The sequence below is a fragment of the Gavia stellata genome, chromosome 19, assembly GCF_030936135.1.
Source record: "Gavia stellata isolate bGavSte3 chromosome 19, bGavSte3.hap2, whole genome shotgun sequence".
NCBI lineage: Eukaryota > Metazoa > Chordata > Aves > Gaviiformes > Gaviidae > Gavia > Gavia stellata.
In genome coordinates, this window is record NC_082612.1 from 20,255,086 (window position 1) to 20,327,174 (window position 72,089).

The following is a 72,089-nucleotide window of genomic DNA, read 5'->3' on the forward strand; positions in this document are numbered from 1 at the left end:
AGCTTCAACAAAGCAGAGCTGGAACGAGCTGGAGCTGAAACTGAAACAAGGTGAGCGACCGTCAGCTAGAGCTGTGAGAAGCAGGAGCTTAAATAACTCGGAGCTTCGCATTAGCTGAGCTGGAGTGTCCGTCATTCAGAGCTGGAACATCTCATAGCTGGAGCTGTTGTATAGAGCTGGAGCTGAAATTACCTGAAACTGAAAACAAGCCCGAGTGTCCATCGGTTGGAGCTGTGACAAGCAGCAGCAGTAGGAAGCAGAAGCATCTCTTATCCCAACTGTGCAGTAGCCGAGCTGCAACGCAGAGCTGGAGCTTCAAGAAGATGGAGCTCTAAGACGCAGGAGCTGAAATAACTTGGAGCGCCACATAACTTTAGCTAGAACAAGCTGGAGCATCTTGTGGCCAGAGCTGCTATATAGAGCTGGAGCTTCAACAAGATGGAGCTGGAGCTGAAATTACCTGAAACTGAAACAAGCTGGAGCGTCCATCAGCCAGAGCTGTATGAAGCAGGAGCATCTCTTAGCTGGAGGGTCCAGTAGCCAGAGCTGGAATGAGCTGGAGCTGAAACTGAAACAAGCCCAAGTGTCCATCAGCTGGAGCTGTAAGAAGACAGAACTGCTATGCAAAAGCTGGAGCTTTAACAAGCTGGACCTGAAATGACCTTAAACTAAAACAAGCCACAGCTATAAGAAGCTGGCATGTCCAGTAGCTGGAATTAAAATTACCTGAATCTGAAACGAGCAGCAGCAGCATCTCTCATCGCAACCATGTAGGAGCCGGAGCTGCAATATGGAGCCAGAGCTGTAAGAAGCAGGAACTGAAATTAGCTGGGGCTTCATGAGTAACACACTGGACTGTCCATCAGCAAGAGCTGTAAGAAGCAGGAGCATCTCTTACCTGGAGTGTCCAGTCACTGGAGCTGCCGTACAGCTGGAGTGTCCGTTAGCTGGAGCTGTAACAAGCTGTGGCGTCTGTCAGCTGGGGCTGCACTCCCAGCACGGTTGAACAGCGGAGTATCTGCTATCCATAGCCTCTATTAGCCAGAGCTAAAGATAACCTGCAGCTATAACAGGAAGGAGCATCTATGAGCAGGAACATCTCCTGGCTGGAGCTGAAATTACCTGGAGCTGGGGTGTCCATCAACCAGATCCATACTTTGAGGTGGGCACAGGCAGGGCTGTCCCCAACAAAGAGCTCTTCCCTGCCAGGAGCAGCAGGGAGGCAAGTTGTCCTTCTGCAAGTGGGGAGCCTGGCCTCTTCCCCCCAGCTCTCCCAGGGTAGCTGTGCTACAAGGGGGTGCAGGCTGCGGGGCGCAGGCGAGGCGGTGGCATGAGGCAGTGGTGTCTCCTCTGTACCTGTGAAAGGGGAGAGAAAGCGGTTGGGCAGAGGTCCCAGGGTGCACAACATGGTCCTGCATGGTCCCGCATAACCCACTGGTGATGCCTGTCCCTGTCCCAGGCAAGGGCAACTCTTCCCTCCTGCCTGCCCCTTGATTTTGGCAGAGTCTGCCCAGCGCCACACACAGTAAACGGGGAGCGGAGGAAGAAATGACAACAGGAGAGCTCGGGGCTCAGCCTGAAAAAACACTTTTCTTCCCAGAAGAGCAGGCGAGAATGAACACTGTGCTAAACCCCTCTGTGCAGTGAGGAGCACTTCGAGCACGGAACAACATGGAGCAATACTGGGGCTGAGGAGGGGCTATTCCTGCTGCCAGCCTCACCCTGACCCTGCCCAGGAGCAGGACTGGGGGACCCCCAGGCTGCGCTTCGTATCCTGCTAAACGTCGTTGCCAAGCCAAGTGCGAAACATCAAACAAAGCTGAACCAAGCCAAGTGGGCTCCAGAACAACCAGGAGCCCCATGGGGGAGGACAGGGCTGTCCCCAGCCCAGCCGTGGCTGAGGGCCACACCAGCACTCGTCAGGGGCAGGCTGGGTGGTCGCTGATGGCATGGGGAGAAGAAACCCTGGGGCAGCTCCAGCACCAGAGCTTCCCTCAGCTTCCCCCACAGCGACCAGTCCTGGAACCGTGGGGCACAGCCTCGACCCCTGGCTTGGCCCCGCTGCAGCTAGGACCCTGCCCAGGAGTGCTGCCGGCACAGCCCCAAACCACCCCACAGCAGGACACACAACACAACCAAAAGCCACAAGCAAAAGCATTTTCCTCCCGAGCAACAGCCAGGCACAACAGAAATGTGAGGCGCAGCCATGGCCACGACCCCAACGCCACTGCAGCTGGGGCCCCTTCCTGGGAGCGGTGCCAGCCCCAAACCACCCCACAACAGGACCAGCACCAGCAGCCCCAAGCACAGCATGTTTTCCTCCTCAACCACAGCCAGGCACAGTTTTCTCAGCTCATGTGTGTTTGGGGTGTTCTCGTGTGCCTGACCCTGCCGGCACCCCTGGAGCACGGCATACCCACCCGCCTACTTCAGGGAACTCACCCGACATTGCTTACCATGTTGGCTTCCCTGGCGCTGCCTGTGTCAGCGCCGTGCTCCCTGCCCAGGCTCATTCTCCCGCACTGGTGTCCCCCAACGCTGCCTGTGCCAGGGCCACGCTCCTCGCTCAGGCTCATCCTCCTGTGTCGGCATCGCCTGGCGCTGCCCGTGCCAGGGCCACGCTCCTCCCCCAGGCTCATTCTCCCGCACCGGTGTCCCCCAACGCTGCCCGTGCCAGTGCCATGCTCCTCACCCAGGTCCAGGCTGAGCCTTTCTGCTGCTCGGCTGCTCCCTTGCACCGTTGCCCGCGCTGAAAAAACCCCTTGTGAGGAAGCAGCCGCGGTGTCGCTGCCGGGAGGATGCAACTGGCCCCGGCGCCTGGCCCATACCGTGGCAAACTGACAGTCGACACTGGACCGCGGCTCAGCATCCAGAAAGCAGTTAATATGGCCCTTAACGTCAGCCAAAGTATCTAAGCACCTACGAAGAGAGATGTTACAGCATAGGTATTGTGTTCCCTCAGTAGCACAGATGTTTCAGTGATCCCTTGCAGCACAAAGGCTATTTTTAGCTATATGTTGCTGGTGTTTGATTCAGGTGTTTTCTTTGCATTACCATATACATGAAAAAGAAAGACAGAACCCCTTGTTCTTGTTAAAAAAAATGTTTTACAGGTGAATTACAATGGCTCAAGGGTTAAGGCAAAACCAAGAGAAAATTATGGGTAAAGCAAATTAACAACCAGTAAATCCTATAACAGGTGAAAACTTATTTCTCTCGATGAGGGACGGTGAGTCTCCTGTTAGCCCTTGTGATTATGAACATAATGAGGGCATCTGCTTCTCCCCATGAGGATTATAGGCAAATTTCACAACAAGTCAGTAAGAATATTTGTGTTGCCACAGTCAGCGGTGTGTCCCTAACAACATTTCCTATCCCACGGCCTCTTGTCTGGTGTTGGAGAGAAATGATCCTGACCAGACTTGTCTCCCTCCAGTGGGATGGTCATGGGTATAACCAAACAGTTTAAGGGGAAATAAATTCTGACATGATTTAAAACATACCTTTTTCGCATCATAGAGGAAACTTTTAACATCACTAAGGTAGACAGCCAGGCCAGTCGTGGTCCAGCATTTATGTATTTTTTTGAAAAATATCGCTAGTATTGATACAGCCGCCGTCAGACCAGGGAATAGGAAGGTGCTGGCTGAGAGCTGCAACATCCAAGTCCCTGCATCGGGTCCAAAGGGGTGCAGGGGGCACCTCAGGGCCTTACCCCACATCCTACTGCCCCAGCCAGGGAGTAGGGGAGGCTGGCACGGTGGGTGAAGCAGGGGCAGCCCCAGCCCAGGACTTTAGGCACCCATATGGGGACACAAGTCAGCAAATCATGGCTGAGACCTGTTGCTCTTCAAATCATGAGCTCCGATGACAACTATACGTTGCTTTGTTCTGAAATAAGCAGTGCCCTCACTGAGAGAGGGGAAGGTACAATCCCAGCAGAGCGGTATTTGCTCCTTTAAGAATATCTTATTAAAGATACTTATTGTTCTAAACCTTTGGTTGAAATCCCATCTCTGTGGTCTTTCTGGTTATATTTATACCTTCACTTGACATTGGGTGGCAGCAGTCCCATAAACACGCTATTCACTAATCCCTTTCCTCCTCCTCCAATATTTTCATGGTTGAAGTGCCAAAGCAGTAAACTGGAAGTGGTTATCAGTTTCGGACTGATTTATGCAAAATATTTAACGAGTTAGCTGTCGTCTTTCTCTCCTCTTGATGGCTGAAAAGTGCGTTTCCATAAAACTCTTAGATCAAATATTCCTCGGAGTGGTGGGGGGAGTGAAAAGGCTTTCTCCGTTTCTGCCTTTTTTCCTCACGCCTGACTGACTGGCCAGCCCTGCGATGGAAACGGCACATCCACAGTATTTCCCTTTTGAGGGGATTTGTTTCCAGATCCTCTGCTTTGACCGTTGTGCTTCTTGGCTGCAAATTTCAGTCTCCCACAGGCTTCCCCTTGTCCTTAACGTGGCTGCACCAGTTAAATTAATTATGTTGCCATTGCTCCTTTAGCACATTATACCATCCCCGCTGCCAGCCCCTTCAGGAGACAGCTTTTTGTCTGAGATGAGCAGAACTTCCCCAGGAATCTGCCCATTTCTCCTGCATCTACAGCAAGAGGCCTTGAAGGAAATCTTTAGTGATCTCATTTGCAGTTTAACCATATATTTTGCAATTTAACTGTATATTTTCAGGCGAGCAACTGTTTCTTTTCCGAAACACAACTCTCAAAATGCAGCTGTGAAACCTTTCTGTCCTCGCTTTCCCCCCGGAGTGCTTCTGGTTCTTCTGCAGCACGCAGGAAAGGCCTTTCCCAGATAACCCACCAGACAAATTTTTGGGACTCTATAAGATAGAGTGCTGTGTAATGAGACCAAGAACTGGTCGGATTTGTTGAAACTCATCCCTGTTTCTAGTCCAAGAAAAGAGGCGGTGTTGCATATGACACCTGTGGTCTTGCAATGGACAGCCAGCAAGAAAAAACTAAGACACGATTAATCAAAAGAAGCATCTTAACAACTATTAAATGCAAGTTTCTCTTTCTGTGGCTCAGTCCTCGGAGGGGAAAGGACGACAGATTCAGCCAGAAGCACCAGATTTCACGACTAGGCTGGATTATTAGTGGTTTGTTGTTTGGGTTGGGGGTTTTGGCCTTTGATTTTGATGAATGTTCATGTGATCTTCTATTTGGGCAAATTTGTTTTCCGTTAATCTTGCTAAATTATCTCAAAACCTAATTATTCAGTCTGAGTCACTCAAAAAAGTAGCCTTTGATGCCCGTGACAGAGCTGAAAGAAACCCCAGGCCCCAAACCCATTACAAGTGAAGTGAAGATGTGCATCATTCACAGTGTACCTAGTTATGTACCAGCACCATTCTCCCTCATTGACTTAACCACTCTAATTTATTTCTACGTATTCGAGTCAAAGGATGTTCAGCCCGTGATTTCTGTGACAGCTGGGTCATTGTTGTGGGATGTTTCTGGGATGACACTAGCAGCCCTTGTCTTGCTTAGGCTAGGCCTCACAGTGAGCTCTCCTTCAATCAAAATCCTAAGACAGAGCCTTTTCCGGTTCTTTGCCTGCGGGTACCACAACAGCGAGTGGTTTTCCAGATGATATGTGAGTTACGGCCAGACACTGACAATTCTGGCAAGCGTACTGTTAAACTACGGCTGAGTCTGTGCATCAGTTTCTGCACACGACCGTTCTTTTCCACTGCTAGTTAGCGAAACTGCTGAATGACCAGACCTCCAGCTGATAGAAATCTGCTTACCTTCAGTGCTTCCCGAAGAGGTGCGCTGATCTGCAACTTCTAAAGCTCAGGATCTGGAGGAAAGATACAACGTTGAATAAATAAAAGAGATTGGAAAGATAAAAGCCTCGAACGCAAGACTTCCAGTTTGCTTTTGAAAGCTTTTTTAATCGTAACATTGCTAAAGGAACATGCCTTGCAAATGAGCCGTTTAAAAAACTCGACTTTAATTGGAGGGTCCCTCTAATGATGTTATAGTAAAGCTAGACAGTCAGAAATTACTTTAAACCTTCTTTTATTGACTGAATTTCAAGTAATTTTAGGTATTACACCTGTCCCTGGGCCAATTCTTGTGGTTTAAGAACTATGTCCTCTTCCTTTTCAAAATGCCTTTCTTTCCCTTGTTGCGTATGAAAAGCCCACGCAAACAGGGGAAACCAAGTACTGCACAGGGAAACCAGCTAGTCACCGGCCACCATCAGCCTATGAAAACCAGTATGGGCCAAATTCTAGCTTCTTTGAGCTCTAGTCCCATGAAGAGTCTTTTGTAAAAGAGCTTTAAAAATATTCAGGCAGGAGACGGTGAGAATGTGGGGTTTTCTGGGTTTGGTTTTTTTTTTGCTATACCTCCATAAATAAAATGCAAACAGCAGCATCCTGGTAGTTTTTAGGCAGAAGGAACTTGAAAACCATGAAGCTATTATTTGGGCAGGCTGGGCCCAAATCTGCAAGCCTTCTCTAAGGCAAACAGGCAGGAGAAAAGTCAGACACTCTGTGTGCAAATCAGATGGACTTAAAAACTGGAAGAGAAAAGCTGTGCTTTTCTCCTGGCTGAAAAGACAGACAGTTGCAGACAACAAAGCGCCTTTCACTGCTGCGTCTTGGTAATGAAAAAAAGCCTGTCTCTGGTGTGGAGCTGTGTGTGCTCCTGTCTTGACTTTAAGGACAGGCAGAAGTAGTGATGACTGTACCGTAGGGCTCACCTTTAATCCATTGGTCCACTCCCAGGCCCGGTGTCATTAGGACATGGCGGGGATGCCACCAAGCTGGAAGCAAGCTCGGATTTTCAGTAGGCGTAGGGCCCTGCAAGCAAAAACAGATCACAGAATCGCTAAGATTGGAAAACACCTAAAGGATCATCCAAGTCCAACCATCAACCAAAAAAAAACCCCACCATGCCCATTAAGCCATGTCCCCCAATGCCACATCCACACGTTCCTTGAACACCTCCAGGGATGGTGACTCCACCACCTCCCTGGGCAGTTTATTCCAGTGTGTCACCCCTCTCTCAGGAAAGAAATTTTTCCTAATATCCAGCCTAAACCTCCCCTGGCACAGCTTCAGGCCATTTCCTCTTGTCCTGACACTTGTCACTTGGGAGAAGAGACCAACACCCACCTCCCCACAACCCCCTTTCAGGGAGCTGTAGAGAGCGATGAGGTCTCCCCTCAGCCTCCTCTTCTCCAGACTGAACAACCCCAGCTCCCTCAGCCGCTCCTCATCAGACTTGTGCTCCAGACCCCTCACCAGCTCCGTCACCCTTCTCCGGACACGCTCCAGCACCTCAAGGTCCTTCTTGGAGTGAGGGGCCCAAAACTGAACACAAGATTCAAGGTGTGGCCTCACCAGCGCCAGGTACAGGGGCACGATCACTTCCCTGGTCCTGCTGTGGTTTCCAATAGTTGTCTTTTGTAACAGCTGCACAAATAAATCCACAGTTTGTAAAATTCAGTGTGACAATGGCTACTGTTAAAAACCCCACAAGCTCAAACAATAAACCTAACTAAATCTAATCTTCAATTTGTAGAGAGCTTGTTGCAAAATTGATTTCATAGAGCTTGACAAGGCAACCTCAGCTTTGTGCCAATACGTCTCACTTCTTTGTTTGAGGTGAGTAACACTCTTATCACCAAAATAATTTCCTTCACTGTATTTTTGATGCTCTTGAGGTGCACACCTCTTATCCTCCGTAGAAAGGGGGGAGCTGGGTGCCCTTTTGAGTCCCATTAGGGTGGGCTTCAGCTTTCTTTTTCTGGAATGCTGAGCAAGACAGCATGGAAAACAATTTACCCGGGGATGGACTTCACTTCCCTAGTGACTAGCTAGGCTGCTCAGCAGCCATGCCTCCTGCTATTAGCCCCCTAATTTAATTGGAATAGTCATTCTGTCTTTAGTGGTTGCTGGCCTGCAGCTTGGTATGGGTAACAGCTTTTGGCTGTGCAAGTGCATCACATCAGCTTTAAAATTACATTCGCTGCCTCTCAGCTGCCACACGTCAACGAAATGCTGGTTAGAGGAGGTCAGTCACACTATACCCTTGACTTCTGTGGATCAGGAGTTCACCTTGTTTCAGTAGCTTTGTCCCAACTCCCACCAACCAGCGATGAGCCACAGCATATCGGGAGTCACACCGAGCTCACGTTTGGGAGTTCTGCCAAAGGATGCACCTGAACACTGATGTAAATCTTGCTGCTGTCTTGCTGCTATGCCCAAAATAGACCACTGGGCAACATTTGTGTGGCAAACAATGGATCATAGATTAGCGAGAAAATAATTACCCACCGTTTCTGTGGCTGGCATGCAAGCCAATTTGCTTTGAAGCTGTAACTCCCTGTCTAGCATCATCTTGCACACAATGTACAGAAGAACCAGGCCCTCATCTCTTGCCTCTGATTACAAGAGGCTGATAAGACTGGAGACTCTGACTCCCCAAGGGAAAAGATGCTTCTGACTGCTCAATCGTTCCCTTCTGGCCCAACCTCCTGAGTAAATTTGTGCTGGGTCGCAGAGTTAACACCCTGTCCTCTCGCCTGGAGGTGACCCAGGTTCCCAAGCCACAGGGACATAAAGGTTCGAGGAAGACAGGTTGCGGCTGTGCACAATTACGGATGCGTTTAATTTCACATCTTCACGTCTGCTCTCTGCACAATCCCTTCCTTGCTTTCCACCTTTGTGAGGAATTATCTGGTTTTACTGACTCTGTATTCTATCTCTTTAACACCGCCTCCCCTCTCTCCCTAAAACTGCACCACATGCAAAATATGTTAATCATAATGTGGTGCAAATCCATTTTGCTTGGCCTTTCACCTCAACAGATCTCACACACTTCAGGGCACCACATCCACACGAACCACTTATCTGAGCGTGAACATGCAGCCACTTCAGCGGTGGGAAATGAAACTGGGAAACAATGTTCTGTAACAGGCATATTCGGGTGTGCGTGCCTGTCGTATCTCTTGATTTACTCCTGCTTGTTCAGCCCTAGATCGAGAAGTAAAGAAGTCAATCAGAAATGCTCAAACCCATGCCAGGAAACAAAACAACTGTGCTACAACATTCAAGCACGGGGAGCTCAAGAGATACAGAGCACCAGCCTTGTGCTGCCTTGCAAAAAATGGGACGGGAGGATGAATTTAGGGCAGCGCGCTACGCTGCCGTTGAGAAGGCTGGCTTTAGTTGTCTCGTCTTTCCCACACGTGCTACATAATCTTGAGGAAGCCAAACTGCCAAACTGTCAAAGGTGTCTAAACGCAAAGCTACACACAGCTCTCTAGAGGGATTTCAAAAATCACCAAGGGGCTTAAATCTCTCAGGACTTCAGCTCCTGCTTTGTCAAATAAAGATAAAAATTCCTCTTGCCACTACACTGCAAGGTCCTTGGGGACCACAGCAGGGGAAAGCTGTGTCTGTTCAGAGATAGCTTGTCAAGTAGTGGGGAGGAGAAAGGGATCTCAGATGCTTTTCATTGCAAGTGAGACCTGTCAAATCCTGCCTGAAATCACAGAGATTCTCTAAACATCTGGACAGCTGTTTCCTCTCATTCAGTGCAAAAGTCTTATAGGCTTACACTCTAACATCCACCCCACAGCTCTTTATGTATGAATTCAAACATTTGGGGCACTGAAGTTACTTCTTCCGCTCTCTATTAACAGATGATGCATTCAGGCATCGGGGTGGCCAGCCTCACCCTTCTCAAAGCCTGAAAGGGCAGCTGTGAGAACATAGTGAAAATTCATCACTTGCACTAAAAACTGGATGGAATTACCGTATGTCTGGGAATTTTCTCTTTCACTCTGCTGCTGCTCCTGCCTACATGTCTCTCTGAAATGCTCACCTGCATCTCTGCTTTGATGTGGTAGTTGGGGAAAGGCACCTCCAGCTACCCAGCCCAGGCTAACTGCTGCTCATCTCCATCCTCCGTCAGGAAGAATTGTCATCCCACCTGTCTCCCAAGGCATGTTCTCTCATGGCAGAAGTACAGGGGAAAAAAGCATAGCTATAGCTGGGTTTCTCAGGGAGCCACACAACAAAAGCAGAGCTGACAAGACAGAAAAGCAAAACACAGATAAGAACACCAAGGACAGAACTCAGACAATTACTGACATATCCACAGCATGCCCAATACCTGAATGTCAAAATCTGGTTTTCACTGACCTTAAATTAGAAAATGCAACAGTAAACAAAATCTGATCATCATCATCATAAATGTCCATTCAATTCTCCCACGATCTCCTGCACTGTGAAACTATTTGAGCCTGAATCACTTCTTCGTCCTCTTGTTTTACAGCGGCGTAACTCCACTGGTGCTGAGCTGAAGTCTGAAGTACATCTGTCTGTTAAAGACACTTTGGGTTAGTTCAAGTCATGTTTAGTCTGTACCGTATCAGCTTCTGCTTCTGTTTCTGGAAAACTTCAGCTCAGTCAGCTGCATACACACCAGAAATAAAATGAGTCAAATGTACATGGACAGTCTATGTAACTACAAAACGATCTGTGACCTCATTTATTGTAGCTTCTTACACATTCGTTTTCTCAACTAGGGAAAACATAGCCTGAGTGGGGGATATGCTGCAAGAAGTGACATCAGTGACGCTCTCTCCAGGGTAGTCTTTTCTGCCTCAGTCTCTTCTGAATCACGTGGATAAGAAGCGTAATTCAGGGCTAAGAATCCGGACTGCTGTATGGAATGCGATTGTAAAAAATGAATGTCCTGCCCATTGCGCTGTAAGCTTACTTTATTTGCACGCATTGCAAGTTAAACAAGCTTTATAAAGAAAATATATCCTACGGCTGCACGGACTTAATGCTAACTGCACTGAACTTATCATACGGCTATTTCTTCACTTAAAAAACATATATATAGATTTATTTTTATATATATATATATAAAAGAAAACCACCTATAAATACAATGGAAAAATACATTCAAAAGCTTTTTATAAAACTTGGCACAATATTATTTTGGCTACAATAAAAATATTTATGGAAGACAGACACACAGAGAAATGCACATACCTAATGTCTAGTGCTTGTCTAAATCCTGAAAAGAAAATCTAGTCTTTGGTATTGCTAAACAGAGTTAATTGCAAGTGCCTAAAGCATCTAGAGTCCCAGGTCACAGCCTCTGCTCCACCCTCTCTGCCCGTGTATGCTTACCACCATTCTGCACGGGCTTTGCTGGCCGCAAGTTTCCGCAATAGTTTATAAGCAGGAAGGGAAACAAAACCAGCTAAACATGCAGTGCCTTCCTCCAAGGGCTCAATCCATCCTTCATTAAATCCAATGGAAAATATTCTACTGCCTTTATTTGGACTGAATGTTATACAAAATATTTAAATTGATTTGCTGTCAAAGCGATGGCCACCCAGCAGTAAAAAAATAATTGTAACCACGGAGCTGCCCCTGTGGCAGTCCCTCCCTCACCCAGCTGGGATAAGTCATGACCAGCAGCCGTGGGTAACTAAACCCTGAGCACGTGGTAGAGGTTTTCCATCCAGCATGTGAAATGCAGCGTGCTGCGGCAGCTTCAATATCGAAATTTAGATTGGACTTTGTCTCAGTGGGAGCCGAAACAAACCCTAGCAGGGGCTGCAGATGTATTGAGCCCATAAGCCCAGCGTGACACCCAGGAACATCCCTGTTTCTACAGCAGTTGTGGTTCGTAACAGGGAGCAACAGAATTTTTCTGTCTAAACCATGAATGCACAACATCCAACTGCATTTATTATCCAAACTAATCCCCCTGTTCTAACAGGGCAAAGCCCAGGCACGTATAAACTCACATGGGAACATGCTTTGTGCTATATTCTGATTATACAAACGGCCGACGGATTAAACTAATTCCTAGAATCACAGAATCACACAGGCTGGAAGGGACCTCGGGAGGTCTCTAGTCTAACCTCCTGCTCAAAGCAGGGTCAACACTGAATTCAGATTGGGTTGCTCGAGGCTCCGTCTGGTCCTGTCTTGAAAACCTGCAAGGAAGGAGACTGCAGAACCTGTCTCGGATCCTGCTTCACTGGGGAAACACCTTTTTCCTTTTGCCAGGTCAGCACCTCTCCTGTTCCAGTTTACAACCCCTCCTTCCTGCGCAGCTCCATAAAGGGTCTGGCTCTGTCTTCTCAATAACCTCCCCGTAGGCGCTGGCTGGCTGCCGTAAGGTCCCCGCACACCCGTCCCTCCTCCAGGCTAAGCAAGCCCGGGTCCTTCAGCCTTTCCTCGCAGGACACGTGCTCCAGCCTCCAGCTGTTTGCTGGACTCCCTCGCTCAAGTTATTTGACCAGTTCTGGTTAGCGATTTGTTTACTTGTACCAAAGTAGGTGGAGACAGAGCTTGAAAAATTGGGCTACAAATCACAATTATGTTTTCATATTGTTTTTGAGAGGAGTTTGGAATTTTCTTGCCTTTCTAAACTTCATTAGCAGCCACTAGAGAAAAGGGAAGGCAGCCAAAAGAAAACAGAATATTTAAACTGATTCGTGAATAGAAGGCTTACAAGAGAAAAAAAATCGGGTTTTTGCTCTTTTATTCTCCCCTCCTATACGAGCAGAACTCAGAGTAATTATATGTTAATAAGATGTCCGACGAAATATGATTTGAAATGATAGTTCACATCTAGTGATACCAACTGGAACATATTTCCGTTCCCACCATTTCAGGGGGGCAGTTTTAGCACTGGTGTGAACAGATGTGGCAATTCAGCAAAATATCAATGAAAACAATCTGAAAATGTATTTGAAAGAAAAAATATGATTCTATACTTACATATTTTTTTCCTGCAAGGTAAATGCTTTTCGTCCATCTATTTTATCTTCACACTACATAAAAGCAAAACATTTCAAGAAATGGACATGGCTCTTTGAAGCAGTAAGGGAAATACATACCACAGTCTGCTTCTCCAGGCAACTTCTATTACGTATATACCTTGTCTCCTACTGGATTTTCATTTGACCTGTTAGACCCTGTCTCACATATTCAACCTGTGTGGGTGCACAACTAGACTGACAGAGAGGCAGCTTCCACAGTGATACCCTTTCAGCTGCAGCATCAGATCAAATCAACCTGTCAGTAAAAGTCTCTTTTCTACATGCTTCTGGATAAACGCGATACTGGCCAGTAGAGGAAAAAATGAAACACACAGCAGACTTAAGATAAAATGAAAAATAAATGCCGATAGTGTCAGCTATTGAGAAATGCCAGAGGGTTATTGACTTCCAATACTCATCCTCTCCGTTCAAAATAAAGACATGTGGTAACCTTGTTAATATAAAAATATTAGCTAGTGAGATTTCCAATGGTGAAACCATACATCCGATCCATAGTGTCTGAAAATGTTCACAGAGACACCGTGTATCAAAAAACCTTCAGGTTACATCTGCTGACTGAATGCACGCCCTTGTTACAAAGAGACGCACACAGATTTTGGTGCAATATCCAAACAAGTTCTGGTTGCTGTACTGTCTTCTATCCTTCAAGGAACATTGTGTTTGTCACAAACCTTGCATAATTTGATTTTAAGCAAGAAATGAGAGCAGGTTTAGAACTGATGCCTGTGAGTCTCTATAAATGTCCTGGAAGAACAAAACATCAGAAATCCTTGTCCCAGCCTGAAAGTTCATCTGGAGGGGTTCCCTCTTCAGGTGGATAGCTGTCAAAGTAGCTGTAATCAGTCGGTCCAGACAACTAGGACATTAAAAACACAAACAAATGGTTGTTTCAGAAGATAACTTTTGAATATACTCTCCATTGATTGTACATCATTTTTATTGCTACCAGTGGAGGAATGAAAGGCTAGCATGGTACGGATGACTTCTTTCAGTGGATGCAATTCCTTGATCTTTATAAGAAAAACCTCCAGTAATTAAATTGTAAAACACAACAAAGGCATTAGCCTCCTTATACAAAAACCACTCCCCAAATACGATCAAATCCTAGGTTTCACCCAAAGCCCTATAAAGCCAGCAAGAAAACTGGGCCACACTGCGTACAATTTTGATTCAAATGTGTTTAAGACCAAATCTACACTCACGGGGTAGCTATCTGCTCAAGGCAGATCTCAGAATTACTTTTTGTTTCCAAATGAGTTCAAAGTGAGTCTCAAATCCTTTACCCTCAATCTTTTTTTATTTTAGGGCGAAGAGAAATGGGCCATTTAAAACAGGAAGCTTATTCAAGGACGTGCTGTAACTTAATAGTAAGAGAATACAGGAATTTGTACTCCCCACAATAATGTGAACAGTGCATCTTAATAATGTGCCCATTACCAAGGAAAATGTTTTTTCAGTATTTGTTTCTGACCAAACGCCATTTATGCTACTAATGGTGAAAATCTAATGCAAAGTACACAGGCAGAATAATATTTCCATTGTTTAGCTGAATTTAAGTTATATATCGCTTGCTGTCTCTCTTTCTTTCATTCGATTTTCACTAAAAATGGCGAGCTATAATAATTCAGATGCATCTTTGGGAAATTTTGCCCTCGCCATCAGTTGTTTCTTTGTAGCCAAGCACCTTTATATTAGTAAAGCATTATGATATTGAAAGCTGAAGCCAATACCTCTCTTTTTAAAGGCGATGTTAATCTCCTCACTTTCAGACCATCCCAGTTAAAACCACTCAACCACCTGATTAAAAAGAAATGAGAGACAGACAGGGAGAGACCAAGAGAGAAAGACAGATTGTTTTCTGTCATTATACTATTAACAGCTGAAAAACATGTGAACAAGGGCTAGAAGACATTTTTCCATGACAACTTCTGTCCATGTAACAACACAGTCGTTAGAAGTAGGAAACCTGAGCGCCGTCATTGCCATGCAAGGGAGCGGTAGCAGTGGGAGCTTCAGGACCACCTGCTACATCGCATCTCCTCTGTACAGAAGTGGCAAAGTGTCAGGCAGGTTAATATACGCATAAGCACAGCCATGCAAAGATGGATGCGTCCCCTTGGAATTCCACCCTCTTTTAACAGCATGAGAAGAGGGAGACAAGCAGAAAAGTCAAAGCGCTCCTTTTCCCAAGCACAAACCGCAGAGCTTAGAAACAGCTCAGCTAAAAAGAACAAGCAGGTAATGCTTAACCCACAGAGGACTTTCTTCGTTAGAAGAAAGAGGTTTTCTAGTAAATAAAAGGTATTTATGTCCTCCCATAGCACAAAACCCAGGAAGTATCACTGGAAACCTGTTGTGGAAAGTAAAATCCACACATGAAGGGGCCACATACTTCCTATGAGCTTAGAAATAAATTTTAGAAATGATCAAGTAGACGCTGACGTTTGGCAGGGTGAATGCAAAAGGCAGTTTGTGCAGGAGACCTCAGAGGCAGGTGTCATCAGACAGTCTTGGTAGTTTTTAGTTGCAGCATTCTGTCTCCAGGACTGATGGGGTATATTCCTTATTATTTTTACTCCTCCTTCCAGTTTTCTAATCCAGCTAATCCCTCGTCATCTCTAATATAGTGCCTCTTAGAGATTTTTTAAAGAAGTCAAACATAACTTCTAGGATGTATTTGATATGCGTATTTGGCTCACTTAGGTTGTGTACTTTGTTGTATTCCCTTTGCCTGTTTAGACAGTGATGTGCAAAAAGGTAAACACTTCACTTGTAAGTGAAGCCAATAATTTGTTACTCGTTTGCTTAAAATTTTTACTAGTGTAACCTAAATGCAACAAACAATTATTACTATTAACCCAGATACAATACTGCTAACAGTATCTAAATTAGCAGTGCTAAAGAAATCTCATTAACAATACTACAGTTGCAAGTTCTCATACAAAAAAACCTCTAATATCTTTCTTCATTAAAAAACCCTCTAATGACTTTCTTCATTAGAAGAAAGAGGACAAAAACCTAATATCGCTCTGGAGCTTTTAACTACCATTCTTAAAAAGCAACTGTTCAAGGGTCGGGAGGTCTGAAAGGCAGATGCTGAACTGGCATCGATTTCTCTGAGAACTGAATTAAACTCCTACATCAGCAACCTGCAACAAAACCAGTAAACATCAAGATGCTTCTAGATAATCATGCTGAGGATTTATGTTTGTATCATCGCTTGCTGTAGTCACAAATATACTCAATAGCAACAGAGATCTCTCTTACGCAATCTGACTGGAAGTGCCTGGAGCTTTACAGGTTTACCGGACTGGGTTCTAAAATACTAAAGGTATTTTCAAATTAAAATCCAAATTTTATTCTTGTGTTGGGTACTGCACCTGGGGCGGAATAACCCCACGCATCAGTACAGGTCAGGGGCTGCCCTGCTGGAGAGCAGCTCTGTGGAAAGGGACCTGGGAGTCCTGGGGGACAACGGGATGACCATGAGCCAGCAATGTGCCCTTGGGGCCAAGAAGGCCAATGGCATCCTGGGGTGCATCGAGAAGAGTGTGGCAAGCAGGGCGAGTGAGGTTCTCCTCCCCCTCTACTCTGTCCTGGTGAGGCCGCATCTGCAGTGCTGTGTCCAGTTCTGGGCTCCCCGGTTCAAGAAGGACAGGGAGCTGCTGGAGAGGGGACAGCAAAGGGCTACGAAGATGATTAGGGGACTGGAACATCTTTCTTGTGATGAAAGGCTGAGGGACTTGGGTCTTTTTAGCCTGGAGAAGAGACGACTGAGGGGGGATCTTATCAATGCTCATAAACACTGAAGGGGTGGGTGCCAGGAGGATGGGGCCAGTCTTTTTTCAGAGGTGCCCAGCAACAGGACGAGAGGTAACGGGCACAAACTTGGTCATAGGAAGTTCCATCTAAACACGAGGAGGAACTTCTTTACTTTGAGGGTGGCAGAGCGCTGGAACAAGCTGCCCAGAGAGGTTGTGGAGTCTCCTTCTCTGGAGATATTCAGAACTTGCCTGGACGCATTCCTGTGAAACGTGCTCTAGGTGAACCTGCTCTGGTGGGGGGGGGGTTGGACTAGATGATCTCCAGAGGTCCCTTCCAACCCCTGTCATCCTGGGATTCTGTGATTCTTGGCAGTCTCATTCACTTACCTGTGCTTCTTGATGTCATTAATTCCATTCCTCAGATTGCCTAATCTTTCTGTAGGGTTTTGCCTTACAAAAAGAGAAAAAGGATAAGAATTTTAAAAATATTTTTTTTTTTAAAAGAGCATTTATAGATCCTAACTGCTTGCATTTAACAGTTACACAGGGATGGAGCTTGCATACAACATCTGGTCTCATAAGGAGACGTAGTGAGCTGTTGCTCACTGCTCCTTCCTTTCGAGCATGGAGAAATCTTCCAGGAAGCCAAACCAGCGTCACTCTGCTGTGAGAAGCAGCAGAGGGAAATCAACTGGTTGAATTTTAGCTGCACACCTTTTTTTTTCTTGGCCAGCAGGTCTGGTCATGAGTTACAAAAGGAGACAGACCAAAATTTGCAGCTACAAAGATTCCTTTCAATCCTGCTGCACAAACACGGTGTATACTGTTCCTAGTGCCACTGATGAAATCCGGAGCCGGGAGTTCAGTGTCAGCAGTGTCACCAGCCACAGGTTGTGCATGCCACTATGCACTAACGCTTCTGAGTTATGCTGGCCCTTCTGAAATACCACCTTTTTGCACGTTTTCAAGTGGGCTTAAGTCAGTCTTTAAGTGCCCTACGCTTTCTGTAGGAGCTATATGCCTAAGTAATTTTGGAAGCGTTTGTTTTAAAACGCTGCGCTTGATAATATAATTAAATTCTTTAGCCCCTTAAATTCTTTAGCTCCTTCCTCAGCCCACACTTAAGAAGTTTTCCCTAAGACATGTTTCAGAAAAAATTCACAGCTACAGAGAAATTCACAGCTACAGGTATCATCTACACTTGTAAGTGATACCTCTGCAGACTAAGAGGTGTGACACACACTCAGAGGCAAGCATGAGTACTGAATAAAAGCGGAACAGACCATACTAGGCATAACGATTTTAAATGAAGTTGTCAGGAATTCAACACTCTAGTCTGGACCTTAGATAGCTCAATCTATCCACACCCAGGCTCTGCCACAAACTGCTCCTCCTACCTGCAGAGTCTGCGGATCAAATCCTCAGGCCGCCTTGTTATTATTTTAGGAAAATCCAGCTTTTCAATGCCTTTGAGAATCAAATTATAGGTCATCATTTGATCAGCCCCAGAGAACGGTGGACTAGAAAAAGAAAGCAACACTGATAAATGGAATGGCTGGCAAAAGCAGATGTGGCCATGGCTCATCAAAGCAAAAATTCGAGAATATAGAAAAAATCCCCCACCTTCCTAGTTTTACAACCTTCAGCCTTTCAGTCTGTTTAAGATATTAGAAAGGTCTGAAGCTGAGAAGCTGCCTGTAGGTACCAGGGAAAATGCATGATCATATGTGTCCCTCTACATGAGCTCTGCCTCCAGCCTAGCTCAGAGAAGCTCCCATGTTGTACAACCATTGAGCATTCACAAAGAGTTGTCACGGAAGTGGGCACAGAGGCAAAGAACGAGCCCTGCTTACAGTTCACCCACCCCACTGTACCCCATCACCCACTAAAGGGGAAAAGAACAGTCTGTTGTCAGCTGTTCCTCACAGGAAACATCATCACCACTTAAAGGAGCTCTACACCAGCCGTTATAGCCGGTGCCTGGCCCTTCCCTTGGATGGATAAACCACACTTTGTCCGTGGCGTTTCTGAAACGATGGAAGGTAAGACATGCATAAGAGGCAAAAAGAAGCATCGTTTTGCAAGTCATTCCTGCTTACTGATGGGGAAAACCCCAAACTGTTTATTTTAAGATTAATTTCAAAAATAAACAAACAAACAAGGTAAGAAGTTGGAGAAGGAGGCACTTACCTGCCAGTAAGGAGTTCATACACAAGAATCCCGAGGGACCAGAAATCCACACTGAAGTCATGGCCTTTACTCAGAATGACTTCAGGGGCAACATACTCAGGCGTTCCACAAAACGTCCATGTTTTCTGCCCTGATCCGATCTTCTTTGCAAATCCAAAATCAACCTGATCACAGAATCACAGAATCACTAAGGTTGGAAAAGACCTGTAAGATCATCGAGTCCAACCATCAATCAAAAAATCAAAATCAACATATGCTGCGTAATGCAGAGGTGTTTTGCACTGGGAAGCCTTAAGGTCTTAACAGCTTCCTTACCTCCTGCAAAGATCTCAGGGTTGCCAGTTTACAGCTAAAAAAATTACACCGTGTTGTTGTAAGGGAGAAAGAAGTAATTCCACTGGATTACCGAATGTTATAGAACAAATCCATTTAGTCTCACGAGTAATTTCCTGAATTATTTTCCTTTTGGATAGAACAACCCATGCTTTCTGTGAGGACACGAGATTTACAGCCCACGGAAAACGGTGGGTTGTACAGTTGTCACCAGAGTGGATGTTTCAAGCTCTTTGAAAGGTATTCTCTTTGCACTTTTCACGGTCACAGTCAAGTAGGGCAGGAGCTCTTTACTGTGTCCCCTCTCTACAGAGATAATGTAGAACCTATGGTTGCTTCAGGCTGGACAGGGAGGTAATTCTGCGCTTGGGAAATGTGGTTCCTGCCTTTACATTAAGATTGGCTGCTGGGAGAAATTATTTTTGCTGTTTATGCTGTGGCAAGAGCTCTGAGAGGCTGTAAATCCCCAGTTTGTCTGTGGCTTGCAATGGCTTTGCAATGCCTTTGTTTCTCACTGTGCTACAAGTAGCCTGCCCTCTTTTCTACTGATGTGTAAGGATTATTAAACTCCGGGATCCTGGTACTATAATTACATGCTGTCTATTTATATCCCACCTGCAAGGAAACAGGATACAGGCACAAAAGGATAACATTACAGAAGGATTACATCTTACCAGTTTTATATATCCTTCAGCATCCAAAATTAAATTTTCTGGCTTCAGGTCTCTGTAGATAATTCCTATGTGATGTAGATAGTCAAAAGCCTCTGTCACACACCCAACACAGAATTTGGTAGTGGCTTCATCAAAGCTGCCTCTGGAACAAAAATATTCACTATCCTTGCAGACAGTTAACTTCTAAAAATTCCTCTCTCATTAACCAGATAACATATAACACCCAGAATATTGACAGCTTTTTGGCACTGACATTCAGTATATCACTCATGCGGTTGAAAACTGAACCAACCATCTTTTCATCGGACAGCGCTTGGATAGAGAACCTGCTCAGTAGACATATGGACCTGACTGGTGATTTTAAAGGACAAGGTTCCACTTTGTTTGCTGTTACCTGTCTCTCAGCAAGCTCCACAATTCCCCTCCAAGGCAAGCCTCCAGCAGCATATATACATACTTAGCATCTTTGAATGTGCGATATAGTCTGTGGAGACAAATGGCAGCAATTTAGGAAAGGCACAATAAAATGCGAGACTTACCATGTTTTTTTCTCCAGAATTGGTATGTGCCAAACCTCATTCTTAATAATGCTGTCCAGTGGGTCAGCTGGGGGGTCAACTTTCAAGGGAACCTATGGTCAACTTACTTTACAATGAATGGAGAACATATCTGCTCGAGGATTTTCTTCTCAGAATAGATATGCTCTTGTTGTTTGGTGTCTACTACGTGTTTCTTCTTTATACACTTCATAGCAAAAGCCATGTTCTCATTTTTCACTTTAACCTGTGAATAAAAATGATGAGTACATGTGAGGCAAAGAAAGGATGTTTTACTAATCTGTTCTCAACAGGTACACTGACATCCACCTTCTTCAACACAGCACAGGACTGAAATTGATAACTAACGAGGGACAAATTCCAGATTTTCTGCAGAACTGTTCTGTATGATTTTAAGTCAAGCATCAGATCTTTTTAGTGTCCCAGCCCCCCGCTTGTAAAATGAAAAGAAATGTTCCCTGTGTTCTTTTTACATGTACAAAATAGCAGCAGTTTGGACAGGTACTATGTTTTACAATGAGTTTATACCACAACAGGTCCTAATTTCAATTTAAGATTTCTAAACACTAGTGTAATACAAAAGAACAAAAAGCAGAGGCAGTGTATGAAGAATGTTTACAAATGATTCTGCATTACACTGAAATATTATCCACTATGCAATAAAAAGATGGAAATTAAAACAAGGCTTCCAGGAAACCAAGGAAGCAGCTATCAGTGTTCTACAGCTGGCTGAGAATTCAATTTTTAGCTTATTATTCAGGTGATGCTGTAGAATTTCCAAGCTGGCAGTCAACCAGTGTGGAAATTTGTTTTCTGAAGCATGAATCGGAATAAAACAATTGATGGTCTAACTACTGTAAAGGATTATTGACTTCACTAAAATCACATAGTCTCCTTTAATTTACCATTGCCTTCAGCGGCCTGCACAAGAAGCGTTCACATTTTTTCAGATGTTTGCTACTCAGAGGAGAGTGGAATTTAAGATTTTAGTCTAATGAGGCTCTTTGCATCCCAGAAACGCAGCTGTTCATGCTACTGAATATGACTCAGAAGATCCATTACAACAATTCCAATTGTTGGAAATTTCAAAGTCAACACAGCTCAGAGCTAGATCATATTGGTTATAGTTGCTGTGGGGCATACCGAAGCAATTCTTACAACACAGACTATGTGGTGCTGCAGATTACTTCAGGTCCAGGCAGGATCTTGGGAAAAGGACTGCAATTTAGGGAGCACAATGCAGGTAGGCACAGCTGTAAACTCCACATGCACAAACTGATGAATATATGTTTAGTGACCAGGAAGATGCTTTTAACAGCAGGAGATGAAGGCACGCAAGAATGTATTTGTTTCTTTGAACATCGAAGCCCTGAAAATATTTTTTAGCTATCCATTGCTTTATATATTTTTTTTATACATATATATATATATAGCTTCTTTTGAAAGGACAAGAGGAAATGGTCACAAGTTGTGCCAGGGGAGGTTTAGATTGGATATTAGGAAAAATCCCTTCACTGAAAGGGTTGTCAGACACTGGAACAGGCTGCCCAGGGAGGTGGTGGAGTCACCATCCCTGGAGGTATTTGAAAGACCTCTGGATGACGCGCTTAGGGACATGGTTTAGTGGTGGACTTGGCGGGGTTAGGTTAACGGTTGGACTTGATGATCTTAAAGGTTTTTTCCAACCAAAATGATTCTATGATTCTGTATAGAATTACCTCTGCCTTAGAGGCACAAGCATGCAGAATATTAAAATCCTTCACATTTTTCAGCAGTTAAATCAATCATCTAAGACAGAGAACTACTTGAATATGTTTAAAACAAACTCTTACCAGCTCGACCCTTCCAAACCCACCAACACCCAGAGTTGTGACAACTTCTAAATTCTGGAATGGGGAAGGAGGGAACTGGGCTACTTTCTCCTTCAGCTCTATCATCTCCAAAGACACTTCTTTGGTCGACTGTCCACAGAAGGATCTTCCTCTGCATTAAGAAAATTAACATCGGTTAGTGCTTTCCTTGCCAGCAACCTGTATCACAGTACTCTAATAGTCCTATAAAAAAAAAAAAAAAGAAAAGCCTTCTTATTTCCTAACAGAATCTTAATTTGATTTTATGCAGAAGCACTTTCTTTCTGGACATCTTATGGAAGTAAATTAGAAGCAAAATGCTACTGAAGTTCACTGAGCACAATCAACGGTATTTTTATCAAGACCTGATCCATGGTGAGGTTCCTAATTACGCAGTCAGCTGCAAAACACTGGGCACTCCAACTCGGAGAACCAATTTCTGAAGGACTGTGTACCAGTTCCAGTAGAATGATCAGAAATAAAAATGCAGCTATATTTCTAAACAGAAGAAAAGCATACTCTGCTAATCTTCCAATAGTGCTCAGGTTGAAATCAGAGGCAGATAAACTAGAAGTGTGGTCCACAGCTAAAAGCAAACTCTTCAATAGCACCAGTGCTACACTGAAACATTAAAAATAAGCTGTTTCTTTTATGTCTGCTTATTTCTATTTGAAATGGCAAGTAGTCTTTTGTACAGTAATACAGTTTCATTAACTCAATCAGGAGTTAAGGTTGACCTTTAGGGGTTTTACCAGTCAAAGAATTTACCCTCAGAATGCAAAAAATTATTTGAGCACACTTTCACTTCTTTTCTGTGCTCAGTTTTCTTGGGATAGACTGAATTCTTGGTTGGAAGTCAATATACTGAGATTCTATGTAATTTTTGTTTCAGAAAAAATTTCTTGGACTCCATAAGCATATCCAGACAGTTTTATTATAGTGACTGCTATAATTCCTAGGGGCCCATCTCCATCAACTACCATCCATGATTTTACTTACATATCTACCACTCTTTTTTATGATTACCTACTGAAGATGATTACCTAACCAATGATCTGACTTACTTCGCATGTCGCTTTTCATCAGCCCGGGCCAGATTAGCCACATAACCTTCAAGGTAAGTCTGGAGCTCCTCGTAAGTTCCAACAGTTTGATTAAACGTCCTAAAACCACAAATGAAACAGTATAAACTACCAAACATACAGTGGAAAGAGAGAGAAACCAGTATCCGTACTGCTGCAGCAAGGCTTTACATTGCCTCTAAGTCATGGCCCAGACTGAACTTTACACTATCACTTTGACAGTACAAATTTTAAGAGCTTTGAAGAGGCGGTAACCAGCTGAAGTACCAAACTTGGTTTGCCAGAGGGTAGGGGGACAGAGTGCCTGATCTCCTCTCCTACTTCACAGGTGAGTAACAGCACTGTGGGAAGAACAGACTTAGAATAGAGTATTTCAGTTGGAAGGGACCTACAGTGATCATCCAGTCCAACTGCCTGACCACTTCAGGGCTGATCAAAAGTTAAAGCACGTTACTAAGGGCATTGTCCAAATGCCTCTTAAACACTGACAGGCTTGGGGCATCGACCACCTCTCCAGGAAGCCTGTTCCAGGGTTTGACCACCCTCCTGGTAAACCAATGCTTCCCAATGTCCAGTCTAAACCTCCCCTGACGCAGCTTTGAACCATTCCCGCGCGTCCTGGATCCCAGGGAGAAGAGATAAGGACCTCCCGCTCCACGTCCCCTCCTCAGGAAGCTGCAGAGAGCAATGTGGTCGCCCCTTGGCCTCCTTCTCTCCAAACTAGACAAGCCCAGAGTCCCCAGCCGCTCCTCACAGGACATGCCTTCCAGCCCTGTCACCAGCTTGGTTGCCCTCCTTGGGACGCATTCAAGGACTCTCACATCCTTCTGAAATGGTGGGGCCCAGCGCTGCACACAGTATTCAAGGTGAGGCGGCACCAACGCTGAATACAGCGGGACGGTCCCCTCTCTTGCCCGGCTGGCCATGCTGGGTTTGATGCACCCAGGATGGGGTTTGCCCTCTGGGCTGCCAGGGCACGCTGCTGGCTGCTACAGAGCCTGCTGCCGACCAGCACCCCTGATCTCTTTCTGCAGGGCTGCTCGCCAGCCACTCCTCTCCCAAGTTTTACTTGTGCCCGGTGTTACTCCATCCCAGGTGCAGAATCCGGCACTTGGACTTGTTAAATTTCCTGTCATTAATGACTGCCCAGTGCTCCATTCAGTCTAGATCCCTCTGCAAGGCCTCTCATCCCTCAAAGGAGTCAATGGCAACTCCCAGTTTGGTATTGTCAGCAAACTTGCTAATGGTGCATTCAACTCCTGCCTCCAGATCGTTGACAAAAATATTGAACAGAACCGGCCCTAGGACTGAGACCTAAGGAACACCGCTGGGGACCGGTTGCCAGCCAGATGTAGCCTGTTCACTGCAGCCCTTTGAGCCCTGCCCTTCAGCCAGTTCTTCACCCAGCGCACTGCGTACCTGCCCAGCCCACAGCTGGACAACTTGTCCAGAAGGATGCTGTGAGGGACAGTATCAAAAGCCTTACTAAAATCCAGAAAAACTACATCCACCGCCTTCCCTTCATCCACTGGGCAGGCGACCTCATCATGGAAGGACATCAAATTAAACACGACTTTCCCTTTGTGAACCCATGTTGACGGTGCCTGACGCTTGCGTTATTCTTTAAATGCCTTTCCGGAGCACCCAGTATGATCTTCTCCATGATTTTTCCAGGAACTGAGCTTAGACTAACAGGTCTGTAGCTCCCTGGGTCTTCCCTCATGCCCTTTTTTAGACTGGAATAGCACCGGCTAGCTTCCAGTCAGCAGGGACCTCCCCAGACTCCCAAGACCTTTGGTAGGTGATTGAGAGGGTCCTGCCATAACATCCGCCGGCTCCTCCAGTACTCCGGGGTGAATCCCACCAGGCCCCAGGGACCTGTGAACATTCAGCTGATACAGCTGGTCCCTGACAATTCCGGTGTCCACAAACGGAAAGTCACTGTTCCCGCACTCGTGCTCCTCTGACTGAGGGGACCGGGCAGCCCAAGGTCTATCAGCATTGCTAAAGACTGAGGCAAAACCAGCACTGAATGCCTCTGCTTTTTCTTCACCCCCATTAGTCAGGTGACAGTCCAACAAGTATCAGTCCAATGTTTTCTTTAGAACAATGTTTTCTTTAGGTCAAGACAGCCACCTACCATCACATCCCCCATATGAGCCCTTCTCTATTGATAAACAGCAAGTCTAGGATGGCATCTTTCCTACTTGGATCACCTGAGTACCTGTGACAAGAAGTTATCTCCTACAAACTTCAAGAATTCCCAAGACCTGCTTGTCACAGCAGTATGATATTCTCAGCTGATGTCTGGGAAGTTGAAATCTCCCATAAGGACAAGGGCTACTGATCCAGAAATTTCTCCTAATTGCCTATCGAATAACGCATCAGTGCTTACATCCCAGCTGGGTGATTGGTAGTAGACAACCACTACAACATCTCCTTTGTTTTCCATCCCCCTAATCCTTGCCCAGAGGCTCTCAACCACATCGTCACTAACTGTAAAGTCTGAACAATCAAACCTCTCCCTTACATATAGTACAACACCTCCACCTTGCCTGCCTCGCCTACCCCTCCAGAACAGCCTGTAGCCCTCCATCCTGGCACTCCAGTCATGGGACTCATTCCATCAAGTCTCACTAATACCAATGATATCGTAGCTCTGGGAGCTGACCAAGGCTTCCAGTTCATCCTGTTTGTTTCTCCTACTGTGTGCGTTGGTGTACAAGCACTTCAGATACGCTCCTGAGCCCTCCGTGCTCCCAGAAGCAGTGTAAATATTCCCACTAGCATTGCCACCCTCCGGCAATGCCATGCCAACCCTTGGCTTACCTACTGCAATCCTGTTGGTATCCCCTTCCCCTAGAACGCACCAGCTTTGGCATGCTTCTCTGCAACCTATTTAAACAAGCGAAAGCAGAGAAGCGGAAAATGCATTCGCAGCCCAAGATGCCATTTCCTGGGTTGGGGTAGAATCTTAGCCCTCAGAATGAGCCCTTTTGGGATTCAGCAAGGAAAAGGGTGGCAGCTGTCTGCTTTCCAAGTAAGCATCCTTACAGCTAGCCCTGAGAAATGTGGGTTTGCTGTGTCACTTTCCACTGGGAGCTTCCTTTCTTTTATCTTCCATCTGTTCCATTCTTCTCCGCTTTAGGAGGTGTAAAATCGGCCTCTACCTGACAAAAGCAGGAATTTGGCTGCATGTCCCCCTCGACAAAGGGGCATCCCAAAACCAGGGACACGCAGGAGCTTTTGTTGTTCCCTGAGCCGATGAACAGCACTTAATAAATGTGAAACATCACCACCACAAGGAGAGAAAGAAAAGAATAACGCTGAACTACTCTTAAGCTTCTGTGCTCCTGCACCTTCTGTCAGCCTCTCTTCATTAGGTCTTTGTCTAAAGCATAGCCACAGCTCAGTATTCCAAAAGCATTACCACTAGTTCAGTATTCACTTAAGAATAACACAGTGGTTGTGCCTACAATGAGGTCACATCTTACCGTGAACCTACTGAAAGAGGATGCAAGTCTTTCCTTTAAACTGTAGCATGATACTTACTCTCTGTCTATTACGAGGCACTCCACATTGTATTCATCGGCAATAACGTTTGCTGATCTGACATCATCACTAAGAATTGAAACAGATTGGAAGAATTCAGAAGCATATAAAAATCCTCGAAGTATCTCACACTGTACTCACGGAGGGTCACAGCTGCTATAGGTGAAACTCCCCGAAGGCCTCTGCAGCCTGTATCTGGATTAATATTGCTGAACCAAATACACAATTACAGCATTTTACTAGTTGTTATTATTGTCTAGCACAGTATTTTTTTCAGTTTCAATAGGGTTTGGATCACAACTTCCTTTAGCAGCCTTCCAGGAAATTAGGATGAGATGTAATTAGCATTACATCGGGATTTACTACTCATTTCTGAAACGATCCTCAGATATAAAACATTCCAGAGACCAAATGATCCCTACTCAATCACCTACAAAAATATGTGCTATGTGAGCTATTTGGCTCATAGCTCATATTTCTCTGTACTCCTTTTCTTGGTTTCTTACTATCATGGGCACCGGCACAGAAACAACAGCTCAGTCCAGTAATGATGGAACTTATCCATGCTAGGAGTCATATAGAGCCTGGCAGAAATTTTCATCACAACTTTTACTGAAATATAAACAATAAGCAACAATGCAGAGAGGTCAGCATTTGCTTTTTTCAGGGAAAAGCAAAGGTAGGTGACAGTGTATACTTTCAAGTTCTCCCTGCAAAAACCAAAACATTAAGACAAATTGAGCCATTGCCTTCATCTGCTGACTCTACAGTCAAAACAGCCATGAGTTGTATAATCTGACACATAGCGATAGGTCAGTTGAAATACCGTACATCGTGAATCGGACAATGTGAACTAACCTAATGAGAGCCTTTTCTCCAAAGTAATCTCCTTTATGTAGATTTTTAATCAGCTGAGGTTGCGAGTGATCTGCAGTACTCTGGGTAACTATCACCTGGAAAGTACAGGAACAAAAATCTAGCAAGGTGAGTTTCAAAGTATTGCATGGTTTCCTTTTCTTTTCTGTGTATTTCATAAATGTCTTAAACTCAGTAATGCTGCAGAAAGAGTTACAAATATATATAATTACTCCCTCCTCTCAAAAACTAAAAGGATCAAACATTCCCTGACACCTCTCTGATTTTTGCTGAGAGATGGAAAAATGAATATATTCATTTTTGCCCACCCCCCAACACTTTTTCCTCATACCTTTTAAAACAGAGCAAAATAAATTGCATTTTAATGAAAAACTCAAAACTGCATCAGTTCCCACAGTGGGCAGGCATCATATGAGCTTTTTGTCTTCTAAGCAGCTAAACAGCCAGCCTCCAGAAACATTAGCTAACATGAAACTCCACTTCCACAGTAGCACACATTTGGTTGATGCCCGCACTCATTAGCCAAATCCAAACCAGAATATCTCCAGACACAGACACGTTTTGGAAACTTGAAACCCCTACTGGAAGTTTACTGATGAAAATTCTCCTGATTTGACTCTTTAGAGTCCTGTGTCAGCCTCCAACCTAACAGCTGATGGAAAAAGGCTGCTGCCTTACAAATGAAAAGAATAGACCCTGAGTCACCTAGAAGGCCATTAAACCTAGGACTCCATTATTTCTTAGATATTTCACAAGAGTATGTTTTGCCCATCAGATATTGAAACATCCAGGAGAAGAATAGGATCAAATCTCATTTGCAAAATATTGACTTTGCATCTCTGCTACAGTGTCAAGAGGCTTCAGGCCATACTTTAATTACATTATAATTAGAACAGAATCACATGGGTTCATTGTGAATGAAAATTAGGCTCCCTAAATCTCTGAAACACGGCTCCGGGCTTTTATCACAGTACTGTGAACTTAACAGCATCCTCAAAAAATCTGCACAGGTTTTACTGAAGCCCACACCCCCTCAGGGTAGCTTTTGAAATACAGGTGTTCATGTATGTTACTTTATAAGTTAGGTTTATTACATCTTACCTTTCCTTTTGCTATTATAAAGAAGGTGTTTCCTTCTTCTCCTTCCCGAATAACATAATCTCCCTTGTCATAATACTCCTGTTGGGGGGGAAGAGAGAGACAATATTGTCCAATATATCATTAGCCTCTTTGAAAATTGTGATTACTACACAGAGTTCTTAATACATCTGGACATTCCATTGTTTTTTAACTTCCTATCTCCTGCAGATGTTGCATCCCATAATAATATGCAAGGTTTCCACTATATAAAGCATGGTGGCCAATCTGTAACATACCTTAATGCAGCAGCACGTTATTTGTTTAAAAAAATACTGACATTGGTATCATCCTTATGAAGCAGGGGAAAACAAGGAAAAAAATACCAAAAGCTCTTAAAAGAGTTCTACATCAAAATCCCATTTCCAAAAGTAATTTTGGGCCTGACACCTGAGTGGGAATGCCTAAATCGTCTATGGCAAGCTATGAAAGCACCAACTTTTCTGTCCTTGCTAAGGAACCCCTGCCTTCATTACCTAATTGTTTCTCTTTCAATCAAGCATTTTTTACATGTTAACTTTCAGCTTTGTGATCTGTTCCTCATAAACAACCACCTCATTTTTTTTCTCGTAAAAGTTGTGCCTTGCCAGGAATCCCACAAAAAGAAACGTCACTGCTTAGGATACTGCTGCGCTAAGGCCATTTACCGTTTCACACAACCAACACCATGATCTCCTCGAGCCCTTGTGCTACGGCCATCATCACTCTGCTCCTCTGACTCGTTGGGACTGAGGCTCTTAGTTTTCTGAGGAACTTTTTTGTTCTCCATCGGCAGAACTGTTCCAAGACTGGGGTTCCTATAGACTTTCCCTATACAAAACGCATTAATAGTTACCACTGCTCTTGGAAAATATCACATCTATGACTATATATCAAGCCTTTACCTCCAAAGGCTGCTGGCAGATGCAGCCCTAAGACACACGAATATTTGGCTGGTTTCATATGTTGAAGTCCTAAGGCCTTTTTCACCTTATATTTTGCAGTGTATGTGGTCCAAGGCATATGAAAGTATTACACAGCCATGTTGCAAACAGGTAAAGTGTGATTACCAAAAAAGAGTCAAGAGACCTGGACAGCAACTTTGTGCTTAATCTTAATAAAGGCTAGATTATAGATCCTCTTAGCTACTTGCTGGACTCCTTCGATGCCAAAGATACAACTTCTATGCCACTAAATGTTATTATTTGCTGCCAACCTGGAATTCCACTCTGACCACTCCAAAAACGCTGCCATATTAAAAAAAGCTTGGTTGTTTTTTGGTTTTGTTTTTACTTGTTTATTCTTCTTTGTTATTTCAAAAGCTTACTGAATACTATCTAGAAAAACGTAACAGTATCTTACCACCTCCAGGCAGTCCATGATCTTGGTTAATTTATCTTCAGGTAAGTTTTTCAGCAGGGACACACTTCCAGAAAACAGAAATGCAAAACAAAAAAACCCCCAAAGTAGTTATCATTAACACTTTTTTCATGCTCTCTTCTTATCTATACAATTTGTACAACCACATTTTATAACTAGCTAAACTGGTGGTGCTATACAAAACACGTAATATACAAATAAATCTGAATTTGGAAGGTTCAAGCATTCTCATCTCGTTTTTTTGATAAACAGAACTTGCACAACTTACAACTTAGAAATGTGGCAAACGTTGGTCAGTTTGTTAATCAATGTTGTATTTCAGTAGGGGAAAAAAACTCTAGCAGGCACATGGACTAATTTCAAAATTCAGTCATACAGAATCCATTAACTGCAAAACCAAGACATTATACTAATTCAATAATATATTTTCAAATGCACTGCAGAGACTGCAAAATCAGAGAAAGGTAACAACTTCAGTAGTACTTGGACAACTATTAAGAGAGAATCCGACTACAGTGACGACTTAGTGAACTTGCTGGTAAGAATGAAAAAAATTCCTATCCTGAGCACTCAGACTTGTAAAAGTTAGGAAATCATAGAGCTCTCCAGCTACTCAGGCTCAGCAAAGAAGTATTTATAGAAATGAAAGATGGAGATGGATGAAAAAATACACAAGACATTCTACGCATGGCCAGGCTTGAGATCTTGATTTGAAGCCATAATGGAATGGACATTCTTTGTTAAAGAAAGAAAATATGAAATCAGTTAATTGTGGTTTGGAACCTCTAATTTGACCTTCTTCCTAAGGAAAAGCACTGTACGACTCTCAGTGTTCCCTGCAGGAGAGAGAATTATTCTACTCTCTGCAGATTTCCTAGTAATTTATGTTGGAATTAGTTCACAAATTAAGAGAGACATGCAGTTCTCATACTCAAGTCTCCAAGGAATGAGGAATATACCTTACTCTACTCCAGCAGCAAATTAACTTCTAGTTGGAGGATTTATTTAACTCTATTTATTTAATATATTGTTTTAACTTCTAGCCATGTAAACTTCCTATACATTTGTTCCATTACTTAAAAGCATTCAAGCACCTCTTGCTGTCTCCTAATGTAATACAGGAGAAAAACAATCAAAATGAGAAAAACGATTTTGTGAATCCTAAAAAAATCAAGAGAGGTAAATATTCAGGTTTTTGAGGCCCTTTGTATTAAAGGCACCTCTTTCTCTCTCTCTTGATAAGACAGGTGCGATATTGTTGTGCACTTTAGGAAGTAGCCCCAACCAGTATCAGAAATAGAAATGCATTATATTTACCTTCTAAGGAAGTTTCTGTATTGCTCTTGTCTTGTTTGTGCTGTGACTCTCATGATATTTTGAAACACTTCTCTGTCCAATGCCCATGTTTTAACATTGGTGATCGCTTTAAGAAAACAAAAAACAACAACAAAATCAACAATGTTTCCGAATGATGTGATGGAAGATATTACAGTATTAGGTCATGGTACAAGACAGACTAGCTCTTTCAAAATGCCCAAGGCCAAATTTTAAAATATCCAGCACCTACTGCAATCAGACTTTTAAAAGAATTCAGCTCGCACTTAAACAACGCTCACTAAAGTAAGGCATAGATTTCCAAATGGTTCCTCCCCAGAGCACTTTCCATGCAGCTCCAAGGCTGAGTAACCTTGAAAACCTAGCCGTTTACTATCAGCACAAACAGGGCTGAACGCGTGTGAAGACCTGCTCCTGATGACGGACGGTCATCGCACTCAAAAGCTGCAATGTAATCTGCAGAGGAGCTGATTTGAAAGAAACAAAAACTCGGCTGAAGTGTCTCAAAACTTAGGGGCAAATGTTGAATACTGTGGCTCGGATCCCTCTTTAATTCAGATTACATGCAAATGTTTGTGAGAGATGCAGTAAGATAGACGTAACAGAGGTCAAGAAATACATTTCATTTCATTTAATCCTGTGATCCTCACACAGTTTTCCTCCGATGTAGCCATTTTGTAAGGGAATAAAGGGTAATCAAAACATTAATGATTATCTTTCAAAAGGTAATCAAAATATTAATACAATAAGCATGCATAAGAACCAGCATCGAAGATGCAAACCACTAAGTGGCCTCTGTGTGCAATCATTGACACAACAGAACACATTGCACTTTTTATTTTTTTAAACAAAATGAGGTGATTCTATTTAATTTAACCTCTTCTTTTAAAAGATGCTACACCATATTCAGCAGTTTTTCTTCTGTCATAAGAAGGAACAAAACTGTTCCCTCTGGGATAAAGAAAAGCTACAGAAAAAAATACAGCAATTGATTTCCTCGATTTATCATAAACACAGAATCATTTTTACAGGAAAGAAAAATGCCAGGTTTAAAATGATGCACAGTCGTCAGTCTTTGTACTTAACCCTGATATACACATATGCTCTTAACTGCCATTTCTCAAAATAGCTCAGAAATATTTTTGGATGCTGGAAGGGAGAACAAAGGTATTGCTTTGGTTTTGTTCTTCTCCTAAATAACATCTTTCAGTTTACTTTGCATGAAGAAAATATGGCAAGTATCCAAGCTATCGTGAATGCATTTCCTGTATCTTGCACTTTAACTAAATAAAGCAATTATATAGCTAGAAAAAAGCCTGGAGTCTCAAAGATGAGATAGAGAAATTCAGAAACATAGGAGTAAATCATGTTCCCAGTTTCAAATACAGCTACTGCATGTAAAGATGCTGCTGGGTAGCAGCAGCCATTGAAACGCCCGTTTTCAAAGGCAGCAGGTAAAGGGTGTCACTAGATGCAGCACCCAGAAAGGGTTTTCACCTAGGTATTTACAGTCGTGCTCAGTTATGGCATCGTACTGCTCTTCCTCCACAGCAAGAAACGCAGGAAAGCTAGCGGGGAGGGGCGGCTTTCTGCAGTGATTTTAAATATTCAAACACCCGTTCTCATCCATAATCGGACCGTTCTTGGCCTACCTCAAAACCAATTATCGTTAACAAAAGTCTAAAGCAGCATGACATCTTACTATGCAGAAACACTACTTTATAACGTTAATGTTATACAGCAGGCCAAAAAGTAAAATAGGGAACATATTCAAGTAGAACAGCGTGCTAGTAAGAAAAATAATGACATTATTGATGCTCTTCTGTTTATCAGACAGCGATAAAAACAGATTACATGTAATAACTCCCATCTGCACAGCCAGCAATGATTAAGTGCTTAAACTGGGTACAGGAAGAAAGACCAAAAGCTTTTACAGCAAACAACTTTTTTTTTTTATTCCATTTGCTCCTTTTTGAGTCAACATGAACTCTTCGTATATACTTACTGGCGGTTCAAAGTTCCTGTAGATTTAGACAAGAACAGAAATTAACCTTCAAACACAAGTAATAATTACGGAATGGTGGAGAGTGGAAAAATTAGGAATTTAATCACATTTAGTCACTTACTGGACTGTCACAGAATAATTATGGCAGCTTAGAAAAGGAATCAAGGGGTACTTAATGGATGAATACCCAGTCTTACGCAGGAAAAGGGATATTTGTATCAGAGCAACACCATCGCTGCTACTAAATCATTCAACATTAAAACATTACCCTTCCTTAGCAGTTGTTTTGGTACAGATCTGGCTAGCCAGCATACTTTGGAGATGCCTAATTGTTTATCAAAGGTTCTGCTAGAGATGGAATTATATTCGTGGCATAGTATTATTAGAGTTCCCAAGCAGAAAGAACTCAAGGAAGGAAACGCGAGCTTACTGTAGGTAATCAGGACATTCAGACATCTATTAAATGAAAACTTCAAAGAAAACCTGGATATAACAGGGACCTCATAAAAGTACAGTTTTCATTTTGAACAACGCTGTTATAATAAACCTTAGGTACCTTTCACAGAGGCTGTCCGTGTGCAGTTGTATAAAATGGCTAGTTCACCAAATGCCGTCCACACAGGTATTGAGGAAAGTAGTTTATTCTGCTGAAAGACTTCCAGACTGCCCTCTGTCAAAAATCATCAGGATAATAGGTATTAAAACTGAGCTCAACTGCACAGAGTGAAGGGAAAACAGATCAATATATTCCTGCCTCGCCACTCTGTGGAACGCAGGAATGGGAGCAATGATGCAAACAGTGCTTTGAAACACACGTACAAACCAGTAGAGATTTTTTTTTTTTTTAATGTATTGCTAATCTACAAACCTGCTCTGGAAGGGAGGGAAAGGTGAGAGAAACTTTTCAACCCTAAAAAGGCCATAGAAAAGGGCCATTCTAAATCCTGATGGGATAAACCTTTGTTACAAGAAAACAGTCAGTACTGGTTCAGATAGCCTAGTGTGGTATAGACAAACAAGTCTTAAAATAGAGATCACAGGAGAAACTACTCACGAGATTGTCTGTTCATACACATGTATGTGTATATATGTGCAGAATGCAAAGCAGAGGGCAGAAAAATGAAAAGCACTTTAATTTTCCTTTAAGAAATTCTCCTTAAGCCTTACTACAAACCTAGCAAAAGCCAAAGAAAGTCTGAATTTCTCCATAGGTTATGGCCCAAAAAAACCTTCCCTTAAACATGTGTTGAAAGTTTGGCCCTATTCTCTCCAAGACACCCACTGACTCCTCAAAAATGGTCTAACGTGCCAGAAAAATTTCCAAGGTGCACAGCTTCTTCCTCGTATTTCATCTGTTTTTCAAAATGTTATCATTTTGTCTAGCAAGAATATTACTACCCCATTACAAATCCTGCCTTGTCTTTCTCCCTGCACCATCTATGTCATCCTAAAACAGTTACCATCAATTTTTCAACCTAACCCATCCGTATGAAGCCAGAAGATGTGCTTGCCAACATGTATCAGTATGCTCCTAGCTTAAATATTCCTGCCTCAACAGAACATACCCCTTACAGCATGAACTCTAATTCATATGAGCCTCTGGGCCTTCTAGTGGTCCAGCATTGATGAAGTATGCAAATTAACCACAAATACTGATTTTGTTTTAATGGTGAGATGATGAAATTGCTGCTAGGAGCAACTTTCAGGCATTAAAGTTGGGCTCCCCTATGGCTGATCTGTAATTTGAGATTTGAGTGTAAGCACGGTAGCAGTCAGCACAGACAACTGCAGTGAGATTACTTCAGGCCGACTGGGATTATTTTAGGAAAGTCTTCTTATCCTAAAGCTTGTTTTTTGTTTTGTTGTTGGTTTTTTTTTCCCAGAAAAAACAATCATCTCTTTTTAAAAAAACCTCTAAGCTTTGAGAACAGTAAATTCAGACCTCATCTCTCAATTTCCCATACACAGAAAACTGGTATAAGCTCTCATGAATGTTGAAAAGTAAGTTTATTTCAGAAATGGCTTCACCATTGAGCAGTTTTCTGTATTTTAAATTATACCTACTCTTTCTTTGGAGAAGAATGGGTTGGCTGTACCTACCACAGAAAGGATTTGCTGGCCTCTAGGCTTTCGGAATGAAAGAGGTCACAAAATACCATCAAATCAAGGTTCTAGTTTCTAAGGTGCTTTTTGTTGCTCTCACTCTGTTTCATAAAAGTCACAGGTAAAACTTGCATTGCCCTTAGCAGGGCCAGCATAAATGATTTAAGAGCACAAACATCATCATTGTGCTTTCCTGCAAAGACTTCTAAATTATGTTGCTGTTCCTTGCACTTGTGCATTGTACAAGTAAGCAGTATTCACCTTTGAGTACAAAAATGTGATTGCCTGGCTCTCCCTGTCTGATGACGTAGCTCCCTTGCTGGAAAGTCCTTTCATACATACATTCCACCATATCTCGGATCTGGTGAGGCTCCAGTCTCTTCAAGAACTGATTTTTATTCAGGGCATCCGTGATAAGCTTCTTCTCACTGGTTTCAAACAAAAAAACAAAGTTTAAAAGATCCAGCATTGCTGAGGTATATTATTCACCATGCATTTATTCCTCTCAAGATGTTTCCTCTCATTTCTAACACTCACATGACCGGTACCACTGACAAATGTTACAAACCTTGCAGTTAATATGCATGCCATTAGCTGTGCCACACAATGGCCTCTCTCCTTGTGCCTGCAGAAAGCCTCAGGTTAAATGCAAAAAGGCTCCTGGTAGAAGACACGCTCCCCAGAAAGTTTTGCTGTTTCTCACCATATCCTTTCCCCATTGCACGGCTAAAGTATATAGCCTTGCTTATCTGAAGGAAAGAAAAGTGAAAGGTATGTCTTCACATACCCCTGCCTGTACAGGAATGGCAACTTATTATAAAATCAGGTACATTTTTCTAACGTTCTAATACATTTTTTCTAATATCCAGCAAAAAGGTAACACAAATTATAGTAATAAGGTTAAAGTCAACACTGGTGGCCCTAAGACCTCATCAAGAGTTTCTCCTTTGTGGTGAGGAAAGATGCAAGCAAAGAAAAGTACACAAAAACATGATCAACAGGTGCTGCTGTTTGTTAGGAGAATGTTAGAAGACGGTGGTGGTGGTGAAAATGAAGCAAGTTGTAAATGAATGTGATTTAAAAAATGGCTACAGAGAACTTCCCTTGCACCTGCAAAATCACATTGATCCTGTGTCATCCCCTGTTCATAGCTACTAAGCAAATTTAAGATCAGGACACGATCGCAAGGTCACCTTGCAAAGTACCTGTTGAACATTGTCCCAGAATTCACAAAATAAGTCCAGGATCCAGGAAAGGTGTGTGTGGAGGTGGAACGTTAGTGCTGATCCCTCCCGTGCTGCTCTTTGCCTTCCATCCACCTCCCTGCAAACCTCTTCCCACCTCTGCCGTGCCTGCTTCCTTTGCACGGATGACAAACAGCATCAATGCTCCTAGCTGAGTAAAAATCCTCTAGCAGTCTGCTCACGCGGGATGCCAAATATACCCTGTCTCCTTAAGAATGCCCAGACATGAGAGAATCTTCCCAAAGCAGGCCCTTTCCTCTACTGCTTTTAGGAATTTTTAGGGTATAATCAGAAGTAATAGTGTAATGCAAGGGCTTGTGGATATAGGTATGGAGCCATTAATGCTGAACTCTTTGCTTTCTGCAACTCAGCATCCAGGGAAATAAACTTGTATTAGTTTGCACTTTGGTGATGCTATAGCAGACTACAGCCATCTCGAGTTGTTTTGTTAAAAAGTCTTTGGAAAAGCTTCAGGGTATCCGTAAAAGTCAGCGAAAGGCAGGTAAAGTAGGTGTGTTAGTGATCAAGGACTAGCCTGTTAGGGTCCTTCACTACCCTGATCAGCCTCACTGGGACCACCACCCCTGCATCCTCTGCCCACTGGCCTGCATACTCTATTTAAGCTCAGGGCTGGGCAGCCAATTCTTGCCTGAACTATGTTACAGAAATAATTGATTTTGGTTTTGTCTTCTGGATGGGTATTGCCCCAATATTGTAAGTACTTTGTTTCTGTCTCTTGGTTAGAGCTTGCATCTGATTGACCTCTTCTTCTGTGGGACTCTTGGTGGACCCTGTTATCTCCACCCTGCTCTGCCTACCCTGTCCAGACCTCCTGGGATGGTGCCCTGGTTAGTGGGGGCATTGGCCATGCTGTAGTCAGCCTCGGTTCACTTACTCTTGGGCAGCAACCCTGTTCTTGCTGCTCCCTGAGACAGAGCCTCTGCATAATTTCCTGCAGTAGTAAATACATATAAATGGGTGAGTTGTAAAGACAAGAACAGTCTATTTGAGCTGCTGGTGGAAGAGCCCAGGGGTTGAAAATGTGGAAAAATCAACAGTGGATGAATCCACTGATCATGACTAACCAACCGAGACAAAGCTGGCTATACATACGTACCGGGCAATCTATGAGTTCTGATTGACTTGCGTTATGTTCTGGGTCAAGGGCTTCCTATAAAGCAGTGCCTTGAATCCAGGCCCGAAATGAATGTAATTAAACAACTGCTGCACTGATGGAGCTTTTATGGACCTGTTGAGTAGTCTTCCTTTGCTGCTGAAGTGAAAGATCAATTCTGCCTTTAAGTCCCCATGTTCCTAATGTGTGCGTGTAAGGAACCTGCATAACAAAATAAACACCCTACCAGCTTTCAGAGGCATTTAAAGCCCACTCTTGCTTGTATTCATAAAACAATGCAAGGTTATAATCAAAACTAGGTTATGTGGGAAAATCTCCTGAGGAAAATCCAGGAATGAATGATCAGTTAAGGCAAACAGGTAGACTTAAAATGTTACTAGCCATATAATGACTGAAAATAAGTACAGGTAATGAGATGAGGCAAGAAAAATAAAATGAAGTAGCTATGGTGAGGATTGTGTTTAGAAATAGACATCATAACTTAGCTTCTGCTGAAAGCAACGGGGTTATTAGAGTATAAGGTCTAACTTTGTTTTCTGCTTAAAACAGCCTTGCTTATTTAATTCACCCTGGCCTGCATCATGAATACAATACTGCAATAAAATATGTAATGGCTCATAAACTGATGCTTAAAATGAGCACGAAAGCTCCCAGAACTAAGAATAGGACCCTATGCTGTTTTCAGAAAATGCAGTTGGCTACAGAGAGAAGGCCACATGAGTATCTTAACCATGGTTCAGGCTCTTGAATCAGTTGCTTGCTCATTTCATGGGCAGCCAGCACAGTATCTATCTAACAGTTTTCTCTCCGTTGTTTTCCTCAGCTTCTCCTATACCTGCCCCACTTTTGAGAACTGCTGCTGGAAATAACTACGTGTCCTGAAAGGACAGAAGACATTTAATCCCGCACTGGCGCCAGTCACTGTCCTGATCAATACTACTAAAAGGTTAAAAAGCGGGTGCAGAGCTCCACACAACTGTTCTGGTGTTGAGGTATTTCTTGGCCCCACCGCTAGTAGGACTTTTCTTCAGTGCCTGGGGCCAGCTTTGCCGTAGCATCCTTCTCCAGGCTTTGTTCCCCTCCCTGCTGTTAGCTCTTGTGGAAACGTTCCCCTTGCCCCTTTCAATACGTTCCTAGTCAACCCCTAAAAATAGCACTTGACACTAAGAAGGGCTTTTTGTGAACAGGATTGAGAACTGATTTCCATCATAAGATAGATGTCATCTCACAGGTACAAGGGTACAACATATACTTTGCAGAGCAATGCTTTCTCTTAATATACCTTTCTGCTACTAAGGAGAGAGTTTGGGTTATCTGCTGGCATTGACTGGTAAAAGATGTCAATGTCAAGTGTCAAGATAGTTCTTCCCCAACCAATAACAGCTGGTAACAGAACAGGCGCCCATAATGGGAAGGGACTTATAGGCAGCGTAAATGCTGCTGATGGTGATAGCATGCTGTGGCAGGACATGGAAAAATGGAGAACCAAGTCCTACAGATACTGAGACACCTTGATTCTTAACACTGCAAAGGATAAGAGATTAAAAAATTTTCCATTTGAAAGACTTGTTTGAGAAATCTGCTTTCACAGACCATGTTCAAACACTAAAATCTTCAGGCTTTACTTAAATTTTCAATGCTCAAATTCACATTAAGGAAAAACTCGTATTTTTGGAAACTGACATGGATTTATCCAATTAGCTCAAGAGCTAAAATACATACACGAGAAAACATCCACTCATACAGGATAGATCAAGAACCATTGAAAGCTTCTAAAACTTTCATTAAAATAATTCATGCTGAGATACTCCAAACAAAAGCATGGCACTTAAACCCCTGCTAAATAAATAGCATAAAATTGTGCCTGAGAGGCGTAGTATTGCTATGTCTAAAACAGTTTTGTGGTGGCTTTTTCATACCTGTTTGCTTCCAAAGTACTTGGAAGATCAAATGATACTTTGGCCACTACCGTATCAAAAGATATATCTGCCCCCAACCCAGAAGCCTGAGCAAGATCTTTCACTATTACTTGATTTGTTGGAGAAAGCATAAATTCTTCCCTCTGTGACTATAATGTATGTTGGTTGATAAAATACATTTTCTATAAGGGTGATTTAAAAAAGCATTCTGTCCAGGTCTTAAGAGTTGTCACAGAGCAGCATCTAATATTAAGCTGGCTGTGGCAGGAAAAAAATGTTAACTTGCAAATGACAAACACTTTGGGTATGATCTTCAAGATTTTTTTAAATTGAAATTGAGGTTTCATTAGCATCTTGCATATGTATTAACTCAAGTCACCCATACTTGCTGTACTGTAGTCCAAGATGTCTAGTCTTCCAAAGCCTCAGATACTTGAACAAAGTCACTTTGATCACTGCAAAGCAGATGACAAGTACCCATTTAATAAGACAGGTTTACATTTTAGAACCTTAGCCAAAGGTTCAAAGACATGAACTCTTCGAGACAGTCTAAACTGTGTATAAAACCAAAACTAGTCTGACCTGTCTTTTACATGACTACTTAGGCTAAAAAAGAACATTAATACAAAGCGTCACTAAAAAAACCCAACAATAACAACAAAAAAATCCACCTGCTGTAATGCCAATAATACAAGACCACATTCTGCTATTTAATTGTCTTCCTGACTACTGGATCATGCTCTTGGACCTACATGTAAAACACAGGAAGATTGCCACTTTATTTCCTACCAAGAGCTAAAGCTGGAAAATGGTTAATTGCAGAAAATTGAGTTTAAAAACACTGTGTAAAATATGAAGTTGAAGATAAGTTTAATACTCTAAGAAAATAAAATTTTAATGTCTAGAGAATCAAACAAATGATGTGTTCCACTTCACTCTCAAATTACTTACTCTAAGGACAACAATTAGCAGACAAATCCAAGTTTAATGGCCAAGAATGTGCAAGTACTTGTGGTGGGTTGACCCTGGCTGGATGCCAGGTGCCCACCAAAGCCGCTCCATCACTCCCCTCCTCAGCTGGACAGGGGAGAGAAAATAGAACGAAGGGCTTATGGGTCGAGATAAGGGCAGGGAGATCACTCAGCAATTACCATCACGGGCAAAACAGACTTGACTTGGGGAAATTAGTTTAATTTAGTACCAAATCAAATCAGGGTAGGGCAATGAGAAATAAAACCGTATCTTAAAAACACCTTCCCTCCACCCCTCCCTTCTTTCTGGGCTCAACTTTACTCCCCATTTTCTCTACCTCCTCCCCCCGAGCGGCCCAGGGGGAGGGAATGGGGGTTGTGGTCAATTCATCACACATTGTTTCCCTCCTCAGGACTCCTCATGCTTTTCCCCTGCTCCAGCGTGGGATCCCTCACATGGGAGACAGTCCTCCATGAACTTCTCCAGCGTGCGTCCTTCCCACAGGCTGCAGTTCTTCACAAACTGCTCCAGCGAATGTCCCTTCCACGGGGTGCAGTCCTTCAGGAACAGACTGCTCCAGTGTGGGTCCCCCGTGGGGTCACAAGTCCTGCCAGCAAACTTGCTCCAGCATGGGCTCCTCTCTCCACGGGTCCACAGGTCCTGCCAGGAGCCTGCTCCAGCATGGACTGCCCATGGCATCACAGCCTCTTTTGAGGCACATCCACCTGCTCCGGCGTGGGGTCCTCCACGGGCTGCAGGTAGATATCTGCTCCACCGTGGACCTCCATGGGCGCAGGGGGACAGCCTGCCTCACCATCGTCTTCTCCACAGTCTGCCGAGGAATCTCTGCTCTGGCGCCTGGAGCACCTCCTCCCCCTCCTTCACTGACCTTGGTGTCTGCAGAGTTGTTTTTCTCACATATTCTCACTCCTCTCTTCTCCAGCTGCTGTTCCACAGTTGTTTTTCCCCCTTCTTAACTATGTTATCCCAGAGGCGCTACCACCGTTGCTGATGGGCTTGACCTTGGCCAGCGGCGGATCCGTCTTGGAGCCGGCTGGCGTTGGCTCTATCGGACATGGGGGAAGCTTCTAGCAGCTTCTCACAGAAGCCACCTGTGTAGCCCCCACCACTACCAAAACCTTGCCATGCAAACCCAGTACAATACTGAAGAGAAGAAAACAAAGGTACAAACAGTATCATAGAAAAGCTGGAAACGGTGGGGAGGAGGGGGGAGGATGGTGTGCTCTTACTGCCAATGCAGTGCATGCTTAAGCAGTCAGTTGTTTCCAGAGGAGTAAATATCAGAATAAATTTAGGAAAGGTGTGTTCTAAATTGTTATGAATCTATCGGAGCCTTAGCAGTAACAATGACAATCTCTGAACCAGATTGTAAGAGATGAAAGGAGGGAAAAGGAAGAGAACTGCTCCTTTATCCTGTTATGCTACACTAAATCTTTTAGAAAGACAAGAAAACATAGGTGGCACACAACAAAAGAGAAAATGTTTTTAGAAGTGCTGAGCCACTGAATCAAGAAGGAAAATTTCTAGCTCTGTTTCTATCGCGTGATCAGCATTATATTTAGATTACTTACGCTGCAATATTAGGTTTTGTTCTGACTGGCAAAGTCTGTGCTGCACTTAGCTAATCAACTGGCTCTTCTCTCTGCTTCACTCCTCAGTGCTGTTACAATTTTGCCTCTGAAAGCACTCTAGAAAACCATCTGGTGGACTGCAGTACAAGGATCACGCCAAGGAGAAGACAGGTAACTACAAACAGAAGACTCCTAAACCACACAATTCTTTAAACTGCCCAGGTATTTGGGATAAAAAGTTAATACAGTTCCCTTACTCCGGAAAAATACAGCTAGCCGAAGGTTTCAGCTCCTTACAGTGACTCAGGCAGCCTTTCTGGTTCACAAGACAGCCTCTAATGTGTGGTGCTGGACGTGATGGATGAGAAATCAAGTCTGATAACTCTCAGGTGTACTACTGTACAGACTCGAATGCGCCATGAATTCTCCACAGAATAATAAAGCTCCCCACAAATCTGAGGCACTTAAGCTGCTGGCTGAAGTCCACATGGATTCTGGCTACCACCATGTTAAAACAGATACTCAGGTTATGTCTACACTGCAAGGTAAAAGAGGGTCTAAGGTACATTTAAGGATACCAGTCTGATACCTCTGTCCACAAGGTCAGCTGCGAGCACGGATATTTCTCACTCTTGCAAAGGCCAGAGGTAGAATTGGATTCAAAGAGGAATAAGTAAAATTAGGTTCCTACCCCATGACTGTCAGAAGCTGGAGGGCAGGAGGAAGCTGCTAAGAGGATAATCACACCATACAAAACATTTCATTGTATTTTGCACCAGACTGAGTTGAAACTGGACTGACAAAGTTTGTACACGGCTCAGAGTCAGTGTCCATGTTGCATTTGGGAGAGCTGAGCTGGGGCCACCTCCTCCTTCCCAAGCCATATAGGAGGAATGTAGGAATAAGAACCTGAACCCATGTGAAGGCATCCAGCCTTCTGCTCATCACCGCTCCAGAGTATAGCTTAAGCTGCAAGCACTAGGCAAACCTAGACATGAGAAGAGGCTTAGGTTCTGCTTAGCTGGCAGTAAAGATAATTCCCAAAGAGACTATAAGAGTCTCCTCAACTAAAATACAGAGGCTACCCACCACTCTTCATCTGAAGTCTGTGGGACACAGACGATTCTTGGTTAAAGTTACACACAAACTCAACCAGCATCTACCTACCACAGTGACAAAGCCTATATGAAAAAGATGGATACTTTAATCTTGATTTACCATGAGGAGAGGATGTCACTGTGCTAAAACAGTAACACAAGCATATAATCCCCCTGAAATGAGCTCACCTGGAATCCTTTCGGACTCTTGCTTTTTCAAAGGAAAAGGTAGCTTGCCTGTTCAAGTCATACAGCCGTGTTGTCGGCTCTGCAGACACACCTTCCTTGGCTCCTCTCCTCCTGTCGGCAGAGACTTGAATCCTTGAAGCCACTTTAAATGGAGAAGGCTGAAGAAAGTGCTCTCCTTGAGTGCTAACAACATCCTGCAGCTTGTTCAACTGTATGCACTTGCTCTGAAGTTCCTTGGTGAGTTCTGCTATGACCTTAGTCTGCACAGCCAGCTGTTCCTGAAGCTCAGCAACACGACTCTGACCCTCTTGCAACTCTTGATCTTTTCTCTTCAGCTCCTTTTCCAGTTCAAGCACCCTGCTGCAAAGAACATCAGCTTGCCCATTGATCACATTGATGCCTAGACCTGGGTCCTTCAAAAACTTACGGTTGCCAGCACAGCCAATGGAGAGGTTTGCTCCGTGTCTATCTGGCCGCCTCAGATGCTTGGGTTTCACTGATCCGTTCCCCATTTTGTCCAGAGACCTAGAAGAAAAAATAAATTTGCAGTTTTATTTCATTCCCCAACAAGAAGAAAAAAATAATTCATGTAATGGTAAGTAATGAATTTAGTATTTAACTGGCAGCTGAATTTGAGATACACAACTATAGTAAACATAGGTTGACTGCGTTCATCCTTTCCAGTCCTGAAAGTCAGAGGAATAGAAGGGAAAGAGATGAGTAGATAGGCTGGTGGATACAAAGCAAAAGATCTGATGGCTACCACTTCTTTTTTGTGAGCTGAAGAAGAGATGTGTAAGCTCCTATCAGCCTAAGGAAGACAAAACAAACAGTAGGAAGGAGAAAAGCTTGTGTTCTACTGCTGAAGCAAGAAAATCGGTAGAAGCAAAAAAAAAAAAAAAAAGAAAGTTGGGTCACTTCCCCATTGAAGAATCATAACTGAGTACACAGACTAATTTAACCAGTGGGTGCATACCTGCCTGGCATAAAGGATATGTGATTATTAAGCATATGTGTTAAGAATAATTTTTTTAAAAAACTTTAAGGGCTATGACCATAAAAGAACAGCCATACTGACTGGAACAGGGGTCTGGCTAGCTTGCAAATTGTCTCCAACCATGGTCATAAGGAGATGCCAGGGAAAGGGTATCAACAGGATGAGCATATAGGCTGCTTGACTGAAATGCTGTCTGAAATTTCAGATTTTCTGAGCCTGATACGCTTTATTTAATCCTCAGTGGACCTCTAATCCTAGCACTTGTCCCATTTCCCTTCTAACTCCTGTAAACTTCCTATCTGCAGACCCTGGCCGGACCCTAGCAAGGAGTTGCACAGGTCTGCTTCTTGCATGAAGAACTGCGTCCTTTTGTTTGTTTCTTCCAGCACGAACCCAGGGCTATCAAAGTTAGGAAAAGCCAGCTTCAGAAAGACTTACCTCAATTAACCTGTTCTATACTATTTTGTAAATTTCTGTCCTACCGCTCTGCCTGAACGTAGGCCTGAATTCTTCCCCAGAATGACAAGTCCAAGCTTACTCAGACCTTCCTCATACAGACATCACTCCAAAAGTTTGACCAACCTTGCTGTCTTTCGCTGATGACAAATTCAGGGCAGCACAGCGTTAGACCTGATTTACTCCTACCAAAAGCAGGCAGCTGGCACTGTTTCTGCAGCTCTCTTAATCGTGTAAAACTGGCTGACATGTGTTAGCGTAACAGCAGCTACTGCTGTCAAGGAACAATTACCTTTTATGGGGAATTACCCCTTTCCGTTGTCAACTCATGGAAAATCATCAGGTAAAATAAAAGAGCTTGGACTCCTGTCAGAACACCGATACTCCAAGCACTTGCTGCAACTAGCAGCCTTTGGTAGATTTGCAGTGACCTGCCTTCTTCCCTCGACGTTATCCTTGGAATATTTTATTGTACCTTTTTAAGAGGAGCAAGGAAGACATGCCTGCTGCTTAGGTCAGACTGTATTAAATGCACAAGTTGAGGGGGGAAAAAACTAAGACGTTGCTTTTGGGAGTCTAGTGTTCAACAATCACTAATCCACTATACCCCAGAACTAGTCTTGGGGAGCAATGCCTGCCTATAAATCCCATCTGCGGGCCACAACAGTGCCAGGTTACAGTTTGGTTTAGTTCAAGCCTAAGGAGACCTCCACCAGGAGAGAAGGAATGAGCTTAGGGCTGTATTGTCCCGGCCTTAGCACCACACAGAGCTTCTCCCAAAACCCCTGCTCAGGCTCCTGATGAATCCTGTTGGATTGTATCCTGCTATTGCTGAAGACCAGAGCAGATTAGATGAAACAGAACATTATTTCCTTGGACTCTGATTTTTGCCTCATCAATAAGATATTGTAATAGGTTTTATGAAGTACCGGTGCACTAAGCAGGCAATCACGCTGCTACTGTGATCAGCCATCCATCGGCCCAAAATAGCTGTTGCTCTGCCTCATGAATGAAGTACAGCTTCTTCAGGTTGAACCCCAAGTGCTGTGGCTTAAGCTAATCTCTTTTACCGTTTCATTGGAACTGGGTACGAACATGCCCCTGACAAGCTACACAGATCAGACAAGAAGAAATACATTGGGAAGCTTCAGCAGTTTGCTTTTTCTGGCTAGTATAACCATACCTTTAACAGATGAACAGTTCTGTTCTGGTTTGCAGCCTTCAATGGGTTAGAATTGAAATACTTGACAAGGCAGCTCACATTGCAAATCTAGTTTTCCTTAAAACAGTCTTTCTTCTCAATTCTGTCTTGCTTACTGTGACTTTGCCTAATATTTTTCTTTTGCCCCAATTTCCTGGATGCATTTTGACAGCCGGTGCTTCAGCTCCGTAACAGGGTAGTGTGTCAGAAATAAAGGTAAATCTGTGCTGCACAGGAGAATTTAAACAAACTGCACATCAAGGTACCAAATGAAATAAGTCTAAAGAGGGACCCATGCATCACTGCATATGGCTTAACCAAAGATCTCAGCTCAGCATGCAACTGTATTTAAAAAAACCCAAAACAACAACCAACGTAAACTAAATGTTACGATATAGAGAGTAAAAAAGGGGATTAACAGAAATACATCGCCACGCACAACACGGTGGCAGCCTCTGCTCCTAAATGCGGTGGCAGTCACCGCATTTCAAACAAAGGGTATCGCAGACATTTTTTAAATGACCTTTACGAAAGGATAGGGTGACTGCCCCAGGGCGAGGAAAACCTACTACATGGGTAACCTACTCTTCGGGTAACCTACTACTTGGATTGTGCCCAGAAACAGAACAGCGTGAAGAGATGATGATTAAAGTTCGTAATGTAACAACCGCACTCGAGTGAAAATGTTGGCAACTTCTGTCTTCCCACCGTATCTGCGCAATTAATCGCCGGCGTACAGGGGAATGAGCTGCTGGATCTGAGGGATCCCTGTTTCCACATGGATCCTTTATTGGCGGCTAGTAGGGAAAACTCACGGCCAAGTACAGAGCAGGAACCACGAAAAGCCCGGCAGGTCGTTCAGCGCCACAGCGGTTAATTCTAACAGAAGCCTCAACACCTCACGCCTCCGAGGTTTGCCCACCCTTCACCCAGAATCACTAAGGTTGGAAAAGACCTGTAAGATCATCAAGTCCAACCTTAAAAAACAAACAAACAAGGAAAAAAAAAAAAACCCACAAAACACCCCTAAGTAAGGGGACAAAAAGCACCCCCGCCGCATGCCCTGGGTTCGCTACAGGCCGCCCCACACGCTCCTCCCAGGGCTCTGCCGCTGCCAGGGACCGGCCCGGCTCCGCTCCCCCCTGAGGGAAGCGGCTGCTCCCGCCCGCCCCCGCGGCCGCCCGAGGGATTCAGGCGGGCGCCGAGCGCCCGGGCTGCGCTCCTCAGGGACCGGGGCCACCCCCGGCTGCCGGGCCGCCGCCGAGACCACCCCCCCCCCCACCCTCCCGCCCCGCCGGAGCCCGGCGTCACCCCGGGGAGGCCGCGGCTTCTCCAGGCTCCCCGCCCGCCGCGGCGCGGTCACGGCCTCCCCAGGTCCCCACACGCACCCGCCGCCTCCTCCTCGCTCCCGCGGGGCTGCCCTCACCTGCGCGCTCGGCTGGGCCCGCGGCCCCGAGGCAGGAGGGGGCCGGGCGGCGGCAGGGACAGACTGACGCTCCCGCGCTCGCCGCCCAGCCGGGGCGGGCGGAGACGCCGCTGCCCGCCTCGCTCGCCGCCCCTCAGGGGCGGCCGGGGGGTGCGGCGGGGCCGGGAGGGGGAGCGGCCGCCGCGCTGCCCGCCCGTCCCTCCCTCCCTCCCTCCCTCAGCGGCGCGGGGCTGCCTCCCCCCCGCCCGGGTTCGGGCTTGCGGAGCCTCCGGGGCGGTGCCCGGGCTCGGCAGGGAGGCGGATACCCCGTCGCAGGCGGGCAGGGTCGGGGGCCGCAGGGCGAGGCGGGCTCCTCTGCCCCTGCCGCTTCGCCGAGGGGTTAACGCGGGGCCCAGTTCGGGCCGCCTTGACAAGTGCTTGCCCTGCTCGCTTTCCCCTGCCCCTTGGAGAGACCCTGGCGTGACCGTCGGGCGCTCGGCGGAGCTGCAGCAGAGATCCCGCAGCCCTTCTTCCCTGCAGCCGACCCCCAGGCACCACCGCACAGCCCTGCTTCAAGGCACCTTCTCGCGGCCCAGGGCCTGCCCTCGCTCAGGCTGGAGCACCGCCGCTCGCCCCAGAACGGAGCGTCGCCTCCGTGTTCGACGTTGAGTCTTGGTAGAGTACAGGTTTCACAAGGGCTGTTCGCTCCTGGCAGACGTCTTTATGGGGATTCAAAACAGCCGTCTGCAAATCAAGGACTGTTAGACACGAACAGCCTGCCAAACCATGACTGAAAGGATTTTGCAACAGCCGAAGAGCTGCACGCACAGCTCTCCTACTGATGCTGTCAAGCAGACTCGGTCTAACCCCAACCTGTAGCCTTCAGGACACCGGCCCTCCGATTTTCTCCTCTACACTTACCCTCTCCTTTTGAGGCTTTCTTTACATTCACCCCAAATTCTTTCTTGTCCCACTGACAACCTTCAAATTGCTGAGCAAAAGCGCCAGCGCTGGAGGAGAAAGTCCAAAGGCAGTCTCTGAAGTCTCTGCTGGTATCCCTCCTAAGTGCAATTCCTGGTGTTACTGTGAGATGTTCTGTAGCGCTGGCAGCCCCACTACTGAAAAATCTCTACAAACGCTTATCTGTGAAATACTCCAGGCAACTCCCCCACATGCACCAATGTCCCTTTGCCCACCTGTAAATCCTCCTTTGGCTTCAACAGAGCTCAGCGTGGCTTCCACCATCGTTGCCTACGGCTGGGATGAAGCAGCTCACATAAACTCTAACAGGACCAACCTGAGAAGGGCTGCGCATTCTTTTACTTACAGTGGAGTTCTCCGTTACAAAAGACAAAATTATATATAAATGTTGGCCATGTATGTTTCATTGACTACTCAATACCTCCAAACACAAATATTACAGTGATCAGGGAAGCATGTGATAAGAAAACATGTCCCAGCAACTGCTTACGCCCTGAAAGGGAATCTGATTCAGTCGGATTCCCTGAGGCACGAGGCAGTTTGTCAGCACCCCCTTTTCCTGTTGCAAAAGTCCGTAAGAAACGCAGTCAGGAGTCTGGAGGCTGCTCCCTAATTATGGTACGCCAGGGCTCTACAGGGTCTTGCTATATGTTGGGAAAGTGAGAAAGGTAATGGGTCCCCCCAGTTCGCCTACCAGAAGCCTTCAAGAATTATTTTCTCACCAGCAGCCCGATAATCAGAAAGTACCCAGCTACAGTGGATCACAGAATCACAGAATCATGGAATCACTACGGTTGGAAAAGACCTGTAAGATCATCAAGTCCAACCTAAAAAAAAAAAAAAAAAACCAAAAAAACCCCCCACCACAACAAAAAAAAAAACAACCAAAAAAAACCACCAACCACCACCCAACAACAACAAGCCACAACACACCAAAAACCAACCCACCCAACACCACACAGCACCATGTCCATCAAGCTACATCCCACAATGCCACATCCACACGCTCCTTGAATACCTCCAGGGAGGGTGACTCTACCACCTCCCTGGGCAGCCTATTCCAATGTTTCACTACTCTCTCAGTAAAGAACTTTTTCCTAATATCCAGCCGGAACCTCCCCTGGCGCAACTTGAGGCCATTTCCTCTTGTCCTGTCACTCGTCACTTGGGAGAAGAGACCAACACCCACCTCACCGCAACCCCCTTTCAGGGAGCTGTAGAGAGCGATGAGGTCTCCCCTCAGCCTCCTCTTCTCCAGACTGAACAACCCCAGCTCCCTCAGCCGCTCCTCATAAGACTTGTGCTCCAGACCCCTCACCAGCTCCGTCGCCCTTCTCTGGACACGCTCCAGCACCTCAATGTCTTTCTTGGAGTGAGGGGCCCAAAACTGAACACAGTATTCGAGGTGTGGCCTTACCAGAGCCGAGTACAGAGGCATGATCACCTCCCTGCTCCTGCTGGCCACACCGTTTCTGATACAAGCCAGGATGCCGTTGGTCTTCTTGGCCACCTGGGCACACTGCTGGCTCATATTCAGCCGGCTGTCAATCAACACCCCCAGGTCCTTTTCTGCAGGATGTATCTTCTCATTTAGACTCCTGGACAAGCATTACAACTGAGCTATTGTTGATGCAGGTTTAAGGACAAGTCCCATTTCCACTGAAGTCAAAGGGTAAATTTTCATTTAACTTGTTACAGATTTTTTGGTACTGTTCAGGGCATGTAATTTACATTGGTAGAAAACTCTTCCATTTTAAAAAAACCCTGGAGATAATACTACAGATTCCAACAGCAGTCTGGAACTTAGAAGATGTGAACGATTTGCACCTTAAGGATGTTGCCAACTAAGATTTTTGGTAAGGAAAACCTGGGTAACAAAGCACGACTAAAAGAGTTAAACTGAGATTTTGTAGAAAAAAACCACCAATGTAATACTCAGCAATCTGTCCTCTGCTTTCATCTGAAATGCACAAAGAAACAGCCCTGCACTAAGATTTTTAAAAGTGAGTGGCAAAAATGGAGCTCTTAATAAATTGAGACCTCTGTCATGTATCGGTTGCGGTGACAGCCTCAGCGCAATCCTGAGCACAGTTCTGCACATGCTGCGGCTGGGGTGCTGGGCACAGGCGCATCCATTTCACAGCGTTGCATGGTTCCACCACTGTGGCAAAACCTACCCAAGGCAAAAATGTACTGAGGGCAGGACTGTGAAAGAAATGATCTTGGGGCTATGTCAGGCCAGGAGGTAGGAATGTCTTGTTTGTGCAGCACAAACTTTTGTAGGAATCTGACCAGGAACACGCTTGTGTACAGCTGCTGCAGGTTTCATTATCAGCTGACAGTCAAGACGAAGGCCCTCCTATGCTTGTTGCTTCACAGGCAAAGAATAAAACCCAGTTCCTATTTTAAGAGTTTGCAATTACAATAGAGAGGGTGACCGAGGGGGGCGGAAGGACAGTCCCATACAACAAACGAAGTGAGTTGCCCAAGATCCCACAGAAGTGACTTGCAGGTCTCTGAAAGGGACATGCTGCTCACAGAATCACAAAGGTTGGAAAAGACTTGTAAGACCATCAAGTCCAACCACCAACCCAACCCCACCATGCCCACTAAACCATGTCCCGCAGCGCCACGTCCACACGTTCCTTGAACCCCTCCAGGGATGGGGACTCCACCACCTCCCTGGGCAGCTTATTCCAGTGTTTCAGTAAAGAAATTTTTCCTAATATCCAGCCTAAACCTCCCCTGGAGCAACTTGAGGCCATTTCCCCTTGCCCTGTCACTTGGGAGAAGAGACCAACACCCACCTCCCCACAACACCCTTTCAGGGAGCTGTAGAGAGCAATGAGGTCTCCCCTCAGCCTCCTCTTCTCCAGACTGAACAACCCCAGCTCCCTCAGCCGCTCCTCATCAGACTTGTGCTCCAGACCCCTCACCAGCTTCGTTGCCCTTCTCTGGACACACTCCAGCACCTCAATGTCCTTCTTGGAGTGAGAGGCCCTGAGGGCACTAATAAGCCTTAATGGCCCTGATCAGCCCCACCTGGGGCCTCCACCTACACCCATGAAGAAGGAAGATTTTGCCTAACAGGGATTTCTTTCCCTTCTGTACAGGAATGTCAGGCAACCTCACTAATTTAGATGTAAACAGCATTATATATTGTCTTCAACTTTGATGTGTTCGCTGAGTGACCAGCTGTGCAACCTGCAGTGAGTGAGAGAGCTCATCCTGGGTCCAAATAAATGTCTTATTTAAGAGGCTGTGATTTTTTAAAAGGCAAGACAGAAGTTGGGTGGAGGGCTGCACCCCACCCAAAGGGGCTCCTGGCTAACTGTGACAGCAGTGAGGCACGGAAACCAGCTGGGAGACCTGGTGAAGGAAGCTGAGAAGGCAAAGGGAACGGCCACCATGGGAAGGGTGTGTGCAGGGCAGGGGGGGACAGAAAAAAGAAAGAAACAGCTTTCAACCAGACCCACAGGTGTCAGGGGGTCTTTGTAATGAAGCAGGTCTGGAGAAGAGGAGGCTGAGGGGAGACCTTATCGCTCTCTACAATTACCTGAAAGGGGGTTGGAGGGAGGTGGGTGCTGGTCTCTTCTCCCAAATGACAAGCAACAGGACAAGAGGAAATGGCCTCCAGTTGTGCCAGGGGAGGTTTAGGCTGGGTATTAGGAGAAATGTCTTTCCTGAGAGAGTGGTGAAGCATTGGACCAGGCTGCCCAGGGAGGTGGTGGAGTCACCATTCCTCGAGGTGTTCAAGGACTGCGTGGACGTGGTACTGCGGGACGTGGTTTAGTGGGCATGGTGGTGTTGGGTTGATGGTTGGACTTAATGATCTTATGGGTCTTTTCCAAACTTAATGATTCTGTGATTCAGGTAGTGATCTAGCAGCCTCACAGAGGACCTAAAGAGAAGACTCTGAGAGCATGTGCATAGCAAAGCCCTCCGCTGTTCCTGGCCGTCCTGGACATTCATAGAGCTCCTCTAAGCTGCCCAAACACCCTTGAAGCTTCTGCAGAGGGATGTGCCAGCAGTGAGCCTGAAGAAGCAGAAGGTGCAGGAGGGATGCACCGGCAGAGAGGCAAGAAGCATTCCCGTGCCTCCTCACAATAAAAGGGAGAAGGAGCTGAAACCGGTCTGAAGCAACTCCGCTCTTGCTTTCTGTTATTTCCTGGACAGTATGTACTGAAAGCAAAAGCTGTACAATCATATTACACAAGCCCTACAGTCTGTAATTCCCACTGTCCTACCTGCAAACTGCAGGGCAGCAATAAACCTACAAAGCACACCAGGAGTGTTCTGGTGTTAATCCTTTCCATCTCTTAACAAGAGAGGGATAAGACATTTATTGCCATGAAGTATCGAGGAGCAGGAACTCGAAAAGATGGGGCTTTAGATTGTGCCTTGTGGCTGCAGAGTTCATGTTTTGAAGCAGAACAAAATTGATGGTATTAAATGTATTTTTTTTGTTGTAGATAGGACTCAGACAGGTAGGGATTACAAAATAACAATGCTTCTGCTTCCTTCATGCTTTGGGAAATATTTCTGTATTCTAAGAGTTTTGCTCTCAATTTTGGGGCTAGCCTGTTGAATCAGTAATCTAGAAGATGCACTTCTACGTGAAACAGGACACACTCTCCTTGCCCACTGTAATCTCAGGACGAGGGGTTTTGTTTGGGTTTGGTCCCTTCTCCCCACCCCCTCCACCCCCAAAAGTTTTTTTGTGGAGGTGGTGGTGGTTTTTGTGGGTTTGTCTCATCTAGCACCTTAGGGCACTAGCCATCTTTGGAGCAGACCCATAAATAAAAAACAAACAAATGTTGTTTGAAACCTAAAGCACATAAATCGTCTAAGCTCTCCTGCTGTCAAGAAAAAACCCCAAAAAAATATGATTGTAAGGGTTAAACTTATATGTACTGCATCATCATGGGACATGGTTTAGTGGGCATGGTGGTGTTAGTTGATGGTTGGACTTAATGATCTTATAGGTCTTTTCCAACCGTAGTGATTCTCAGATTCTGTGATCACTGATTTCAGGGGCTGTCTGGCTTCAACGGTCTGCCTCATTTCCTTAAGCATAAAAACTTATGTCAAGTGAAACAGTCTAATGAAGCTTGAGCTTTCTTGAGGTCATCCCACACTCAAAAGTCCATTTTCCTCTTGTTAGCTCTTCGCCAAAGTTTGCTTTTGGAACAGAACTACTTGTCAGACACCTGACATCAGAATCGCAGACGGCACAGCTGTTCTCTCTCTTGGCTAGAAATAAAGGCAAACAAAAGTCATGTCCCCAACCTTTGAAATAAAAAAAGGTCTGGCTCCTGACACGTGAATAGGGAGTGCAGCCACGCTAATTATCAGCAGCTTCAGGATATACTGTAATCTCTCTTATTCCTCTCTATGCTTTTGAAACCAGCAAATAGCCCAAATGGGCAATGGCAAGATTCGTAGTAAATAAAAATTCTAAGTTTTTATTTAGAAACCCCAGTGCTGACTTTCAGCAAGGTTCATCCAAGCAGACACCGCTTGGCACCAGGGATTTATCACCACAGATATCCTCCGAGACACCGTCTCAGGCTGCCGGGCTCCCCAGGGCATGTGCTGTGCCTGGAGGAGCCGGTTGTACCGCCGCTGCGCCACCCAAATCCATGGGCTGAAAGGGGGAGATGCACCACGAGCAGCAAGAAAGCCAGCGGAAGGGAGACAACCGAACGCATGGGTGCTTCCTCCACTTCGGCCATGGCAACCAAACATCCTTCAACCAAATTCAGCCAAGTGGGGCAAAAAAATACATTAATTCTCTTACAGGGATCACTCTAAGCTGGAAGACGGAAGACGTAGGCAGGGACGTAGTCATGAAAAGGCAATTGATACTAATTATTAATCTGTTCATAATAGCCTCCCACAAGCCCTAGAGCATTTACAGCCTTCCTTCTGCTCAGAGCTTTGTAAATATGCCCGGAGTTTTATCTGCATAGAAAAATTCATGAGAGACGCCTCCTCCCCAAAGACCCCGCAGTCCATGCAACCAGGACACACCAGCACTGGTGGGGACAAAGGGAGAGGCAGGAAAATAGAGTCCTTTGGCCATGGCCGTCCAGCAGATCGGGGACTGTCCAGGTGTAGCACCCGTGGCCTGACTGCTCGGCCCCCCTCACAGTCCCACTCCTCTCCTTGGCGAGAGACGGTGCTGCAGTCTGGGCTTGAGGCCAGGCTCATGGCAGCAGTTGTTCAGAGCACAGCAAGTACCGAGAGAGATCCTGCTTTTCTTTCTGTCACCGTTTGCCAGAAAAATCCTACTCCTTTGCCTTGCAGGAAAGGCAGCTTCTCATCCCCCTAAAAACATCACCGGGCAAAGTTCACCACATTTTACTGCCTCTCTTTATAATTAATCAACAGACTGAATGACGCTAGCGCATCTTGAGCAGTCTCTTTCTACGGCTATGATAATCAAGTTTATGGCATACAAAAGAGGGACTGTACAAGGGAAATGGCATTGTTTCTTAATTCCCAAACAGAAACCAGTCATCTGATTACATGAAATAATGGATATTTATTTGCCATCTTTTCTCCAAATAATAAATAAGCATTTGAACGCTGCCTTATTCAGTGTCAGTTCACTCATCAGGCTCTCTTCTACTTGGCCATAGCTTCCTCCAGCCAAGAATACTCTAGCCCTTGGAAATGGAAGCACAGCAAAGGCACGTCTGGCAGCAGTTTGATAGGATTTCTGCACAGGAAAATTCTTGCCCCAAACCCTCAGGTTCCACCACTCTCACTCAGTTTGACTAAAGTAGGATGAATACTGCAAGCTGGGGCATTGGGAGATCCAGGGAAGAAGTGAACTGCAACAGAGCTCCACCTGACACAGATCATTTTGCCACCTTTGCTGGCTCTTCCGCTTTTTTCATTGCATTGAGAGCCAGCACCAAACTCCTGAACTGCTCCTTGCCCGTCTTCATGGGACATTGAGGATCAGCCCAAAGGCAGCTGCTACTCCCTCAGGTATGGACTATGCATGTGGGCAGCCTGCACAAAGCAACGGAGGCCACCTAAAGAGCTTCCGTCTGGACCATATGCAATCATTCAGGCTAAAAATAGTGCTGTTAGTCGTCAGAAACAGCACCACCCACTTTGATCTGAACCATTTATATGTATATATGTATAATATGTGCAGAGCCCTTTGAGCCAGCCTTCTACATACTAAGCCTAGATCAGTTCCCACTTGCTGGCCACCCCACCACGGTTGAAGAAGAACTCAAAAGCAAAAAGGAATACGAGTTGTGTATATTCATGGCAGCAAGAGTCAGGCAAACTCAAAAGGCTCTTAATGGAAAGCCATACAGTAGCTATTTCACTCTGGTGTCAGGATGCAATCAAGATTTAGCGCACAGGAAAAGGCATGCTTTTTTTCTAGTTCAACCATCACATTCCGAAGCATCCTGCTTTTGTTGCTACTTTTTGCATGCATACCTTTTATAGTTTTGACCTGGCTCTCATCTATACATGAAGCCAAGTTCTCATGTGGGACTCTCTGTCAAGTCATGCATTTGAGACAAACGGCTCAGTTAAAAAGTAACACAAACAACAAACAAGCCATGGACCTCAACTGCCTGTGCGGTGTTAGGGCAAGCTGAAGAAAGGCTCCCAAGCTCTCGCAGCTGCATAGGCAAGCTGGTCATCCAGCTGGGATCAGGAGGGTTGGCATAGCCCATGGGCCTCCTGCCCCGCGCTGTTTAGCTCACGGGGCAAGTTTTAGGTTCCTGTTAAACATCTATCATCAACAGGGACACTGAACTAAAAATCCTCCTGCGGTGCTCTGGAGAGACGGCATTTTCTATCTTCTAAATGTCCTTCAAGCAGCAAAAATTACTAATTTCTATCCCTGGCCAGCCTTTCAAAATTGAAATTTCAATATTGAAAACATTTTAGTGTGAGTTTTATGATACTTCAAAACTGTATTGTGTTTGGCACTGGAAGTAAAAACAAAATTACAATTTAAACATAAGGTTGATATTATGGAAGAAATATTGTCTTGATGACTTCAACAAGGTCATGATTTGACCCGGTACTTACAGTCTAAGTCAAAACTTCCCAGGGGGGTTGTATCTTGCTAATGTTTTTCAGTTATAGAGGTATTATAAATTTTAACCAAACTACTACGCCAGAAACTCTTTAACATGGACCCAGTTACAACTGCCTGCGCCACTTCTCCTGTAGCAACCTGGAAGATACGTCTTTTTAACAATACAACTGTAACCTGTCTAAATGCACTGTGTGACCTTGACAATAGCAATCTAATTAAAATGCTGCGAGAACGTGTTCAAGGTGACTATTTAGCTATTTGTTTTGTAACATGGGACAAGACTACTCGTGACCATTTGCTGCGGCAGAGAACGTATCTTGATTCTGTTGAACCCTCTAAGCAAAATCAGATTGACATCATACAGCAAAGTCACGCTGAGGTGGATGTAGAGACAACTGGCTACTCGATTTCTGAACCCTGTGACCATGGTTATGGGGTTTCCTAGGGTCTGAATCAGTGAGATGCTTCAGGCTGTACATAATTTCAAGCACAAGAACTGGCTCACTGAGGCTCCAAATAGGAACAGGGCCAGGAACCACAGCACACACTACCACAGAAGCTGTTTGCTCCGCACTACTCTCACGTTAATGCCTTATAAAGACCTTGGGAACAACAACTTCTTTTTAATCCTCAGTAAGTACACAATGACTATCATTTCTCTATCTCAGAAAATATTCTACAGTACACTCTTTCCTGTTCAAATTCTTCATTCAGCTTTTCCACGCTCCCTTGAGTGGTACACAGTCTCTTTTGGGTTAATGTTTCTAAGAAAATAAAAGGAGGCAAACTACAGGTAATCAGGTGGGTCAGTACAGAGCGGAGAGACAATACACCATATATCGCCTGCCCCAAAGCATTTATAAGCAACAGTAAACAACACACAGTGCCTCAGGAACGCTAGTTTTATTTCCGTGTTGTGAGAGGAGCATTCCTGAGCTTTGTAAAGGAAGCTGAAGGATACGCTAAACCGAAAAAAAAGCGGGAGGCAGCTGAGCTCTGCGGATGGATCTGCCCTCACTTGATCCAGCAGATAACTGAGCATGGGGTGCTCTGAACTCGGCGTGCAATCTCGCACACATAGCTTGGTGCCCTTACGTGGTTAATGTGACCAGGGCACTGCAGGGTGGCACCTTAAAGAAACAAAAAAAATCCCAAGCTTGATAAGACTGCGTGGAAAGAGAAAATTTAATTATAGGGACCAGAAGAAAGGGGAGCAAGAATTGGAGGTAGGTCTTGCACGTGACAAAGGAGCATTTGAGATGTCTGTGAGCGAGACAGAGGTATAGAGAAGCCAGAAGTTCTGGCTCATAAGGAATATGACTGTATTACATCTGAAGAAAAGGCCAGCAGAATTTAGAGAGATTGCAGCATTTCCTCAGACTGTAAGATCACAAATCGAAGCGTGTTGTGCAGGCACACATTCTTCTGTCTTTAATTATAAGTATAGTTCCTTCTATGGCTTCTTTATACAATTGTGTACTCACCATGCCAGCTTTCTTGGCTGCTGCCCAGCTCTTTTCCTTTGATCTAGCAAAACTGACTCGTGCTTATGACCGTCCACAGTTTTTCTTCCTCTGTGGTGTGACAGCCCTCTGTTAGCCTAAAAGAAAAAAACCCAAACAGTAAAAAGTGAGAGGAATACGAGCTAAAAGTGTCTTGTTTGACCCTAGGGATACATAGCCGGCTATCTGTGTCCTACAGGAGGTCACGTAAGCAGAGACAGCACAAACAGAAAAAACACATTTTAACCGCAAATTTCTAAGTGACAAAGTGCGAGGGAATTGTCTGCTGCTTTAATTCATCAGACTTGACAGCATTTCTTACAACACTATAGGTGGAAGAGTATTTAAGATTGTAATTAAATTACTTTTTATCTGTCTCTTCAGGCAGTTTATTTAGAAGATTTGTTAAACTCGTAGGCGGGTGGGCGCTCGCCCGCACAAAAGCTCTGAGGTGGAGGTTAACTCCAGCTACACCCCGGCCCGGGCACCGTGCTGCTGAAGCTGCGCAGGCTGCGTTTGCTGCGTGGACGTGGCAAGAGCGTGGCGGTCCAGGTCCTTCGTGGCTGCCTATCCCACCGCAGAGCTTGGGCATCTCCAGGGCACCTCTCTCCTCTGCGCTCTGCCAATCTCACCAGACAAGACAGGCAGCCACCTTCGAGCAGCCAGGTTAAATAACCACAGCAGCACTCCCGAACACCGATGCCAAACACGTACCGCCACCACATCCTACGCCAGCTGGAACTGGAGGAACCTCCCTTTTTCCTCCCATTCTCCAAAGAGATCAATCTCAGTTCAGCATCCCCGGTGGTGGGAATATAGTCCTGGACTGTGAAACGAGAGCTCGACAAGAGGCCTGAGGATCACCCCTGCCTCAAGGGTGTCCAGGCCTGGCAATAAGCCCTTCCAGGTCCCTTTGCACTTCCCCTCCCTGCCACTTTGGTCTCCTTTCCTTTTCCCAACTGCTCTTCTCTGGGCTACATTTCACTTTTCTGTTCAGTGCGGACATCTGATGGTCGAGCCGGTGATGGCAGCTGACCGAGGGAAGCTGACCAAGGGGTGCAGGGACTTTTTTCTTACACCTTGGCCTAGTGGTAGGAAAACCAAACTCTGCTATGGAGCAAGGATCTATTTTCCTTCTTGTTCCTCCTCTGCCTTGCCGCTCATTTTCTCCCCTCCTCAAGCCTCAGGGACCTGCTGCTCTTGGGTGTTAGAGGAAAGGAAGGGCTGTGCACCCGACAGACCGCAGTCTGCAAACGCAAATCTACCCGGAGCTGGAGGGGAGGCTGTTTCAGCTTGGGACTCGATCTGCAGAGCAAGCAACACACCCCCAAGCAATGCCAGCTACACAGATGCTCCACATTGCAAAGAACGGCTTCAGTCAGTCCTGCCTGGTGCAGAGAACTGTATTTTACGCCTCCTTCTGACAGCCAGGAGGAGTTGGCAGCAGGCAGCACGTCCAGACAGTGTGTGTGACCCTCCTGGACCACCTCCACCTGCCTGCAGACCCCTACCTCCTCCTCTTCTTGGATACATTTTGTGTTTCCCAGTACAGGCTTCATTTCTTCCTAAATAAGAAAGGAGGGAGGGGATATTTGCCCTTCCTGCAGTGTTACCATGTCTATCACATCCTTGGCGGCTGCCGGTATCTCTAGACTCTGCAACAATCTGTTGCTCAGGAAATCCCATCGCTCCAGGTAAACTGAGGCACATCCAGCGAATGACCCGACAAGGAGGAAGAACGGCTCTGCTCTACGGGCAAAACGCAGACATATACTTTGCCCGTTAAAAAGGTGGTGGGTGGGGGGCACGTAGATAACACGGTCAGAAAGAAAACCCAAAGGCGGATTATTATAGTATTCCTAATCCTAAGAAAACCCTCAGGAAGACTGCATCAACAGAGAGCAGTTCTTGAGTGCTCCAAGCAAAACCCATTAAATCACCAATCAAGATGTCAAATTACTCACTGCTTCTGCAGGAGGGCTGCTCCCAAGCAGGCTTTTTCTGTGACACTTACATGACCGACCTCCTTAAGAAATATTTTTAGAGCTGCTTTATCAGAAAACAGCTGCCTTAGCACTGTGACAACAAATCAGGACGCATCTCATCTGCAGGGGGTACCATTGTCCAATATCTTAGTTAAAGAAGGAGCCTGAGGAGCCCATGGAAAGTGCCACAGAAAATGCCCTGCACAACGGCATATCACAGAATCACAGAATCATTAAGGTTGGAAAAGACCTGTAAGATCATCAAGTCCAACCATCAACTAACCCCACCATGCCCACTAAACCATGTCCCGCAGTGCCACGTCCACACGTTCCTTGAATACCTCCAGGGATGGTGACTCCACCACCGCCCTGGGCAGCCTGTTAGGAAACTATCTCAGCAAAACCGCCCTGTTCCCTGCTAAAGAAATCATTAGTTTCAGTTCCAACCTTTGTAATCAAACCAGACTCTTGTGGGAATTCTCAAGAGAGGCAAGCTGGAACGCATGTTCTTGCTGCTGAGCGCTATTAACTTATTTTGCTTCCTATAACATTGACAGAAGGGGATATCTGGAAAACTCTAAAAGACAAAACTCTCCTTATCTTTAGAAACAGCACAACAGCGCCAGCACCATGCAGATCTACCTGACGTGAGGTGAGATGCTCCCCACACCTGAGGGACAAATCAGCTTTCCTGACTTGCTTACTCCACCTTTCCCACGTCACCCAGCACTTGTAGTGCAGCTGTGCTGCAGAACCCACGAGCAACGGGCAAGCAGTAAATTTGCAATGGCAGAAATGACTTAGAACCAATGGCAAATTGCGTCACTCGTATGGACGCGTAAGAAAACAAATTGCAGTCTGAAAAAAATGCAGAAGTAGATTTTGACCAGAGTTGGCATGAACTTTCTGCTTTTCTTGGCTTTGCTTTGTTTTACAGCCACACTCTGTTTAGCAAATGCAGGGTGATTCAGCGGTGTTCTCAGCTTCACCCTGTTTGAAAAGCAGCACAGGGCACTAAGCGTCTCATAGATGCATTTTGCAAATGTCTCTACATCCTGCGCTTGGCCCTGATCTGCGCTCTGAAATGGATCTGACTGGTTGTAAAACTACATTTTTTAAATTTTGCCCCTCTCCCCACATTCCTGATATACAGCATCAATGTTGAAATGTCTGAATATCACAAAAAATGGGGTTGGATTAGCACCTAATATTTTTTGCAAAATTTTTTGTGTTTCAGCTCCAACCCTTTTCTAGGTGTAACTTCTCTTTTTCATTAAACTTACTGTGTCAACGACACAACACATCATCCTGTGAGGGGTCTGGAGCACAAGTCTGATGAGGAGCGGCTGAGGGAGCTGGGGTTGTTCAGTCTGGAGAAGAGGAGGCTGAGGGGAGACCTCATCGCTCTCTACAGCTCCCTGAAAGGGGGTTGTGGTGAGGTGGGTGTTGGTCTCTTCTCCCAAGTGACAAGCGACAGAACAAGAGGAAATGGCCTCAAGTTGTGCCAGCGGAGGTTCAGGCTGGATATGAGGAAAAATGTCTTTACAGAGAGAGTGGTGAAGCACTGGACCAGGCTGCCCAGGGAGGTGGTGGAGTCCCCATCCCTGGAGGGGTTCAAGGAACATGTGGACGAGGCACTGCGGGACATGGTTTAGTGGGCATGGTGGGGTTGGGTTGGTGGTTGGGCTTGATGGTCTTACAGGTCTTTTCCAACCTTAGTGATTCTGCGATTCTGTGACTGAACGTTAAACCCAAACTGATTTTGTTTATTGCTACCTAGATTACCTGCCACAGCGAACAAAAATCCACCCTGGGAAATAGTAACAGAGTTACTGGACAGGGATGGAGCTGCGGTATCCTCTGTGCATAGCCCTTAGCTGAAACTAACAGTCCTCTCCCAATATCCTTCCACATCAGCCTCCGGTTCCCCACTGTCGAAGCCCATTGGAGAGTTTTGCCCTTAACTTCGGTAAGCAAGGAAACAACCCAGGCTCTGCCCGTATTTCTGTGTAGGCTCTGCTGTACAGAGGGAAAGGCAAAGACCGCTTTCCATCTACTTCAGGGAGGAGAAGATTGGCTGCAGATGTCTCACAGCTGTGCACAACACCGTCGTTGCTCCAGAAGCTCATTGTAAATCTGTTGTTTAAATGTATCTGTTGTGATTATTTTTAATTTAGAGGACTTTGTGGATATGTCTGTACCACATGCTTATTTATAAACACCTGGAAGGTGGTTTGGCTTGGGTTTAAGACCTCGTGCAAACCAAGGGATGAATTCTGAACCTGCAGCCACAACATAGCTCCTCCCACATAACCCTCCTCAGAATCCCCTTTCCTGGAACAGAATTGTATCTTGTTAATTAATGCTACAGACAGAAATAAAACAACGATAGTTTTTATCATCCAGGTGAGGTATGAAGATGATAGATACTTTGAGTTCTATTTTAGAATCAAGCTAGAAAACCAGAGGAAAGTACATTTTTCACAAAACTCTCCCCTTTTCACCACATACATTTACAGGACAGAACATTTCTAGAGAAACTGAATTTTCTCATAGCTACAGTCTGACTTCACTGGACTTTCACAGAGTAATGACACCTCTGTCTCCCATTAATTACAGCAGTATGCTACTTGGGGCTCAAGAAAATTTGGCTTTAATAATTGAATCCTGTTTTACCATATTCAGCTTCAGATGAGCTACTTGTTCTCCCGTGTTCTTCATAACTCCAATCTAGTCTGCAGCCAGAAGTAATAGAGCAGACAATACAAGGCAAAACCGTGACACTGTCTATTTTAAAAGGAAAACAAAAGCTACATCAACTCTGCAAAGCACAAGGGCTTCCACTTGGTGCACTCATTTGCCCCAGAAGATACCTGTGCTGCTCTTTAATTCAGTAGACATTTCTGGGTCTTTCTCATTCTGCTCATGTTTCATGTTTTCCATTGGTATCATCTACCCCACATTCGGTTATGTTAAAACTGAACATTAATTTTCCTGATACCTTCAGTTCTTCTAAGAAATAAGAGTCTCACGGATAAGTAAATACAATAATAATGGGAATAAATTACCAGAACTAGAACAAAGTCCTCCATGGGTTACTTGTAGGAAGCCTGATCTGAGAATGTTAACTGAGATTATTAACTTCAGGAAATCTTTATGACAGGTGAGCTATTTCCCAAAGAGGAACACAACTTTTAGACCTATCTTCACAGGGGTGAACTGACAGCTCTGTAAAAGAGCACGCTGAGAGTCGTACATCTACAAAAGCAATACAGTATCTGAGTGTGCAAGGGACATGCGTTTTCTCAAATTCACCTTGTGCTCAGTTCCTAGAAATTCAGAAGGATCTCAAAGAACTCCCATATTTTCCCTTGTTTTCTCCAAAACATAATCAAGTTGAACAAATCCCTCTGGATTTGGATCTATTTGGACATTTGATATGCCAAAGTTTAGCACTTTTGCCCCTTAGCAGTGTTACTGTACATTTATTTTGCCAATCTACTGTGTTAAAAGAAGCCATGACCTATAGAATCATAGAATCGTTTAGGTTGGAAAAGACCTTTAAGATCATCAAGTCCAACCGTTACCCTAACCCTGCTAAGTCCACCACAAAACTATGTCCCTAAGCACCACATCCACACTTCTTTTAAAAACCTCCAGGCATGGTGATTCCACCACCTCCCTGGGCAGCCTGGTCCAGTGTCTGATGACCCTTTCAGTGAAGAAATTTCTCCTAACATCCAGCTTAAACGTCTCCAGGCGTAACTTGTGGCCATTTCCTCTTGTCCTATCACTTGTCACTTGGGAGAAGAGACCAACACCCACCTCCCCACAACCCCCTTTCAGGGAGCTGTAGAGAGTGATGAGGTCTCCCCTCAGCCTCCTCTTCTCCAGACTGAACAACCCCAGCTCCCTCAGCCGCTCCCCATCAGACTTGTGCTCCAGACCCCTCACCAGCTCCGTCGCCCTTCTCTGGACACGCTCCAGCACCTCAATGTCCTTCTTGGAGTGAGGGGCCCAAAACTGAACACAGTATTCGAGGTGCGGCCTCACCAGAGCCGAGTCCAGGGGCACGATCCCCTCCCTACTCCTGCTGGCCACACTCTTTCTGATCCAGGCCAGGATGCCGTTGGCCTTCTTGGCCACCTGGGCACACTGATGGCTCATACTCAGCCGGCTGTTGACCTGCACCCCCAGGTCCTTTTCCTCCAGGCAGCTTTCCAGCCACTCGTCCCCAAGCCTGTAGTGTTGCAGGGGGTTGTTGTGACCCAAGTGCAGGACCCGGCACTTGGCCTTGTTGAACCTCATACAGTTGGCCTCGATCCATTGATCCAGCCTGTCCAGATCCCTCTGCAGAGCCTTCCGACCCTCGAGCAGATCAACACTCCCTCCCAACTTGGTGTCATCTGCAAACTTACTGAGGGAGCACTCGATCCCCTCATCCAGATCATTGGTAAAGATATTAAACAGAACTGGCCCCAGTACTGAGCCCTGGGGACACCACTTGTGACCGGCCGCCAACTGGATTTAACTCCATTCACCACAACCCTTTGAGCCTGGCCATCCAGGTCAAGCCAGGACACAAGAAACAGCAAGAGTGAGTATACAGCATATATAGAATATTCCCCAAAATAATGAATCCCATAGGAAATAGCAACAAAGTAGAAAAAGCTATTTTTAACTTAAATAATAACTTTGTGACGATGCAGTTTCCAACTCCTCAGCAGAAAGCATTTAACCCACTTCTGAGGCAACAGCAGTTTTACACATTTTATAACCTAGCCGTCAACTTTTGGTCACATTTCAGCTATTACATACACACTGAATAAACTAAACAACGCACCACCTCCACCCCCACCCCCCCAATATAAAAATGTACCTACTCATACCAAGTACTTGCTCCTACTGAAAACAAGAACATGTTTACGTGCTAAGGAAATCTCCCCCTTTGGAAGCAGAGGCCGAAGTCTCAGCTTCTCCTAAGGGATTTCAAGAGCTGCAGGGTGAGAGACACAAACTCGCTTCCCAATCCAGGTGTTCACACACCTGACTGGTACTTTTTCACCCGGGGATCAATGGTTTTCGGCAGGGCAGAAAATGATGACACTCGTGATGACAGTTTCCAGCTTTGTGCTGATTAGTCACATAGCTTCCTGAAGGGGAGGTTCCCACCCCTGCATTCTCTTTCTCCAGGGCACTTAGGCATGGCTTTAAGTAAGCCATTGTACTATTCTATCTTTCCAGCTGGCCAAGGGTGATAGGGAATATGATGTACCCAGCCTTCTCCATCACCTGCAGCCCATTCTTGGATGGTCTTGTTTTTGAAAGGACTTTCATTATCTGACTCTAACACAAGTGGCGCTCCATGATGACAGATCTGCTTGTTTATTCCTCCTAGGATGCTACTCCTATTTGCTTTCCCAGCAGAAAGCTTCTAGTCACCATGGTGATAGCTGTACCGCTGTGAGACTGCAGCGCCTGCCCGTCTTGCTGGAAGCAAGGGGGCCTACGTAAGCTGCTGGCCAGGCTTCTCTGAACATCCATTTCTCCCACCACGCACGTAGTTTCATCACTCACTCTTTGTGAGCATGTTGTATTATTCCACAGATCTCACGCTGCCTAGCTACTTGCATTGTGGCTTCTCAAGACAAGCCTAATCTCTGTTCTCTGTCCCAGCAAGAAATTCAATCCCTCACAGCATGCCCAGCAGTTTTGTGGCCCCACCTGGCTGCGAACGTTTCTCCATTATGCTCCCATTCCAAATCTATGTGTTCAGGTCAGGCCAGCTGGTCAGCCTGCTCATTGCGTTCCTTCTGAACTGCCTTTGAGACAGGTAAAATACCATCAGGAAATGAGACATTCTAAAGATGACCGCAGAAGAACAGAAAAACCTATTTCTTTCTTTGTTGTCACGGTCTGGTTTTGGCTCAGTGAATGCAATGATTATAGTATAAATGAGAATGGGGCAAATAATGTGTTCACAGTATCCATTAGTTATCTGCGGCATTTGCAGCTCTGCCAGCTGTGCAGTGCAATCCGGAAAGTGGAATTCTTCTGCAAGACAGAGCCCATTATTTCTAGCAAGAGGAGAAAAGAGTTAACACATCACTTTTAGTACATGGTGAAAAAGAACTGCTCATGCAAGACACAGATCCTTTGATGTATGATGCATCTGGAAGGGTCTTCAAGCTCTCCCACTGAAATCAGTAGTACTCTATAAATGGAAAGAAATGTATAGGTTCAAGGACTACTCTGTACGCCATCTGCTAAAGGTGGCATCAAGCCTATTTTTACCTTTTCCCGGAGGTGCAGCAAAGAGTGAGATGCCTTTCACTTCACTTGAGATGGATATGAGGAAAAATATCTTTCCTGAGAGAGTGGTGAAGCGTTGGAAGAGGCTGCCCAGGGAGGTGGTGGAGACACCATCGCTGGAGGTGTTCAAGGAACGTGTGGACGTGGCACTGCGGGACATGGTTTAATGGGCATGGTGGGGTTGGGTTGGTGGTTGGGCTTGATGATCTTACAGGTCTTTTCCAACCGTAGTGATTCTATGATTCTGTGATTCTGTGAGATGAGATGAATCAAGTTCTGGAGGTGCCTGGTTCTTTCCAGTGTCTTAAACTACCTGCGCAACACCCTGGCTTGTAAAAGTGACATCAGGGGAATCTCTCAGTATACAAAGCTCTTTTGCCTGAAGAGCCAAACACAAATGTAATTTGACACAAAAGACTAAACTAATCTCAAGAACGAGCAGATAATCCCAACTCCTAGCTGCTTGCTGTCTCTATCTCTGTTCAGTGTTTCTTCAACAAACTTCATGTGTTTCCAAGAGAAGTAATTTCCTCGACTTCAGACAACTTTTTTAATGCCATTTTGTTTCCATGTGTTTGTACCTGGAAAAGCAGGAGCAGAGTTGGCCAACCTGTTGACATGACCTTATATAATTTGTTCCATAACCAAATAAATTCCAAATTGTAAGCTAGATGACTTGCCTGCTTACAGGAGGTTGTGGAAACAATGTGATATCAAACTGATACGTGAATGGACTGACAAAAGTAGCGAGAACGTGATTTGAAGCAACACGGTGAGAGACAGCACTTAGAAAACGTTTTTGCATTTTGACCAACGCTGGTAAATGGGGCAGGGGGGAGAGGAGAGAGGGAGAATGAATTTATCTAAAAACATTTTTATATGCTCATTGGGTTCATTCCCCAAGTATTTGAGTATTTGTTTCCAAAAATTAAATACATGGGTGATTGCAGGCTTCTTGGGCTTTTCTCCCACACAAAGTTGGAGTTCTGTTTGGGGGTTTTGAAGCCCACCTCTCCTTCTGCAGTTAGAAGAAAAAAGCAATTATGAGAGAAAATGTACATTGAATCATATGCCCCATTTGGTCAGTCCCAAGAGAAACATTTCAATGAGTTCAATTTTGACTCAGTAGGATGTTAAATTACAGGGAGAAAGCTCTGCTCGTGCTCTTGATGCTTTTGTTTCTTTCATTTTGCATTTCACTTTGTCCCCATCTCCAGAATATCTAAGCACTTTTCAGTGGGGCACTAAGCAAGATAGCATCTGACATGTGCTGAATCTTGTTTCCTTTATTCCAAAGAAACCAACTTTCCAGTTGGTACAAACCAGGCTGTCGTGTCCTACCTGAATTGCTGCTTGTTTTTAGATTTATTCCAATTACAAGGTACCTATTTCAAGGGAAAAGCTCAGAGAAAAGAGACTGTCTAGGAAATATGGCCCGGTAAAGTTTATTGTGATGTTTAATGCTCCTTGGCTTCACACCACAGCCTCCACACCACAGGTTCCTGGAAAAGATTCACCTTTCAAGGCACATGAACAGAAAGCCCCACTGCATTACAGAGAGGGGAAAACTTGTAGAGTTAGTCTTCACCATGAAGTTTTCTGTTATCGTTAATACTGACTTGCTAGCAAGTTAAACGTTCCCAGCCTGCTATTAGAACTAAACTGTGCAGCTCTTCAAACATCTCAGGAAGCAGTTTATTTTATGTAAGTCAAACAGCGTTAAGTCCTGGCAAAATTCAATCCATTAGCAAAGGAGATAGTATCATGTAATGTACCACTGAGTTTTCAGAGCCACTGAAAGATCTTTCATAGCTAAATAGACTTCTTTCACAGATGACTATGAAGTGTATCGGAAAATGTAAATGAGGCTTTAAATCTTAGCTTAGTCTGACAGGGAAAAGAAAGGCGTTATTTATGATAAGCAGTGCTGATGATGCACATGAAGGAACAACTCTGAACCGGGCGTACACTAGCTCGGACACATCAGACTGTCTCACACAGATCACACTGTCTCTCCCTTTGCGGTTCGGGTCTAAGCTGAAGCCTGACGCACCAAGGACTGCAGATGGGGTGACAGGGAGCGTCGCAGCACCACCTCTCCGTCCCGTTGGCAGCGCGGTGGGTAGAGGAAGATGGAGAGGGGGTGGGAAGTCTGATTTGCTTCTCCTCACCTGTGAACAGTTCTGGGAATCTCATGTGTGCTGGTTCCCCTGACAAAGTTCCTCCTTTAACAGTGAGAAATCGAGCACGCTGAAGCTCTCACCAGAGGCTGGCCTTGAACAACCCACTGCAGCCATTTATGCACCAGGCCGAGGTTGGATGTCAGGCTCCCTGGCGATTCATTTTCTTCTGCGGAGCAGCCACGGACAGTACGGAGAAGGCTCCAACACAGCTTTGCCAAAGCCTCGTGGCCTGGCTGCTCAGTCCTGACCCGGACTGGTCCCAATGCTGGATGGCTGACAGCGAATCTCACTTCTCCACAGACAGACCATTCTGTGATGTGCTGCATCTTCTCTGTCCCGGTGAAGCTGCTGTTCTGTGCTGACCAACCTTGCGGCCCTGGGGGTAAAGGTGCTCCCTCACACCGCTCCAGCACTTTTCCTTCCCTTTGCCCTCATCTGATTGGGAAGGCTTATTCACCCCACATTTGTTCTGCTTCGCTACTGTGCAGAAGAGAACAGGCTAGATTCACATGGGCAAACATAAACAGTCACACAACCGATGAGGAAATTCATGGTGCAGGTGGAACACATTAGGAGCTAAAGTGTTGGTTATATAGAAGCAACCATGCGCTAAGTAAAGGCTTTCAAACACAAATGACCTAGAACAGATATACATTAATACCAAGGCAAAAGGGGCTTTGTAACCCTGCACAAACCTCTCCATTCCCCCCCTGACGCACACGCTTTTAGAAATTATGTACCAGAATCACAGAATCACAGAATCACTACAGTTGGAAAAGACCTATAAGATCAAGCCCAACCATCAACTAACACCACCATTCCCATTAAACCATGTCCCACAAGAAGAAGATGCTGGGCCTGGCCATTCGCCATAGTTAGGTGAAGTGCCACGTGGTAACATGGTGTGACGCTTGAGGCGGGCAGAGCTTTTTACGCTCAGAATCACAGAATCACAGAATCATTCTGTGATTCTGTGATTCTGTGATTCTGTGACGCTTGAGGCGGGCAGAGCTTTTTACGCTCAAGATCTTTTGGATTACAGATCTGCCATCTTGCCACACGGAATGCAGCTGGCCAGAGGATTTTCAAGTAGCCTGAAGCACCGTCACCTGAAAATGATCAGGGAGAGACCTGGGTTTGTCAGTTGTTTGGGGAAGTGAATGATTCCTCACCAAGGCTTCCCTGACGGGACCACAGACCGCCGGCAGCAGCCCTGTGGCTACCTGTGCCAGCGTCTGTGCCGCACCGCTCTGCCAAGCAGTTCACCAGGACAGCCAGCTGGCCAAAATGCCGTGTCTTCTGTGGGTCTCAGATGAAATACATCTCCCTCTGTCAGCTCCGAATTCCACAGGCTGAAACCACTCTCTTCTCCCAACCACTCCCCAACACCCTCCATAGGAACAAAACGATGCCCTCCCATTCACTGCTATTCTTTACATGAGGTTAGGGGCAGCCTCACACAACGGGTGCAGAAGCTACACCCCGCTTTGGCCCCATCACCGCAGGGCCGGCGCTCCCCCATGGGCAGTCTCGGACCAGGACTGCGCTGATGCTGCTCTCCGAGGCTGCTGCGACAGGCGAGGCTGGGGCACGGCGAGGCCTCGTGGTATCCCCGAGGACAATGGTTCCCGCTGCCAACCCTGCCAAGGTGGCCGCTGCCAACGCTCTGGCGCCAGTTCTAACGGCCACGCGGGCCACGCGTGAGTGTTCCACGTGCCCAACGGCCCCAGGCGCGAGCACCCCTGAATGCCGGCCGCAGCGGCCACCTCCGGCACTCCCCGCCGGCACTACTCGCTGTGCCCCGAGCTGCTGGTTGCAGCCTGCAGAGGTTCTCGCCCCACCGGAAAGAAAAACTGCATTTTCTCACAAAATGCCTCATACGGCCATCCCAGGAAACCGAATCTTGTCATCCGGGAATGACTATCTGTCTTCTGATGCTACGTCATTCAATTTTCCTTCAGTTAGCCTTCCCACCTGCCAGGAACACACCTGCATGGCAGGGTTTTCCTGCCTGCTCCACGCCTCCCCTCTCAGCCCCCAGACTGAGGGGACTTTCCCTGGGACAATCATTACACGACGGATGAGTTTTTCCAGGTCTCACCCTGTCCGTACCCAACTGAGGACTTCTCTATCCCATGGAAGACACCCAGAAACGCCTCCTGCGGTGTGCCCGTCCTCTGCCCCTTCAGTGAACTTAGTTGCAGTATGGGCTAAGTTAAAATGTGTCGGCAGCAGTCGAAGAATAAATAAAGCTGCTGCTGGCTGCTGAGTATGGGCACAATTGAAGCACATTTCTTCCTGTGGACCTTCATTCTTATTTCCTCATCCTCTCCGGATTTATTTCATTTATATCACAAGAGGGCACCCATCGCCTGACTACAGTATGTTTCCCATCTGCAGCTTGAAGGGCAAAAGCTGAAAATAGGAAAGTCCTTGGACTGAAATGGGCTTACAGGGAGAGGGGCACCAGAGGAAGAGCCACAGGGAACAGCCAGCTGCACCTGCAGTGGCAGTGGCCTCTCCTCGGCTGGGAGTGACAAATACGCACTCTCCTCTGCGTGATCCCTGTAGGAAGAGGACTCCTGCAATTTTTAAAGCTGACTTAAAAAGTAGCAGACTAAAAATAAGGCATTTAAGCACTACAACTGTAGAACACTCTGCACTGAAAATGCTCTCCCAGTCATGCTGAAGCAAACTGAAATGCAGCTCTTCCTTTCTTTCCTTCACTGTTAACTGTTCAGACCTCCAAGCAACCCACCTGCCAAAGCAATTTAAGACTATTTTGCCGGGTTACGCGAAGAGCACCATTTTGGCTGTCAGTTGGACCGACAAGGTCCCACGCTCCTGGTGACAATTGTGCCTGAAATATTCTGTTTGCTGCAAGTACGTGCCTGTGATGGCCCATGGCCAGCGAAGGAGGTGACTTGCTCTCTCGGCCCCTTAGGCCTCTAGTACCATTCAAGACATGCTGAAGGTTTCTCTCAGCCCCTCCCTGACGTTCCTCTGGAAGGACCTGGGTCCCCCCTAGCTCCTGAGCCAAGCCTGCCCGTCGCAGGTGAAGAATATCTGATACCCCAGGGCACCTGAACTCCTGCTCTGCCTGTAGGCATCTGAAGCACATCCCTGGGGTGCCGACTTCAGACATCACCAGGCACTCAA

At 45.4% G+C, this 72,089-nt stretch overlaps 1 protein-coding gene across 1 annotated transcript; it reads right to left on the reverse strand.

Moving 5' to 3' along the window:
• Positions 1-13,623: 13,623 nt before the first annotated feature.
• PRKG2 (protein kinase cGMP-dependent 2) lies at positions 13,624-44,346 on the reverse strand. Its single transcript, XM_059826869.1, has 18 exons — positions 43,829-44,346; positions 35,942-36,108; positions 34,134-34,247; positions 31,555-31,660; positions 30,220-30,283; positions 28,843-28,920; positions 27,724-27,818; positions 26,866-26,934; positions 23,296-23,394; positions 22,214-22,364; positions 20,471-20,607; positions 20,219-20,308; positions 19,825-19,966; positions 18,818-18,981; positions 18,025-18,147; positions 17,015-17,077; positions 14,594-14,660; positions 13,624-13,719 (listed from the first exon to the last, which is right to left on the reverse strand). The coding sequence occupies exons 1-18, from the start codon at positions 44,338-44,340 to the stop codon at positions 13,624-13,626; spliced, it is 2,337 nt and encodes a 778-aa protein (XP_059682852.1). The 5' UTR covers positions 44,341-44,346.
• Positions 44,347-72,089: the final 27,743 nt, after the last annotated feature.

Excerpts from the sequence above, each read along its gene's own strand:
- PRKG2 (XM_059826869.1), bottom strand. The coding sequence starts at position 44,340 with ATGGGGAACGGATCAGTGAAACCCAAGCATCTGAGGCGGCCAGATAGA. Across the intron at positions 23,395-26,865 it reads TGCCTCGTAATAGACAGAGA|GACGTTTAATCAAACTGTTG; the intron begins GTAAGTATCATG and ends TTGTGGTTTTAG. Across the intron at positions 20,309-20,470 it reads TGTTCTCCATTCATTGTAAA|ACTATATCGCACATTCAAAG; the intron begins GTAAGTTGACCA and ends TTGTCTCCACAG.